General features: G+C 38.9%; 3 protein-coding genes and 1 non-coding gene across 7 annotated transcripts; 2 read left to right on the top strand and 2 right to left on the bottom strand.

Annotated features, from left to right (window-relative positions):
• Positions 1 to 1912: 1912 nt before the first annotated feature.
• On the bottom strand, positions 1913 to 5126 carry LOC148872899 (G-type lectin S-receptor-like serine/threonine-protein kinase SD3-1). Its single transcript, XM_088968401.1, has one exon. It carries the CDS (start codon positions 4847 to 4849, stop codon positions 2375 to 2377), a length of 2475 nt encoding a protein of 824 aa, XP_088824527.1. The 5' UTR covers positions 4850 to 5126; the 3' UTR covers positions 1913 to 2374.
• A 23204-nt stretch (positions 5127 to 28330) lies between these two features.
• Positions 28331 to 32349, top strand: LOC148872898 (UPSTREAM OF FLC protein (DUF966)). Of its 3 annotated transcripts, none has more exons than XM_088973155.1 (7): positions 28331 to 28531; positions 28876 to 29015; positions 29147 to 29216; positions 29320 to 29432; positions 29539 to 30088; positions 30172 to 30276; positions 31911 to 32349. In XM_088973155.1, the coding sequence occupies exons 2-7, from the start codon at positions 28880 to 28882 to the stop codon at positions 32092 to 32094; spliced, it is 1158 nt and encodes a 385-aa protein (XP_088829281.1). In that variant the 5' UTR covers positions 28331 to 28531; positions 28876 to 28879; the 3' UTR covers positions 32095 to 32349. The 3 variants fall into 3 exon arrangements, with proteins under 3 accessions (XP_088829281.1, XP_088829279.1, XP_088829280.1); XM_088973153.1 differs by having other exon boundaries at positions 29533 to 30088; XM_088973154.1 differs by having other exon boundaries at positions 28664 to 29015; positions 29533 to 30088.
• Positions 32350 to 35913: 3564 nt separating this feature from the next.
• On the top strand, positions 35914 to 35986 carry TRNAK-CUU (transfer RNA lysine (anticodon CUU)). The gene has a single exon. It is a non-coding gene; the product is annotated as a tRNA-Lys (tRNA).
• Positions 35987 to 36285: 299 nt separating this feature from the next.
• Positions 36286 to 42256, bottom strand: LOC148872896 (protein CORTICAL MICROTUBULE DISORDERING 7-like). Of its 2 annotated transcripts, none has more exons than XM_088967838.1 (4): positions 41229 to 42256; positions 38684 to 38938; positions 38500 to 38591; positions 36286 to 37402 (listed from the first exon to the last, which is right to left on the bottom strand). In XM_088967838.1, the coding sequence occupies exons 1-4, from the start codon at positions 41907 to 41909 to the stop codon at positions 36604 to 36606; spliced, it is 1827 nt and encodes a 608-aa protein (XP_088823964.1). In that variant the 5' UTR covers positions 41910 to 42256; the 3' UTR covers positions 36286 to 36603. The 2 variants fall into 2 exon arrangements, with proteins under 2 accessions (XP_088823964.1, XP_088823965.1); XM_088967839.1 differs by having other exon boundaries at positions 38500 to 38579; positions 41229 to 42042.
• Between the last annotated feature and the right edge of the window lie 29833 nt (positions 42257 to 72089).

Raw genomic sequence — 72089 nt, 5'->3', positions numbered from 1 at the left:
ACAGCAGAATTTGGGGTGTTTAATGTCCTTTAGCCTTATTATTGAGAGATATTTCCCAGAGTTAAGATTAACGTTTTTTATTGGATATGGCACTGAACAGAATGGAATGATGAAACAGGAATCATGTAGATAACTCCATATAGTTGGGAGTTGGGATAAGGCTGTAATGCTGGTGATGGCAATCATGGCATTAACATTTTTTATTCTATTGTTTAAGACAGAAGTTAAACCAAGTTTACCATGCTAACATTTTGTACCAAATGGAATTACGGAAACAACTACAAATGACAATTAATCCAATGATTAATAAAAAAATAAGATTATGGAAGACCAAATAAATGGTTTACCATGAAAACCAAGAAAGAAAGTCTTATAATGTTGTTCAACATAAAATACTGATAAACATGCTATGAAAATTGGAATTACATCTTTTCTGAGAACTAAAATGACAAGACCACCAAAATTGAATACATTGATAAAACACATTTAAAAAATAGAAATAAAAAAATCCTTTAAATTAACTTGATATAAATCAATCTAATGCATTACCTTTGTGACACTAGCAGAAGATGCATGGTAATAGAAATTTGCCATAGCCATTGTGCTTCTTTGCAATGAAACCATTTTGTCTAATGTCTATACATTTATCTCTATTGCCTTTCCCTCTTCCCTATCAGTCTTAGACGTAAATTAAGTAGACATCTTAGTTTTATAAACTTAACATGTTCAGAGAAACAACACCTCAGCAACTCCTGGTCATTGAAGTGATAATGTTTTTTTTATTGATCAATTTTCAGGTGATATTATTTCAATAACCAAACTAGTATTACTCTATGGTGTATATAGGGAACAAAAACAAGGTCCATGAAACTTTCAATCAAAATTTCCTACATGAAAATTCATAGATTGATAATTCTCAGACAAGGCTTTAAATTTCATTGCAGTAGTTAGTCAGTGTTTTATTAAAACATTCCCAGGTTCCTGCGGCAAAATTAAATAGTTACTTGCAGTAAGTTAAGGTATTCTAGCACATTTATTCTTGATATTGTGTTCATTTGAATTCATGCCTTCATATAAAGCACCTATAAAGACAAACATCTGTGAAGCTTTCACGAAAGCAAATTCTCATTAGCATTTTTTTTCTGATCAGCAATAAGGATTGATTCATTAATTTCTCATTAGCAATTCTGCAAGCTAGACCAATCCTTGCCAGAAAATGAAAGACTAAATTGACCTAAAATACCTCAGCACTTAGTTACCAGTACATAGACTAGGGTAACCGAACCAGTACTACAGGTTTTTGGAAAACTGGTAAACGAAACCGAACCGAAGCCAGTCGGTTAACGGGTTGACCAGTCTGGCTAACCGTCAGTTCGGTTCGTCGGTTTTTCAGTTTTTTAATTTTTACAATATATTATAAAAATATATAAATATATAATAAAAAAGTACAAATGTATATAAAATATTATATTTTAAATAATAAATAATATATCATATATTATAAATATATACTTATATATAATAAATATTTATTAATTTATAATATATAAAAAATATATATAATATACATAATATACATAAATATATATATAATATAGAAATATATGTATGCCGGTCAGTTCGGTTAACTGTCGAATCTCTATATTGGTTAACCAAAACCGAACTGGTACCTTCGGTTTTTTTAAAACACCGAACCAACCGGTTCGATTAACCAATTTTTCGGTTTTTTTTTCTTTCTTTGCTCACCCCTAACATAGACTAGCTTGGAAACTTTCTGTCATACTCCATGAATTGGTGACAATTTCCTAATAAAATAGATTTATCCAATTGATATTATGTTAATACTTCACTCTAAGAAACTGACCATAAAAGAGCAATTAGCACGGAATTTACTGATGATGCACTCAGCCACTTTACAGAATCAATTTCTGGATATTAGCATATCAGTGAATCAATATTACAATCAGCGGACAATTTGAGCCCTCAATTTATAGTTTGGCGGTTATGCTCAAATTACCAAATACCTAAATGGAACTTGAAGAAATACTGTCAACCAAGAGCTTGTAAGTCTATATTACAATCAAAGGTCAATTATATAATACAAGCTGAAAGACTAAGCTCTTAGAGGTGTCAGAAACATACAGTTGGTCTTGATGTCATTGTTTCTTAAACAATGGAGAGATCAATAGGTCTTTAGGGCCAGATTGCAGAGAGCACTGAGCCCCAAATTCAGCAAAAGGGTGCAACTTTGGTGCTAATCAGTTTAGACAATTCAATGGTAAAGCCTGATACAGGTATGCCTTCAGTCAATTCAACCTAACCAGTCACTGGAATTCAGAAACCCAGGAAAATAACTCCTTTCTTGAACTTTGAGTCAGGAAACTACCTCAATCTCAGGTATGTCTCCCTCATCCATCTTATTCTCCTTTCCAAAAGCAGGAGTTGGAGGTATATCTACTGAAAGGGTGCCTTCTAATACTTTAGCAACTTCCCCAAAAGAAGGTCTAAGGAACGGTGGGTCATGCATACACCAAAGAGCTATTCTAAGCATTCTTTCTACACCTTCCCACTCTACAACACTGTTATTTATCTCAGTTTTGTACTTCCCTTTAATCAAAGTGTACAGGTTGTCTTTAGGTATGTCCCTATTTCCCATTAAAATCTGTAGCAGCATCTCCCCAAACATGTAGATATCTCTCTCAGGTAGTGACTCTGATGAAGCAGCAGCTTCCTTTTCTAGAAATCTCTGGAGTCCAAAATCCGTCACCTTAGGAACTAGCTTCTCATCAAGCAACACGTTCTCAAGCTTAAGATTGCCATGAGGAATGCATTGTTGACACTCGGAGTGCAAATACGCAAGGGCTCGTGCTACACCAAGAGCAATATCAAGCCTCTGGTGCCAGTTCAATTGGCTTCTTCCCCCCTTTGTATTGAACAGCCATTTGTCAAGGGAACCATTAGGTATATACTCATATATCAGAATTTTGTGCTTTGACTCAAAGCAGAAGCCTTTTAGAGGCACTAGATTTCGGTGGTGGGTGCCACCCAAGGTAGAAACTCCCATTCTGAAGTCCCTCTCAGAAGATGAAACAGGATCTAGCACCTTAGCAATTACAGGTGTTCGGTTGGGTAGGATACCTTTAAACACACTTTGCCCAAGTTGATCTGAGAAGTTGGTGGTCAGATCTTTCACTTCTTCATAGGATAATCTGATAAGAGCACTGTAATGTGGGTTCATTTGTGCATCCTTCCCAAAGGGGATTCTACTCTGAGCCTTAATCTGCCTTCTCTGAAGGATGAACCAGAAGACAAACATCTCCAAAGTAAGAAAGGCGGATACTGTTATTAAAACTATTGCAATAATAGCAACCATTAGATTCTTACTACTCTCTACATGAGAAACGGATCTTTCTGATGATATGGGAATTGATGCTCCATTTCCATGAGCATTAGTTTCTTGGGCAGAAACTGCCACTGGAACAGAACAGATCTTCAGGAATGAATTTGCAGGGACAGATGGATCCATATATCCACTGATAAAGTTTGTTCTTTTGATAGTGCAAATGCCAGAACCATCATTCTTTGCAGTCACAGCAGTACAAGAAATGTCTTTGGAACAATACTCTTTGCAACCCTCCTCACTTAACATAATATCAACATCATGAGGGGGATAAAGACTGTAAAGAACAGTATGCTTGAGTACCATTATGCTTGCTTTTGTCTTACAGCTCTGCAAATCAACCATTCTCCTGCACCCAGAAGGACCAGTGTCCATTCCAAGAGGGCCAACTCCAGAATTCCATGAATACTTTGATAAGCAATCACAAGCGGGTCCTGTTGAATTGTATTTACAGAAGCTATAGAGACCACATGAACCAAAAACATCGCACTGGTTCTCAAGAGCTTGCCATCCCACCTTCCATGTAAGGACACTATTATCCCACGAGTACATTCTCAAGTTACCATCAGCATCCATCCGGAAATGCCTCAAAGCCACAGATGGGTCATTAAAATCCCTGCTTGATTCGAACCAAACTGATCTGTTATTAGCGTCAAAAAGTCCAATTACCCCGTTAGCCTGGAATTTTGCTTCCTCGACAACAACAGAGGATGTCAAATGGCTGCTCCAGTAAGTAACATTGTTTTCCCAAACAAGAGAAAGGCCTCCAGAGCGCCGAAGCACAAGATTGTAATAGCTAGAGAGAGAATTAGTTGAAGGCGCTCGAAGGGCTTGAGGGAAATGGAGTGACTGACCAGGAAGGAGAGTGTTGGTTGGGCTACTAAAGCTCTCCCAAAGTATTTTGCCCTCATTACCCAGAAGAACCAGATTGCCATTGTCCAGCAGAGTTGCAGTTTGAACACCAATGCTGCTAGTATTACTGCTCCAAACAAGCAAAGCACTGAGGTTATCAAACAATACCAGGCTTCCATCCATGGAAAGCCTCAATGTGGAGTTCTCAGAAACCCTAAATCCATCACCAATAGTCCAAACAGGCACATTTGCAGCTTTGTTTCCCAAGTTATACCGTATTCCAACAACAAACCCATCATATTCTTTCTGATAATCATCCAAAAATCCGAAAGCAAAGACCCCATTCTCAGACACCCAGGTCCTACTTCTTCCGTACCCAGATATCACAAAACCAAGAGGGACTGAAACCATTGGAAGCACTTCACAAAACCCAGAGGCTAAAGAATCCAAAACAAGAAATAGAGCTAAAATAGAGCCAAAACCACCAGAACAGTAGCGCTTGCAGCACTTACCTTCGAAATGCCTGATGCTAACTCTTGGTTTGAGCTGCTTTCTCCAGACCCCATGCATTGCAACGGGAACCACCGAGTGAATCATTTAGGAATCAATGTCACAGAGTTGGAAAACAAGCAGATGAGGTGTGCTAAAGTTCTGAGGTGGGGATAAAACTAAAAAGCATGATAAAAAGTAGTGAGCTTTATCAAAGATTTTCAAGAGGGGAGACTGGAGACACTGTATTTGAATCTTGGGAACGGGATTAGTAGAGAGGTACTAGCCTAGGCTAGAAGGACAAGAAACAAGTCTTAAATCATTTTTTGAAGAAACCCATTGACATTTTTGCTTTCTCTCTCTCAAAATACCAGTTCTCGGGGGAATTTTTGTTCTACAGCTGGTTAACAGTCTTTCTTGAATTAATTAAGCAGAATGTTATATTAAATAAAACCCAAATTTTAAAATTTAAATTTGCTCAATTGTTAATCTAAATAATTAAGAATAGCCTAAAAAGGATTAATTCTGATGAGTTCAGAGTTTCTTTTCCTAGTGGGCTGGATGGTGTGTGCCTAACAAAACGAGACCGGATCTGCTCCTGACACCTGGCGCCTCACAGGCGCCTCGCACACATATCCTATCATGTATTGGGAATATCTTCCGTATTTATTAGTTATTATTCACGAAAGATATTCCCAATGCACGGTGATGTACTATGAGGCGCTCGTTGTGTGGAACGGATCCCACTTCTAACAAAACAGGCTAGACTTGATTTTACGCCTTTTTTTATTGAAAATTGTGCGGACGTTGCAGGAGTGTAATTTGGTTTCATGCAAAAGGACAAGAAATCTAATAGTACGTGTGAACCACATGTCATACAGGCGATCATCATACATAGCCACATTATTGCTCTACCTCTACCATAAATCTGGCTTCTCGGCTCTCCTCCTATTGGATTGGACGGAGACGGGATTCCCTGCAAACAAAGACTCCGGACACACTTGAAAAGTATGGGAATCCAGCCGCAGATCGGGAACATCCTCCGGTATATGCTTGGAGATATTTTCAATGTGTGACTGAATTATGACACTGTGTTGAATTTATTTTGGTAATAGAGATCGAAGAAATTCATTAGTATAAAATTTTTAGGAGGTACATATCAATTCAAATACGCCGAACCAATTAGAAAAATGGTTTGCCATCGGGGGAAAGAATCAGATTCCACATTTTTTAGGAGGTACATATCAATTCAAAGGCTTACACGGGCTAAATGATGAATTATCCTATTTGTCTTCCTCACGTGGTGGAGGACTTAAGATTGGGTAAAATATCATGAGAAGCTACAAATATCTGACCATATATTTTTTAGGGCTTAAGATCAGACTATTTATTGGAATTGATGGCTAAAACAGTTTTTAAAGAATCAGATTCCACCAGAATTTTGTCTAATCCTTCTTTTAGAGATTCCCAGTAGCCCAGTCGAATGGTTTTTCCTTCACCATCAACGATTGATTGGCAGCGAACTCGGTCTCCTCGAGTACCAACTTTCCCTTCCCGGTTCCTTATGACACAGGTGAATCCCGCCCACCTAGAGGATGCATCAAAGCTTGCATCACAATTCACCTTCATCCATTGGTTAGGAGGGGGTGTCGTCTATTGTTTGTTGCAATTTATGGCTCCAAATGTTCTATGAGTTGTAGAAGTTCCTTCCACATACTAGTGCTCTTCCTCACCACCGACAGAGTTGCCCAAGTATTTGTATCCTCATCAGGGTAGCTTGTCTTTTGAAACCAAGACATGATTCAGTTACCTAAGTTTCTAGATTCCACAATCTCATAGATAAAGCCTAATGGGGATTGAAACCAGACTGCTTTCGCGAATGAGCAACTGATAAGGAGGTGTTTCACATCTTCCTCTTGTCCACATCTTGGTCATATCCCATCAACTTTATTTGTTGATGCTTCAGCTCCATGCTGATACCAATGGCTCGCCAGCACACCTGCCAAATCAAGTTTTTAATTTTAGGAGGAACTTTCAACTACCAAACTTTCTTCCATAAAGTTGGTGGCACTTGTGTTAAGATTCGGTTATTGGTTGCTCTTCTTGTTTCTTCATTTAACTTACAGGCGATTTGGTAACCAGATTTCACCAAGTACTGACCATCCTTTTGAGTAAGCCCAGATGAGTTTGTCTTCCTCCTCTTACATGTTCAGTGGTATAGTCAAGATGCTTGCAACCTCTGATGCTGAGAATAGTCTGGCCAACATTGTCTGATTCCATTAGTGTAGGTTACATAAAATCAAATCCTTGACTTTCAAAGCCTCACATTGCTAGGGTCTGGGGAAATGGATTTTAAAATCCTCTGAGGAAGGCAGCCATGGGTCTTCCCAAATAAGTATGTTAGCCCTCCAACCAATATGCCAATAGAAATTGCTTTTGAGAAATTCCATACCGTAAGTGATGCTCTGCCAAATCTAGGAGGAGTGAGGGGGTAGTTTGAAGTCAATAGTGGCGATCTAGATGAATACAAAGATATTAGAAGTTTTCCCCCCAAGCTATTTAGTAGCCTCCATGCCATTTTCCCAAGGAGGGCCCAACTGAAAACTTTAGTTTCTTCTAGGGTTAGAAAACAAATGAGAGGAAATTACACTGACTAAATTGGAATAAACTCTGCCTAGTCAAATCTAAAGGAGGTATGAACACTATGTTGAATTCGAGTTATAGATTTGAGCTCAAATTCAGCTTAATTTAAAAAAACATATATTTGATTTGGCATGGCTCCAGCTTGATTGTGAGCTAAACTTCTTATAATATATAAGCTTGATTAGGCTCACTAGCCTCATAAGTATGAGTGATCATGTCGGCTTGGCTCAACCATCAAATTTTTGGGCTTGGGCCTAAGTGTTTGTGTGCAAACCTGCATTAAGCCCAAAAATTTCTAGGTTGGGCTTGGGCCCAACACTTCAAGTCCAGCCCAGACCTAGACTGGCCCATAATATAATATAATATATATATATATATATATATATATATATATATATATATATTTAATATTCTATATTTTATATGTTAACACATGTGCCAATACAAGAGTCAACTTAAGTATGAGAACAACCCTCTATTGGCAAGACCTTCATTCTCATTCGTGAACAATGTGAGACTTCTCACTATTGAATGTTGTTTCAAGTCCCACACTGCTCAAGAGTTAAAAAGATACTAAGCCAAGCCTAAAATAAGGCCTATGCCTTATTTTTTGCACCATAGGCCCCAAGTCTAGTCAAGTCCAACCAAGCTTAGACTTGTGTAATATTTTCCATTTATTATATATTAATTAATTTAAAAAATTTAAATGATTAAATTTTTATTAGATCCATTGGACCCAAAATCATTAGGCCTGAAAAAGCTCATAAGCTCAACCTGGGCCCGTGTAGGGTCAATTGGGGTGAAATCTAGGCTCGGGGTGTGGGCAAGGTTGGGTTCAAGCCTAGGTTAAAGCCCTTATCCTCAATGCAAAACCGAGCCCATGATCACCCCTACTCACAAGTTGAGTTTCATCGGGCTCAAGCTCAGCTTAATTAGTAATATTAGGCTTAACAAAGCTTGGTCTTAACCTAGCCAAATCAAGCTTTTCATGAGACAAGTTTGAATAGCTAATGAGAAGCTCAATTCATGCCCACCCCTAGGGGTGTCCGTGGTTGAACCATGGACAATTTTTGCAAACTGAACCGATCCTATCGGTTTTTCAATTTCTCCAAACCGAAATCGAATCGGTACTACCGGTTAACCGGTTCATCGGTTTTGGTTTTTGGCTGGTTCAGTTTGGTTTTTTAGTTTTTTATATTTATAATATATATTATATAAATATATGTATAATATTATATTATAAATAATAAATGATATATAATATATTATAAATATTATAAAAATATATAATATGTATAATATTTATAAATATAATATATGTATACATTTATATTTAAAATATATATAAAATATACATATAAATATATATACCAATTGGTTCGGTTAACCATCAATTTTTTCTAGGGTAACCGAAAACCGAACCGCTCCTTTGGTTTTTCAAAAATACCAAACCGATCAGTTCAGTTAACTGCATTTTCTGATTCGCTTTTCTCAATTTGGTTCAGTTTTTCGGTTTTTTGGTTTTTCATGGACACCCCTACTTTTAAGATATCCAACCTCCTCATATTGGACAAAGACAACGGGATTTCCTACAAGTAAAAGCTTTGCACACACTTTGGAAGCATGGGAACTTAGCTGTACATTAGGAACATCTCCCCAGAAACTTAATATACACGCTTGTAAGATATTCCTGATGTGTTGTAGGATGCTATATGTGTAGGATTTCTAGGCTCTAGACAAAGTGTCGTGCTCTACTTAATTCTACAGACAAGTACTAATACACACAATGCAAAATTCTGAATTCCAGCCCCCCCCCTCCCCCACTACTAGCCCTCTCCTCCCCTATAAACCACATCCTGCCCCTGAATTTGGCATCAATTCACGGTCAGGATGCATTTCCCCTGTACTTTGGGGCTATAAAATTCTGATCTGGGCTGATTGGTCATTCTCCCTTAATTCTATTTTTTGACTGTTCATTCATCAATACCATTCATTTACCCTTAAAAAAGTAGTCATTCATTGGTGGTCCGTTTCTTCGATGAAGAAGTTCCAAGTGGTAGTGGTGGGATCAATATTTTAAGATTGTAAGACTCCAACCAGATTAAAAACTGAATGTTCAATGGGTCATTGTTCGTGGTTTGACCATCTTATCCGATCCAAAATAGTGGGTGGGACAGAATAAAATCCAATATGTGAGAAAGTTTTACAAAAACTCCATAAAGTAAGGTTCAAAATATCCTTATTGAGTATCAGATAAGTAAACTTGGATATAGATATGGATATGATATATTTTGGAAATGCATGAATACAATTAGGTTGGCAATGGGGTAGGTTCAGGGAGGGTTTTGTAAATTCTAGACCCTACACATCTCTCTAGACCTCCCAACCTATACCCTCCCCAAACCTAGTAGCGGGTTGGATTCGAACCATTCATACACATGAAAATACAAAACCTTCCTCGACCCTACCCTCCCCACATTTGAGGGTAGGTGGTTTAGTTGGTAGCTAGGGTCTATAACCCACATCTAATTTCTTTTTATTATTTCTGTTATATATAAGGAATAAACAAGTAAAATAACATGAACATGCACCAAAATTTCTAATTATTTGATTAAAACATGTAAAACACATAAATGATCAATTATCATTTGCATAAAATTCAAAATGTTACTATATTTAGCACCTAATACATAAGTTCACATGTCGTCCAACAATATGCGGGTTGGAGAGGATTGGGTTTAGTCTAATACTATACCCTACCCTACTTACTCACCTCAAAATCTATTTTTTCTAATAAAAGGGATGGATACATGTCAAATAGGATAGAAATTACCGTCCCTAAGACTTGGTTTAAAATAATACAAAAAAAAAAAGACTTAGTTTAGAAGAAAAAGTACAAATACAAATGTGTACAGCGCAAAAATAATAATGCAAAATAAGGTTCAATTTAAAAAGAGTATAAATACAAATATATACAATACAAATACAGACAAAATAATATAAAATATAAAGTTCTGCAATCTACATATTTATATTTGTACTCCTTCCAAACTGAGACTAAGGCTACGTTTGGTGGCAATGCAATTTTATTTGCACTGGTACAAATGTATGAAAGTGCAAATGAAAAAAATGCAAATTATCATTTAATTCGGTTTTGAGTTTTACTTTACTCTGCTTTATGTCTTATTTACTTCATTTATATTGCAATCAAACAAAGACAAAATTTGAAACAAAAATAAGTCAAAATTTACATTCAAATCATCTACATTTCCATGATTTTACATCAGTGCAAATTTATTTGCATTGCAACCAAACACAGCATAAAGATTCAAACACGAATTCTTGGAGATCCAGAAGTTATTCCCCCTGGTATTCTCACAGAAGCCTAATCCAACACTGACAGACCTTGAGGATCTTAAGCTGTTAATCCTTCTAACCAAGAGCTAGCATAGTACAGACACTATTCTGACTTAATAAATATAGACTAGCTAGGAATTTAATAAATTCTCTAATCTTAGAATAGCGACATGGTTACACCTTGGCGCCTACTATTTAAATGGTGGATAGGAACCTACTAAACAATATAACTCTGATGATCATTGCATTCTAATGATTCTGCGTGTTTAAATATTCCTTCTTATTAATTCCGGGTTTCTCAGAGGAGATGGTGTAAGAAAAGCTTAGGTTGCGTTTGGATAAGTTTTAAGATTTTTATGTTTTTAAATTCCAAAATCACAAAACCCTCAAGGCCTCAATTTTAGTCTTTGTGCTTCCGGGCTTAAAAAATAAAATTTATCATATATGTATGAGTTAAAAAGAAAATTTTCTTTAATTTTTTCTTAATTTTAAACAAAATATACAACATAAGATTTAAGATCAGATTCAAAACAAAGGTTCAAAGTATTGATACACCCTTTAATGTGTGTATCAAGTGTTTTCATCACTTGTTCATTATATTTTTGGGAGAATGATTGAGGTCAGAATTCAGAATTCTGCATTTGCAAAGTACTTAACCCTATGTTTTTATATCTTTTTCAAAATTTCATGGGGTCAATCTTAGGTATGGCTACCCCTTAAAAATCATAAAAAACCAAAATACCTTATATTTGGCATATTAGATGCTTCAGATACCTTATAATACACCCTGATTAACAAACTAGCATTTTGATAATGGGAAGATTAACAAATGTAATTTCTAAAAAGTAATTTTCTAACTTTCTTAGAAAACGAATTATGCAGGGGTGGATTCGAGCCAAGCCAAGCTGAATACTTAGCTATTTGAGCTCGACTCATTGAATCTGTGTTAGGCTCGAGCTCGAGCTTAAGCTCGGGTTGGTTCAAAGCTCATAAATTCGAGAGCTGATTGCAAGCCAAATTTTTCTAAAAAATAAAAATTATGCATATAACAATATTTTTTATTTTACATACAAAAAACTAAGAATTATAAAAATTATTTATTGTTATACACAAAAAATAAAATATATACATATAAAAATGTTTTTATTTTATATAAAAAAAATAAGAATTATAAAAATTATTTATTATTATACATAAAAATAAAAATATTTTATATAAAACAATATTATATATAATAAAAATTATTTATTATATATTTTTATATGCATATATATGTATGTATTTATGTATATAATAAAAATTATTTATTTATTATATTAGATTTGCAAGTCTCAGGAGCTTATATTATCATATTCGAATTTAGTTTGACCGAATCAAGCTTGAAATAACTTGTGAGAAGCTCCACTAGTAGCCACCCCTATGCAGCTTAATTAGAAAACAAATCCCATTAATCAAATCCTCTTATCAATTACCACCTGAATCACGCAAAAAATGACGATGCAGGGAAGTGTTACCACACCACCTGCGAGGTTGGTTGCGGGCTGCAGGGAGGTGGTGTCACATCATTTATGATGAATGCGTTAAGATAAAGGGTGGGCCGCATTTGCTCTTCTCACCGATTTCACACCACGTTTCGACCATACATTGGGAACATGTCTCATTTTTCATGAGAAATGCAAATGTTTGACAAATGTTTGACGTGGCTGTAAGGTCGGTGAAAGTAGCGGATGGACGAACAACATCAATCAATAATTATGATTCCTCCTGGTCGATTATCCAAAAATCGATTGTTTTTGAAAAACCATAAAAAATTATTGTTTGGTAGTCTACTTATTCCATTATTTTTAATGCCAGGCATGTCATCCTCAAAAATTCGGAATCAGTTAAAAAATAGGAAATCACCAAAAAAGATGACCCTAAAAAGGGCTGATTTCAATAATCGATAATCGGCCAACCAAACAAAAAATAAAATAAAATAAAAATATCGATTCTTCAAATTCTGATGTAGATCTTATATAGCACCGATTTCTGAGAAATCATCATCGATACCAAATCATTGATGCAAATGTTTGACAAATCTTTTGCCCATCTCCGATTTTTGAAAATTCATTGATGCCAAACATCACCTACATCCTGTCCGATGCCCATCTTATACTATCTCCTTATTGTATAAAAAAGCACAATCTACTGCAACCTTGGCTGTAACACTACCTTGCAACCCTCCGTGCTTGCCCATGAGTTCATGAAGGATGTCAAACACTCGAAAATATTCACTCATTATTGGTTATATAACATATAGTACATTCCACGTGTATTGGGAACATCTACTCACGAGTCACGAATAACAATGCATAAGCACCTCCTAACATATAGTACATTCCACGTGTATGGCTGGATGTGTTCTGATATTAGTGTATTAAATACGACCTTAGGAGCAGCAGATCCCAATGTTGCACTCTGTTTAGGTCACGCTGCCATCAATGTTGCTTCTTTTTCATTTCCGTGTAATCTAAACTCTAACGAAGTTAAAGCAGATTAGAGAGAAATTTCTCAAAATAAGGGCAACGTGAGAGATTGGTGACTTTGGAGAGAAATTTCCACTTTCAATAGCAAGGATAGAAAACTTTTAAAACACTTCAAAGAAATGCTTAAAATAAAAAAAAATCCAAAACTAAAACAACACTTGGAAGCCTTTCCAAATTTAAAACACTTCCAAGAAGGAATTTCGGGGTGTGGAATATTGTATCTGCCCTTTGGCTCCCTATACACAGCAGTAACCAAACACAGCCTTAAAATGCTGTTCCTGTGGCTGAGATTGATGGGCTTTTTAGTTGTACTTGTACTATTGTACGATACATATCCATCTGATCTGCATCTGGTGGTCTACAATAAGTCTACATGGTAACATTTATAATCCCTGTTTCCGTTTTATATATGCCCGTGACTATATCCAGTCAATAATAGTCTCTGAGAACTGACGGATGGCATTGATCAGTCATAAGTCGTAACCAAAAATAAGGCCAAGAGTTACTGTATTCATTTGCCAGGTGGCATCAGCTAAACAGGACTAGAAGACGCCAACAATTTCGGTAAAAATTTTTGCTGTCTACATGGCTCTCCCTATCCGTCACATTAATCCATTTCAACTTCATATAACAATAACAGTGGTGAAGGCATGACACAGCTGAAGGGACATGTCGGGGAGGGCTGAAGTTTTTTATTGAGTTGCTTTATTGAAATGTGTTCGGGTCATGGCTGAATTGGTCTTGAAAGACATGTGGCCTTTTAGTCATCGCCCGGCCAGCTTGGCCACGTTGGAATAGCTCGGCCACGACGGCATAATTTGCCCCCGTCGGTGTAGTTCGGCCAAGCTACACTACTACTGTGAGCCCTTCATCTTATCCTCTCAGTCACGTTAGCTATACGTCATGCGGATAAACACAATTACGGATAAGAGGAGAGAGGAAGACAACTCCACCGGTGAATTGGACTTTACCCCAAAGACCTCGACGGTTACCTTATCCTAACAACCCTGGAAGCCAAATCCGACCAAGATACGGATCTTTAGATATAAAGAGGCATCCCCCACTCAAGGTAAGGGGTTCTCACTTTTGACACCCATACTATTACTCTGCTCGGACCAGCACCCTTATTGCTCAACCCGACCATCCACCACCTCCTATTGACTTAAGCATCGGAGTACCTACCCAGGGATAACTCCTCGGGCCTCTAACATCTTTCTTGATCACAGGTCTTGAAGTATGGTTCCATCCTTCCACCTTGGCACCGCTCTGTTGGCAATGACTATTTGGTGGCTCTCCTCAGTTCGTGCACCACCTCGGATTGAGCAGCATCAGCTGAAGTGATGATAGCTGTAGAAACATGTCTAGGAGGGCTGAAGTTTTTGATTGAATTGCTTTATTGAAATGCTTTGAAAAAGCTATCGAATAAAATAAAAAAAAACTTTTAGCGGAAAGCCCTATTTTTGGTTGAAAGACAACTATTTTAGGCTATTGGGGGCTTTCACCAAAGATGGCTTATGGACTGTCTAGGTGGGGCTCATCTCATAAAGCCAAAAGCGTCATTTGAAAGCCCTCCCAAACTAGGAGTCCGGATTTGTTCCTCACAAAGGGTTCCTCACCATGGTTTTCAAAACTGGACCAAACCAGACGCTCGGACTGGAAAAATCGGGAACTAATCAGGTGGTCGGTTTCAATTTTTCCCCAAAACTGGATTTTTGCAAAAAAACTGTTGATTTTGGTCAGCAAACCGTTGACCCAGGCGATTAACCGTTCGAACGGTTTTGATCGTGTTTTATTTTTTTGTCAAAATAGGTCGACCATTCGAATTGAACCAGGAACTAGACCCCTAACCAGTTCATTCTCCGAGTCGATTTTAAAAACCTTATTCCTCACACTAACCTTACAACATGTTTCAATCGCACATCAGGAACATCTCCTGGTGGGATGTGCTGTAAAATTAGTATGAGGTACATTCTATGAAGAGAAAATTATAATTAAAACGTGTCGTAAGATTGGTGTGAGGCACCAATCTCCTGGTGATGTTCCATCTCCTGGTGGAACATCTCCTCATAAATAAAAAATTATAATTACAGAAATATTCCAGATATACGATTGAAACGTGTCGTAAGATTGGTGTGAGGCACGCTATGTGAGCCTGTCAGGAACATATCAGAACTCGATTAATGTAGACAGCATAACAAATTGACTCCACGTATTTCACGTAAAGGGATAAATTTGGCTGCTTACATAAAAATAGCTTAGGCTGTTTTGAAGCTTCTCGGGCATTGACATGTCATCATGGGTGTGGGGTAGAAGAGTAATTGCAATGAATACTCTTTTCATTGAAAAAGACAAATAAAGAATTAATTGGGATAATTTGTCATGTGCTGGAAGCTTGAAAACAGTCGACTTTTATTTTTCCGTATGGAAGTCACAGTGCCAAACACCATACTCGATTGCCTGAGCTGTCAATGGGTTGGTTCTGCCCACTGCCTGAACCAAAACGATTATATCAGATTCTGGTTTTATGATTTTGTTCCGATTAATAATTAAATCTGTTTAGCTTCCAATTTAGAATTAATTCAGACTTGAAATTGATTATTTTATTAAGGAAAATTTGAGTTTAGTACTTTAAACTTTAGGGATAGTGTCAAGTTAATACCCAAACTTCAAAATATATCATTACAATATCCAAATTTTAGAAAACTGTCATATGTAATTATAATATTCTAAAATTTCAAAATTATCCTTTTGAAAATACTGTTCGTTGTCTTCTTCTTACAAACTGAAACTAAACCAGTGCTTATGTGGATGAATGTTGTTAATTTAATCCCTTTATTTTTTCTATTTCTCTTTATTATTTTTTTTCTCATAAGGAATAATGATTCAGTTCTGTGGATTAGCTCAATATGGTAGCTTTGTAGGGGCTACCATTGGATACACCATCACTCATCTATATGTTAGTATGGCATAAGTAATGTAATCCGATGCCCTCTAAGCTCTAAATGCTGTTCTTAACTTCTTTTTCATTCAATTTTGGCTTTAATTGTTTGTAGATTATGTCTGGTTTTGATTTCATATTGCTTTTCTCAATCAGGGCAGTTCAAATGTCCAACTGCTTCCGCAGGGACACCCACCATGCCAATGGGACACATCACACTTTCCCTTCATGATCATCTTTGCATGCATTCAGATAATTCTGTCTCAAATACCCAATTTTCACGAACTCTCTTGGGTATCCATCATAGCAGCTATTATATCATTCTCTTCTTCTCTAATAGGAATCGGTCTCTCGGTCTCTCCACAACCAAAGTTGTACATTTTTCAGTAACTGATTCATAAAACTCTGAAACAAGATGAATAGATACCCAAAAAGGATGATTCATTTTTCTTGGATGGGTTTCATTTTGCAGAGAGAAACCATAATGTAAGGACCAGTTTGAGAGGGGTCGAAGTTGGATTGGATGTCACTGCAACTGAGAAAATGTGGAGGGTCTTTCAGGCCATCGGAGACACTGCCTTTGCCTACACCTTCGCTCCCGTCGTCCTTGAGATAAATTGCCAGACCTTATTACGCGTCTGTCCGGCCTTCAGCTTCAAAGCGTGTCATTTGTGTCATTTTCACAAAGGAACATTGTAAAGAAAATTAGATGATGTCCAGAGGGCATTTATGTCATTTGATATGTTACTTAAAGTATGTTAACAGTTTTAGACTAAACTTGATGGTTCTCCAAAATTTGGGTACTGTAGTGATACGTTCTTAAGTTTAGGTACTAATTTGACACTATCCCCAAAGTTCAGGGTACTAAATTGAAAATTTTCCTTTTATTAAATATATATAATATTTTCTTAATCTTTTTATAATTTTTATCATATTTTATGTTTGAAATGACAAATTTGACAGATAATATATGGGATAGTATTAGTTAAAAATATTTAATTTATTAACATATGAATACTTTAATAATAATTATTATTATTTTTATTAAGTTAATATTATAAAATTTAAATTTAAGTTATTATTTAAATAAACAATTATAGTTTTATTATTTCTAATGGATCTAGACCCAATATACCCGATTATTAATTAGGATAGTTCAACATAAGTGGTTTGTCTCGATTAATAATCAAACATCACTTAGGAACTAGGATCACACTGTCCCGACTCAAAACATAACCCGTTGATAGCCCTACCAATTGCCCATTTGCAGTTAGATGTGATTTTTCTCAAACTGGCCCTAACTGGGTTTATTTTATCCAAATCCAATTGATTTGGTCCGAGTCAAATGGTCCATGAAAAAGAGAAGGCTTCGTTCGCTTTTTGGTAAGTTACTTATCCAAGTATTTACAATTACCTAGGTAAGTTTTTCCTGGGAAACACTTACCCGGGTAAGTGCATTTTTATCCATTTTCTTTTATTTCCTAGATAAATAAGGCAATGACCATTTTAGTCATAGAAATCCATTATTAAAAGGGGCATTTTTATCCCATTTAAGTGTTATCAACTTTCCCCCATGTGGGAAAGTTATTTACCCATAATAAACTTTCCCTGTTCTCCACATAAAGCTGAAAAAAGAACATTAGATTCTTGATCAATGAGAACCAAAATCCCTTAATAAAATATAAGGGCAACTTTTGGGATTTAATATCAATAAAAGTAAATATTTAAAAAAAATTCAAAAACATATTAACTTTTCAAAGATAATATCAATAAAGGGCAAAAACGATGTTCATCTTCTTCTTCTTGCCATTTGTTCACCAGAGCTGCCGCCCGCTACCGCCATCCGCTGTTGCCTGCCACCGCCGCCACCTCTGTCTCCACCCATCTCCAGCAACGTTGTCGGAGACGGAGGTGGGCGGGTGGTGGCGAGCGGCAGATGGTGGCTCTAGTGAACAAATGGCAAAAAGAAGAAGATGAACAATATTTTTGCCTTTTATTGATATTACTTTTAAAATGTTAACCTATTTTTGATTTTTTTTTAAATATATTATTTTTATTGATATTAAACCCCAAAAATTGCCCTTACCCAAAATTTTTACAAAATAAATGATCAAGTTTGGTCATTTCGAAAAATCAGTCATGATTTTAAAATAATAACAAAAACAGAACTGAACGGGAAAATTTTTTAAATTTTTAGGACAAAATTGCCCTCAATCAAAAGACTCCCCACGGGAAATTTTCCCAAAGTAAAAAGAAACTAAAAAGAGGAGACGATGATAACGGGGAAGCAACCCAAGGAGTCTGTGGTGATGGCTCCGACCTAAAGAAATTATACAATCTACAAGACTCCATTAATCAAGTGCATGTAAATAACCGGCATACGAAGGAAGACAAAACATCTGTAGACAAAAATATTTGAAGAACTCACATCGAGATTCATAAGTTTTTAAATGCAATTCAATCATCCATTCCTTCACACAAAGTTGTTCAAAGCAGGGAACCTTCGCCGGTGGAATAAAATCGGGAAAACTATTATTTTCATCTATCTCACTGGCAACAAGCTCAGGATCCTCTTTTAGAGATTTCTGACGGGGATTTCAGTCCAAAAATCCCTTTTTCCAAACATCTTTCCAAACAAAAAGCTCAAATCTTTGTCATCCATCAATCTGAATTTACAAAAATGTTTTTTTTTTACCGTAGATGCATCCTTTTTTGAAGAGAGAGAAGTCAGATAGAGAGAGAGAGAAGAGGGAGTAGGAGAAGATCGAAGGAAGACTTTATGATGCAGATTTCTGTGTCTGAGTGTGTCAAGAGGAGGAACACAATGAATAGTAACTTTGGCCATCTCAGATTTGAAGGGGAAATTTGGTCAAAGAAAACGATTTTTTTGTCAACATTATTTTTGTCATTAATTTGAAAACATAACTGATTTTGTTAAATGACCAAACTTGGTCATTTATTTTGTAAAAAGTCCAAAAATAAATAAAATAAAAAGGCAAAAAATCATTGTCCAGGTCAAATTAATGGATTGACAGTTTGACAAACCAGGTCAGTGAGTCACCAACCAAATCAACAGATTTTGGAAAAGAAACATGATGAGGGCAGATTTGGCTCCCCAGTGGAATTGTGACACGTGGCACCTCGTGACAACTAGTCAAACACCCAGCCAACAACTTACGAAGTTGGTGACCCACTCGGGCACCGATCTGGCCGGCCTGGCGTGACCTGCGCATGGCCGGCGCGGCCTGCGTGACCTGGCGCTACCTGCGCGCAACCTGTGCGACCTAGCCGACCTGGATCAGCCTAGCACATGATCCGGCCAAGCCGCCCATAAGATGCCCACCGATAAACTCGGCATGCATACCCCACGAGTTGGATAGCTCACCAAAGAGCTCGCCAAAGAGCCAGGATGCTCGACAGAGCTCGCCACAAGCAGCTCGGCAGAGCTCGCCACAGGCAGCTCGCCATAAGCAGCATGTCATTTTTTGCCACTTGTAGAGAAGTTCGGTACAGAAGTAGTTTATCGTATCGCAGGAAGATCTCCTACCTGACGACTTGGCCTAGACACTGACCCGCCGACCTGACCCAGGCGCTGACCTGACAACCTGGCCCAGACACTAACCCGCCAACTGACATAGGCACTGACCTAACAACCTGGCCCAGACACCGACCCGCCGGCTGACGAGGTGCCACCCTGACGACCTCGAGGAGTTCACCACTGTACCCTGGTTCTGACGGGATGTGACAAGTCCTACCGTTTGGAGGCTTTTCACCCACCTAACTCGCGAGGACTCCGGTATATAAAGACCTCACCCCCCAAAGGGGAGGGGGATGAAAAAGGGAAGTAATCCCTGCTCTCTAACTCTCTCGTTTCTCCAATATTATCTTCAAAGCTCTCTACAATCAGAGTGCTAACTTAAGTGTCGGAGAGCCCCCGCTGGGAAAATACCCCCGGGACCTCTAATTCAGTTCCCGCAGGTCCCTCAGCTCCCACCGCCTACAAAGAGGAGGAAAAGATGGAGTTCTCGCAGGTCCCTCAGCTCCCATTGCCTACAAAGGAAAGAAGACCACCTCATGCTGAGGCAGTCGGATTGCGCCGCACCAGGGAGCTCCACCATTCTCTAAGTCACCGGCCGCCTAGTAGGGAGTTCGCCACCAGGTAGCTCTCCGCCAGGCAGTTTGCCACCGAGCAGTTCGTCACCAGGTAGTTCGCCACCAGGCAGTTCGCCACCAGGGAGCTCGCCACCAAGCAGTTCGCCACCAAAGAGCTCGCCACCAGGCAATTTTCCACCAAGCAGTTCGCCACCAGGCAGTTTACCACCAAGTATCTCATCACTAAGGCACGTCACCACTGGGTCAAATAACGAGGCACTTAGCCAAAAAATTTTACATCACAAAACATTGGTACGTGGCCGAAAACGGTTACATCAAAATAGTTCGAGGGTAATTGCTTGAATGGTTTTTATGCTGAATGTTTGACCATCCGATTCAATGATGGTTCCAAAATCATACCCAAAACAGTTGTTAATTGATCATTTGAAGGGCTATTCCCTTCGGCCTCTTTCAACAACTTGAGAACTACAATGTAGCTAATAAAACTTACTTTCAGCTCATCCCTCCCTACCTAAATGTAGGGCTGTCAATGGACCGAATTCGGATTGGACCCCCCCGGACAGTAACCAGTTGGACCGATTTGGATGGTCCGAAGTATTACATCGGACTAGACTGGTCCAAAATTTGATTGTCCAGTAAATCAGTGGACCGAAACGGACATAGTTCAAATACCCAATGGTTCATTCAATTGTCCACTTAATCTTTTTCCCTCTCTCTTCGACAGCATAGCATTCTCTCTCTCTCTCTCTGATAGTATACCAGAGAGAGTTTTTAGATGATCTCTTCTTTAACCGATGATAGACGATCTTTTCTTTAACCAATGGCATACTACAGAGGTCTCTCTCTCCGGCAATACTACAGAGAGTGTTTTCAAACGATTTCAGCAACGATCACTCCATCTCCGACAACGGTTCTAGCCTGAGGTGTTCTCTCTCTCTCTTCCGTAACGATCTCTCCTTCATCTCGGGCAACGGTTCCAGCCTGAGGTGTTCTCTCTCTCTTCACCAACGATCTCTCCTTCATCTCTCTCTCTCTCCGACTCTCCGTTTTTTTAACTTTATAGAGAGCATAGATACAATAATAACCTTCCTAAACAAATCCTTGTTTCCAGATCACAAACACAAGAAAATTTTAGAAATTCATCAAAACTGTCCGGTTCGTTCCATTACCTTCACCATCACAAACACAAGAAAAATTTAGAAATTCATCAAAACTGTCCAATTCGTTCCATCTTGTGCTTAGATTGGAGAAAGCAAGTTCAGAGAGAAGAAGTTGAAAGGTTGCTCGCTCAAAGCTAACGTGCACCGAATGGTCTCTAATTCTCTGTCATTGTGGAAATTTATTTTCTTTTTATATTTTTATTTTCTATTTTGATACATTTTTATATTTTATAAAATTTTTAATAAATATTTGGAATACCTATCTGCAACCGGAATTCCTTTCGCCACTGATTTTTGGATCAACAGTTTGACTATTCGATTCAAATCGATGGCCTATTCTAATTTAAAAAATAAAAAATAATTAAAATAAAAATGACAAAAAATGGTCGAATTGGTTGATGGTTCAACCGTTCAGGCCAATGGTTTATTGACCAAATCAATGCTTTTTGGCCAAGATTCGGGTTAATGGTGAAACGGAACCAGTTGCCTTGATGGTTTTTGGGCTGAATGGTCTAACAATCGAGGTCAATGATGGTTCAAAAACCATGTTTTTATTATATTTCTATAAATTTTTATACTTTTTATATAATTTTTTTATTTTTCACTCAATTTGGATCGGATTGGACCCAATCCAGTCCATTTGCATTTTAATTGGACCAGTTTGGATCTAGTTTGTATGGGTTTTTAACTGGATTGGATTTGGTGCATTTGTAAACGGACCCGATTAGATTGGACCAATTGGACCAGATCTAGTCCAGTCCAAATCTAGTCCGATTAGATTGGACCCAATCCAAGTGTTGTAGGCTTTTATATATTTTTCAGGATTTTTCATGTTATTTTGGTGTATGGTCCAATTTGGATTGAATTGGATCCAATCCAACCCATTTATATTTCAATTGGATTGGATTGGATTGTAGTAGGTATTATAGTTTTTTTATATATTTTTTAGATATTTTTTGTTATTCTGGTATTTGATTCAATTTGGATTGGATTGGATCCAATCTAGTTCGTTTGTATTTTATTTGGACTGGATTGGACTTGGTTTGTTCGGATTTGGATTGGATTTGGTCCAATCCATTCATAAATGGACCAACATTGGATTGGACTGGACTTGACCAAATCCAGTCCAATTGACAGCCCTACCTAAATGTGGTTGAGCTAAGACAAGTCAACAAGTCAAGAGCGATCATTTTCATCACAGAGCCTTGCATCACTTTCTAGATTTCCGGTATATCTTGGTACTCTCCGAATCAATGTTTTCAACCCACCATTGACCCGACCAGTCAAACCTTTAAATTGTCACCCGGCCAAGATTCTAGGTCCAATTCAGTCAAGACCAGCCATGCAGTAAAAAACCATTGACTTCGTCAAGAATCAATCAACCCGACTGGTTCGACCATTGACCCGTTCGACCTAGTGACCGGGTCGCGAGATGCACACTCAATGCATGAAAAACTTTCGAAGGCCATAACTTTGCACTTTGATGTCCAATTGGGGCAATTTTTTTTGGGTAACTTTTCGAGAACTATGCGTCCTAAGGATCCATAGGCACCTTGCCCCACTATTTTCACAATAAAAAACCTTTTTTGGCCTCAAATTGTAATTTTTATTATTTTTATAAAAAATATAAATTAAATTAAATATATGAATTAAATATAAAATAATACATATAATATATCTAAAAACATATTTAATATATATACTTAATACATATTTAACATATTTAATATATATATATATATATAACACATATACAGACATATATGTAATATATATACTTAATACATATATGCGCTGATGTGGCATGATCTAAACCGTTCGACCCTACTGGTCGAACTGGTGACCCGCGACCTAGAGGCAAAGATGGCTCAGCCTCCGAGTCGGTTTTTAAAACATTGCTCCTAATCAACCTCCAATTTCGAAGCTGATACCAAAAAGGCAAAATTTTCAACAAGATCCGAGCTTTTCTTTTGATATATTTTCCATGGTTTTGATAATTGGACTAGAAACAAAACCATTTTGACCACTAGTTTCTGGGTCAAATGGTCTTACCATCTGGTCCGAACTCGGGTTGTATGGTTTTGGGGTCCAAAACCCAAAACCAGACCTGGACCTATGGCCAGTTCCTGGGCCAACCGGTCCTAGCGTTCAGCTTGGTCTAATTTTCAAAACCATGACATTTTCTACCTTTTGATCTCAATCTCAAGCTTGCTACATCGGCAGTGCTTTAGGCTATGTTTGATTTGAAGGAAAAGGCAGAAAAGGATGACAAAGACAAGAAAACATATATAAGATTTGTAAAGATTTCCTTACCTTTTCTTTCAAACCAAAAACAGCCTTAAGATATCAATTATTGCTCAATCCCCATAAAAACTTTAGGGAATGAACTCGGTTGAGAGTAGATTTTCGAACTCCTCTTATTTAGAATTTATATATGCAATGAGCTTAAACCATTTTTATATGCAATGAGCTTAAAATAATGTTTTGAAAACCGACCCTAAATGATGAATTGTTTTTGCCTTTAGCTCTTGGGTCATTGGTTCGATCGTCCTAGTTTAACGGGTCAAGACTATGCACCTTTGGCTCCTTGGAACGAGTATATCTTGTAAAGTTATCCAAAGTTGACATAAACATTATTCCGATAATTGGATACAAAGTTATGTACAATGCATGTACATGTATTGTTTAACCCGTGGCTAAGTCCAATAGACTCTGATCAAGTCAACGGTTTTTGGTCAAATCCCACGTATTAAGAAAATTGGACTTGGAAATAAGATTGATAATTGGACGCGACGTCCAAATCACCAGCGGGATCAAAACACTAGCTTAAAATATGCTATCTTTTCTTTTATTGTATTCTATTTTTTCTTTTTATGTATGACTATTTGTTTATGATGCTGCTCGATTTGACATGGTGCATGAATAGAAGTTACAGTTAAATAGTCTTTGTCAACTGGGCGGAATTGGGGTGGAAGGACAAAATCACGCTCCAAGATCTACGATCAAGAAAGATATCAGAGGCCCGAGGAATTATCCCCAAGTAGACATTCCGATGTTCAAGTCAGTGGAAAGTAGCAAGGAATCGGACCGAGCAGTTAGAGAATAGTACTGGTCCGAACAATATAATCTCCAGTGTCCTGATTGGATTAAGCTTCCGGGATTGTCGAAATAAGGTTAACCGCCAAAGTCTTCGGGATGAAACATAATCTCTAATGGGATTATCACCATCTGCTCTTTTGTCTTGGTTGTACTTATCCGCATGACATAGAGTCTCCGTGGCTGGGGGGATAAGGTGGAGGCCAAGGTGGCAGTGTGGTGCTGATATGGCCGCAGAGACAACATGCCACTAACATGACTGAGGTGATTGGGCAGCCACGCAGCATCCGAAACCAGCTCGACCTTGACCCGAACAGTTTATAAGCTCAAGGACATTGATTTCATTAATGCTTTTCATTTAATTATTAACTTTCAATTCTAAAAGATACACATGTTAGAATCTAAAAGTCTGGCTTTATCCTTTTTGTGCACTTCTCCGTATTCTCCTTCCAAAGTTAGTCGCACATAGATTAGCACATTTTCCTTATACAATCTAAAGCCACAATTTTGTTGGGAAGCCACAATTTTGCAAGTAGGTATTAATTGTATTTTGATTTAACCTTTTTTTATCAAAAACAGATTTTAACTTTTGTGATTTGCATGGAGCTTAAAGCAAGCATCCGCAATATAGCCCTTATTTGGTATCATATATTTTAAGTATTTATTTGAATAAATACTAATAAATACTTAAAATAAGTGATGGAATATATAAACATTTATTCATGTTTGGCAAAAAATGAGCAAATAAGTACTTACAAAAAAACAATCTAACAGCTGCTTATTTTAAGCACATATTCCAATTTTTTGGGATAAATTTGTCCCCATCATTTTTTCAAAATCTTGTTGAGTGTCTTCTCCATTTGAGTTCCAACACGAATAAGCAAGTGCAACAAGTGATGTACTCTGGGCTAAGAAGTTGTTCCAAGTACATTAATCTCTTCTCTTTTTCTCCATTTCTTTGTTGTATTTCAAACAATTCACATGGTTATAATTGTCATTTCCACAAATATAAGTAATTATTGATTAAATGATTTATTAAATACTGTAACTCAAACAAATACTTAAAATAAATGTAAATAGTTTGAGAAAGGACCTCCAAATACTAATAAATACTTATTTCTCAAACCACTTATTCTTAAAACACAACGACAATATAGATAGAGGTAAATCATAATCATTAACTATATCGATAAATTATTTCACATTGTTAGACATACACAAGGAATGCTTTAAAGCATGGTTTAAAAAAATGATTTAGAAATGGAATTGTTCTAGTCATCAGTTTTTGGGGTGATGGTTCAACTGTCTGATTTGAATGGATGGCTCGTTCAGACAATAAAAATTAAAAAAACAGTCATAAACCGTTGAACGGGTCGATGGTTTGATCGCCCGAGTCAATGGGTCATTGATCGATTCAACGATTTTTGGCCAGGGACCAAATTTGGAGAAAAACGGAACTTATTGCCTAGACAGTTCCCAAGCCAAACAGTCCAACCATCTGGATCAACGATGATTTGGAAAACCATGATTTGAAGGATGCTTGCATCCTAAGTTAAAGGAGCAAAGAAAAGAAAGGGTAGACATCCATAAAAAAAAAAAAAAAGGATTTTTATAGTTCATCCATAACAAAATGGGTTTTTATAGTTCACCAATAAAATAAAATGGGTTTTTATAGACTAGGAGGGAGGTGGATTGCATTCCACTTATCCGAGAGAGAAAGATCAGACACCACCGGTTGATTAACATTGTGAAAAAGTAGAAAGAATTCTACACACAATGTAGCACACGAAAATATATTCAACCAATCTTATCTTGTTTAGCCACCGTGGGCCCATGAAAATGCACAATATGGGGTCCATGAATAGGTCAGTCAATTTCTCTCTCTCTCGATTCGCGGATTTTGTTACCATCATTGCGTGACAATTAACGAATGTTGCGCCCTTCGTTATATATAGCCCTACTGTACATTTTCTCGCGGAATAACTTCCTCTGTCATTTTATCGCGATTTACTGCCTAACTAAATGGAAGCAGTTAAAGAAAGAAAGATCACAAATCAACGGCCACGATTTTAGAATAAATCATTTATAAATAATATTATAAAGGATTATTTATTTATAAAATAATATTTATTTAGATAGCTCCTAAATTTTCATTACAAAAGCCTACCCTATACTTTTAAGTTATTACTAAAACACTATAATTTTTAGTTTCGGTTAGAAAACATTTTTATTTTCATTTAAGGACTGCTTAGGGTGGATTTGAGTCTACTTGATCTGAATATTTGGCTATTTGACGTTGGTTTGTCAGAAAACCATGATGCCTTTAGCTTGATTCAAGCTCAAGTTTGACTCGACTCAAAAGCTCATAAGCTCGAGTTCGACTATGAGTCAAACTTCTCATAAAATAAAAAATATATTATATATGTAAGCTCGATCTGGCTCATGGGCCTTATAAGTCGAATTTTATTGCCTTTGAGCTAAACTCAATTTGAAAACAAGCCTATATATTGGGTTCAAGTTCAGCTTAAAGCTAGGTTTAGGTTGAGCCAAATCAAGCTTTTCATGGGTTGAGCTTGAATAACATGATTCATTTTCCATGCATATGATTGGTCACGTGACCTCTTAAAATAAGTGGAAAATGTGTAAGCCTCTGAAATCAACCTTCTAAGAACAAAACCTTTAGGGAAAAATCAATATTTTGCCCTTTTTATGTGGTTAAATATGTGAATTGGAAAAATAGGACACCGAAAGAGCTCTTACAAATTAAAACCAATATTTTTAAAATTGGTATGGAACCGGAACTGCTTTGGCTAAGACTGGATCTAATAGGCACATTAAAGTAAGCACGTTAAATGAGCACTTGATAAATATTTTCACAATTGTCAAAAGTGAGTATTAATCTTTTTCAAGGGTGGGGTGAGGGTATTTTAAGGAACAGGTGTCAAAAATATGTTCAAGCGCTCATAGGTCGTGCTTACAACTTCATGCCTACCTCATTTGAACCCGCTTTAGCCACCCATTTCTCGAGTCAAAGGTTTGATATTTAGACCAAATAAATCGGGCTGTAAATTTAAAAAAAATATAAAAATATAATTAAAATAAAATTTGGTCCAAAATTATTGTTTGGGTCGATCAAGTCAACAATTCAACCACATAAATTAATAGATCAAAGACCATTTCAACAGTTTTGAGCAAATAGTATTCGGGCCACGGGGATGAAATGATACCAGTTCATTGATGGGCTGAGTTTGAAAACCTGGTTACCACTTTTATGATACTGGTTGAGTGATTGGTTATAAGTTTTTTTCAGTATCATATTCATTGTTTTGGTCAAACGGATGTTAGGGTCAAAAACATCATTTCCTACTCTAGTACTAATGAAAATAGTGATAAATAAAGCAGTTGAACTTGAAGGGCTACAAATTATTGGGGTGTTTTAATAATATGTACTGTAAGGTAAGTTTTAATAAATACATCAAAGTGTAAGGGTGTCAAAGTAAATGGCACTTTTTATGAAAAATAGGGAAAATTAGGTGACCGAAACGAAACGCCGTTGTGTGATGTCTCGTACTCCATAGTGTAAAATTACAAAAAAGACGCTTGAAAATTACCAAATTGGTGATAGTTTATAAAATTAAGCTTAGAGTATTTACGTCACCTTCATAGTTAAGAACAGTAAGAACATACTTGTCATTTGGAGGATAAAAGGCGTTCAAAATATCGCGGGAAATGAATAAAAAGCTGAAGAAGAGTTCGAAGGAGAGAAACCGCCGGAGTGTTGGTTTGCCTATAAATAGCTCGGAGACTGGTCGGCGACCTCCTTTAATTCTCTGATCTCTTCTGCAGAAGAAACAGTGAAGACTCAGTCAATCGGCGCTTCTTGTTCTCTGTTCTCTGCACCATCGTCAGGAGAAAGGAAAAAAGCAAAATTTACGATACAAGAAAAGAAAGAAAAGAGGTAGGAGACAAATCTGTAATCTCGAATCTCAATGATTCTTTTTGCTTCTGCGAGGAATTTTTATATTTTCTTATTTGATCTTTCAATTTGTTGCTATCGCATGGATTGAGAAATACGTTTTTTTAATGCAAGAATGATGATTGTATGATCCAATGGTTGCATCGTGAAGAAGAATGTTTGTTTTCTTGTCGGCTTTTTTTCTGGATCAGGCCGGCGGATATCCGATCAATCTTTCACTCTCTAACGAGTTCTCTTTGTTCTAAGAAAAGATTTTCAAAGCAAGCGTGGTATGTTTTGCCTGAAAAGAAGATGTGAGTCGATCGCCTCTCGTGATGATCTTGCAGGAAAATGGAAGCCAAAGGAGGACAGGCAGGAGAGATGAGGCGAGTGCATATCATCTACTTTCTGAATCGGATGGGTCGAGTTGAGCATCCTCACCTCTTCCGTGTCCATCACCTGAGTCGAAACGGCGTTCATTTGCGAGGTAGACGCCAAAGACCTCCCATCGGCCCATCCTCTCTCTCTCTCTCTCTCTGAAGTCCAAACTGTTCACGAATAGATTCTGACAGACTTTTTTTCTGCTTTTTTATTTTTGCTTTTTTTATTAACTTGAAGATGTTAAGAGATGGCTGTCGGATTTGAGAGGAAATGACATGCCGGATTCCTTCGCTTGGTCTTATAAGAGGTAATAAGAGAGTACGTAACGCCTGTTCATTTCTCTGAATGATTTCTTCTCCGGTGCAGACAGTTGTAATGGCGCTTACTGTTATCGACAAATCTATTGACAGGAAATACAAGACAGGTTATGTATGGCAAGATTTGGTGGACGACGATCTTATCACGCCCATTGCAGATGATGAATACGTCCTCAAAGGATCCGAAATCCCCATTATTCCCTCTGGTATTCCTTCGATCTCAATTTAGATGACACTAATTTGTTACTGAACCACAATTACACTACTTAATTGTGTCTCTCGTTTTATTTTTCTTCAAAAAAAAAGGAGCAGTAACAGGTACTTGCTCATTATGCCGTGAAAAGAAATCTTCAATGCAGAAACCAGTGAAAGAGAAAGAAGATGCAAAGATGAAAGCCGCAACCGCTGCTGTCGAAATTGAGGAGAACGAATCAGGAACCTCAGACTCGGAAACATCGGCGACGACGGTCGATTCAATCGAATCAAATTCAGGTTTCATGCCGGATGGAAAGCAGGACTCAAAGGAAAACCCCGGGAAAATGTTGTCGTCGGGATTGTTGAGGAAGAACAGAAAGAAGGACACAGACGCAGAGAAGAATAAAGATGCTGGTTCAGCAGCAGCACCGTCGACGAGATCTTCATTTTTGAGGAGTAAGAGCCATTCGAACGGAGCTTCTCACGTGTTCCGCAACCTAATAACGTGCGGTGCTGTCGAGACGAATGACTCGGCGTTGGTGAAGCGGGTTTATGGAGCTTCAAGGAATCCTTCCGGTGAAGCAGAAGAGATTTGTAAGGTCGAGAAGTTGGGTGGATCCGATAGAATCTTCGGCTTTGCATGGAACCACCAACAATATAAGACCAAGTAAAGCTATTGGATCGATTCAAAAATTACTGTTTGATTTGATTCGTGTTTTTCCTTATGTAAAGTTTTTATTGGATTTTCAGGAAATGTTGGAAAGGAGAGAAGAATGCAAAGAGGGCGACGAGTGATTCTATATATCAGAAAACGGTTTCCGCTGCTTACAAGCCAGTCGCCGAGCCCAATTGCTCGTAAGTTTTAATAGTGAACAGTCTGCAGTAATAGATTTTTTTTAATGGATATCGGCAGTAACAGATTGAAAGTAACATGAAAAACAATACTGATCCCTCAAATCTCTAGCTCCCACACTTCGCTTTCGTTTTTCTCAATTAATAGTAGGAAATTGTTACGACCAGGATTTGAAGCAAATTACAATAATAGTAATAGTGAAATACATAGATAGACAAGGGTTAGTTGGAGGGTCCCACATTGAAAATCCATATTCCACCTGATTTCTTCATCTGGTTCTGAATTGGCACAACCCTATCTGGTTCTTAGTCAACTTTCTTTTTAGGCCTTCAGGTTGGCAAAGCTGCAAAGGGAGTAGTCAAATAATCGGGAAAATGAATAGAGCGGAAATTATCTAAACCTCCCTTCACTCTACTGACAAAGTATGAAACATTCTCCAAAAAATTCTCGAAGATTTCATGAATCATATCCCTCTTTTTTTGTTAATCCCTTCACTTTACTGACCAAGTACAGAGCTTTCCCCAACTTTGAGGTGGTAAAAATCTCTATGTTTTATGAATCACGTATCTCTCTTTTCTGTTATCGTCTGGTCTCATAACAAAAGTAGCCGATCTGACCATACCTAGAAACATTTTTTGAATGTCAAAAATGACTTTAGCCAACTTGACAACATTTCATCTAATTCTACAATTAAACACCTATATTCTCCATTTTAGGATCACGGATTTGGAACTGTTTTTTTTTTTTTTTTTTGTTGATTTGTTCGAAGTCATGCACTATAATATTAGGAGTACATTAAGCTAATTATCCATTGATATGCCAAAATCTAAATATTAACCGGGTTAATTATGTATTTATGTAATTGCAAAGATACTGGTTGATCAGGACTATTTAATTGATGTACCAAGCCCTACGCATTGATCAATTCTCATGCTAATAAATTCTGTTACTTATTTAGCATGTCTTGGAACCTGGTTATTTATTGATTAAACGTTTTGTATTTGATTTGTTTGAAAAACCGAAAAAAGCAATGATAAATTCATTTATTGACACTTAGTAACAAAATGGTGATTAAATACCTAACCATTGGGGGAAAGCACTAAAATGAAGCTTTCCCCAATGATAGGTGAGCATATAAACCGAAGTCTTTTTTTGCAAGTCCTTATGTGTACGGATTCACAAATGGGAGAAATGGTGAAGCGGTGCTTATGTGAAAGTGTTTGATAGATCAGTGATTTTGCGTGTATGTGTGTGTGTCATTGGTAGATCAGTGATTTTTATTTAGGTCTAACAATCCACATGCTCCTAGTTGTGTTAAAATAAAATGGGATGGCCCGACAAAACAGTAGGAATAGCCCAAAACCTACGTTCACATGCATTGATTATAGGTTTGTAGCAGAATTCAGAATTCTGCATTAGGTCCGTTGATTATATCGACCATCCAACCAATTAAATGACTGAAAAGAAAGAATCTCTGCAAATGAAACTAGGCCTAGATGGCTGGACTCCAACATAAAACAGTGGTAGATAATGGAAAACGAAATTAAGAGGAGCAGACAAACACTGTGACTAAAACGTGAACGATTGCGCAAGTGCATTTATACGATGTTTTGCATGAACCTACTGGTGGTTGCAGGCAATGTGGAAAGGCATTTAAACCGGAGAAAATGCATACGCATATGAAGTCTTGCAAAGGTATGAAGAAACAAAGCAAGAGCGCAAATTCTGCTGCTGAGAAGAAGACGTCATCATCGCAACAAGGATCAGCAACCGACCCTCCATTCAAAGAAGAACCGAGTTATTTTCTCATGACGCACTAGAGCTAGTCTGCTAGTTACAGATGCATAGATAGAGATATTGAGGCAGAGAGGAATTGACTCTATAGTCGTAGTCTTCATTGTGACAGGAATTCTTTAAACAAAGTTTTATTTATTTATTTTATTTTTTCGTTTTTTTTTCCTTTAAATCTTCCGTCTTCTTTTCCATGTAGGGAAAGCCGGAAAGGTGAAATGCAATATATAAATATAAGTTTTGAATCTTTTTCTTATTATGTGCAGTGGTAATAAATAACAAGTGCCCGTCTAGCTCAGTCGGTAGAGCGCAAGTACGGTGATATATATTTTCTTATGTGCAGTCCAGACATGATCCCCCTATTAAGTACGGTGATATATATTTTTTTATTCATGTATGTTTATCATTTTTGTTTAGTATCAATTTTTTTTTATTTAATATGAGCGATTAAATTAAGTTTTATTTTTATTGAGATGAGAAATGGTTACTTAAGTTTTTTATTTCCACTAAGTTAAACAAGTGGAAAGCTTCTACAATTAGTCAGGCTGATAAATGTGTTTTCATTCAATCTATTCTTCAATCAATGCCTCTTTATTCTATGAGTATTATTCAATTTTCTTAGAAAACCATTCAAGATATTGAAAAATCAATAAGAAATTTCTAGTGGGCTAAATTAGATTCTAGACTCAGTATATGTTTGGTTCTGTTTATATTTATTGGCGGTGCCAAATAGGCACCCTGTCAGCAAATGACACATTAAATGCATTTATGTGTATCAAAGTTTGTAAAAGCAAATTTCGGTTTCTGTGTTCCTCTTCCGTTTTCAAGAAACTTCATTTTGGAACTTCCTGGAACAAATTATTGGCATTTTTCTGATGTGGTGTCTAATGGCACCTATGTGTCAAACACCCTCATTAATTACTTTTCTTGATTTTACAGTAATAAAAATACAAAACATTTACTGAATAAATATACGAAACCAAACGCCCTCCCAATACTTTTTGATAGTGTGGTTGGCACAAAATCAACCAAACTACAATGGGGTTTGGGTCTCAAGGATATGAGATTAGTTTGGTCCTTTTAAAAAAGCTAGCATGGAGGTTTATAATTGAGCAACATAAACTATGGGCTCAGGTGTGAAAATCAAAATACCTGAAAAGACAAAAGTATTCTTCTCTACTTTATGAGTGCTACAAGCTCACTTTTATGAAAAACAACAGCTCCTAAACTTCGGGTTATGTGTAATGAAGTTGGATATTTGGTTATTAGGAACTCTTTAGCGCCTTTGGATCTAGTCCCTTGGATCAAATCAACTAATCGTTTTAGAATGTCATCTCAACCGGTGTCCTTTGTTTTTAAGAATCTTCCTATTTCAGCGTTAATATCTGTTGATTTCTGGAACCGGAAATTTCTTAATTTGCATATGAACCAAGAAGAAATAGGAGACATTCTAAATACTCCAATTTTTCCAGAAGAAAATGCTCTAAATTTGGTGTAGACTCATCATTCCTTAGGTAAATTTTCAACCAAACAAGCTTATGCCCATCTTCAACAACCTTACCTTAATATTATTTTTAACGATTAAAAAAATGTATTAAATGGATATTGAGGCTTCCTATACCCTAGAAATATCAAATGTTTCTGTGAGGAGTGGTTAATAATTTTATACATGTTAAAGAATTGATATTTGCTTCCCCTCAGGATTGTCAATGTGGGTTATGTAATCAATACACATAATCTGTGAATCATCTTGAGTGTAATTTCGCCCAAGCTATTTTATTTGTTGATCCTTGGAGTATAAATTTGCAAAATTTATTTCACAATTCTTGGGTGACTTGTCAACATGATTTAATTACTTCCCGGCTTGATAAAAACAATCTCTGAGGTTTTAAGTTGGTAAGCAATTGCCTTCTATTACATCTGGTTTGTTAGGAACGAAAATGCTTTAAGGATTGTCAAGTCTTGATGCAGTGGATTTGACGCGTATAAATGGTAAATACATACTCCAACAGATCTTAGTCCATCTCATGATTGTTTATAGAAATTTAACTTAAGAGTGATTAACCATATAGATTTAATTATCTTTACTGATGCGGGCAATTTCAGTACTCGATCTTTTTCTTATGGTGTTATTGATTTATCTAGGCATTTTGAGGAGAGGATTGAGAATTTGAATTTTGTTGAGGAAGCTAAATTATTGTCTATTTTGCAAGGGGTTCAACAAGAAAATCAATGGGCATCAAGTAATATTTTGATCTGTTTGGATTCTCAGAAGTTGTCCGAGCGTTGTAATCTCAAGCTTCACTGCCATGGTCTTGCCACTGGCTTTTGCTCGGGACCAAACAACTTCTTCACTTTTCTTCTGCTTCATTTTGTTTTGTAAATAAAAAGTTCAATGTACCTGCCAATAAAGTAGTTCAGACTGCAAAAACCTATCCTCAGGATTTATTTATTTATTTATTTTGCAAACTATCCTCAGGGGATACCGGATGTTATGAATTTTGTACGTATTTCAATTAGATAATTTAAGTCCTGTTTGGCATGTCTTTTCACATGGGTCAACTGTTTAGAAGCCCGGTACCCATGTTTTCATTTTTTTGTTTGGTTTGAAAAATATTTAATTGTCAAAAGGCTCCACCCCAAAAAAATGCGAGAAGCTTGAATTTATTTCAGAACGTTAGAATTGAAGCTTCTTGCCTTTTTTTTTTCATCTCGTCTCTGCAAAAAGACGTGCCTCCAACCAAACGATCTATGGGCTGTTAAACCCACTATAATGAGTTCACATCTGCACCCACAAGGGGGCACCCCATAATGCCTCACAACACATCTCCACCTTGTATTGGGAATATTATCGATAATAAGTACAAGAGATAATGAGACATCACTGGGAGATGTTCCCAATACAAGGTGAGGATGCGCTGAGGCATTGAGGGGCGCCCCACAATGTCAACTCCACTACAATTACCTTATCTTTCAAATCCAAAAAAGGAGAAAAGTTAAGGCCGAACTTGCATGCAATATTCTATGGTGTCTATGTATGACTAAGTATATGTTTGGCATGACTTTTATTTATTAAATAAATATTTATACTTGATTTGTCTTCAAAACCAAGAAAAAATGGTTGATAAATGTTTTTTTCTGGTATTTATTGACAGTTAGATGCCACATAAGCAGAATAATAAATAAACACTTTTTTATTGAAAAAAACATTAAAATAAAACTTCCTCCAATGAATGATTTAGACGTAAACTAAGACAAATACTTATAAGATAAATAGACGTATAAAATAGCATAATAGGATAAAGATAACACCGTTTATCAAATAAATGAAAACCATACCCAAACACCTTGTAAACCATCTTAATTGTTATCAATAAACCATCTGTTTAAACCCGTCTAGCTCAGTCGATTGAGCGCAAGGCACGGTGGGCGTCTTTTATTATTTCGATTTTCGATGGTGCATGATGGCCCTTGCTTTTATTTTGCTCCACTTTATTCTTGTAGTGCATTTTACTTAAACCAAAGTAGAGATTCTAGAGACTTCACGAGCCTTGGTCCATGCTTAGCTTACTGGTTTAATAAAAAAATTAAGAGCAACAAAAAGTTGAGGTCGAACTTACACCAGTAATCCAGTCTACAAAGGGTTTTGCACATGATCAACCCATCTCAATGATTTTCCTACTCAATCATCCAAACACTCAATTCTACAAGGGTCTGATCAACCCATCTCAATTATTCTCCTACTCAATCACTCAATCATTCTTGTCTACATGGTTCTGCATACGTTTTTATCAATGCCTCGACTGTTCTGTATTCCATTAGAGAGAGTCCACACAACATGTATTCAGGCCCGTCTAGCTCAGTCGGTAGAGCGCAAGGCTCTTAACCTTGTGGTCGTGGGTTCGAGCCCCACGGTGGGCGTTTTCTGTTGTTTTCGATGACGGCCCCTTCCTCCTCTTATTTACTCCCTCTCTCCCTCTTAATTCTTGTTTTAGATTAAACTCAGAGAGATGTCCATCTCAATAATAGACGACGGACATGATTTGTTGACAATTAGCAGACAACCATGTCCAATCCTTGCAAATTATATACAGCCTGACCTCATATAAAAAACGATCCCCAGTAGCTCAATTTCATCAAAAGTATCTAAACTTTTAGAGGACGTTAGTATTGAATATGAAGGTTTCAGATTCTCAACTATACACCTCAACAAGCAAGAATCGATACAATCGACTAGACCGTTTCTTCCTGTTAGTGAACTGGAATTATAGGCAAAACAAAGTGTTAGACATTTCAGATTGGAGAAGCCTCAACTAAGTACAAAGCGCTAGGAAAAAATAAAACTGAACAGTAAGATTAAAACGGTTAGGTATTTTAAATTATGGAGCAGCTTCTACATCGTGTCAGTTTCAGTCCAAGAAAGACTTTCTTCAAGGCAAAAGACTCGTATTTGCAGGCAAAACCCTGTCAACTGTATACTCACGTCACTCTGTACTTCAATAAATTCCTAAAGAAAACACCTTCCAAGCATTCTTCTGTCAGCTTGGTCCCTGTTTGGAGGGAGCAACACCCAAATCAACATGCTCAAGTAGGAAAGCATATAGCTTCTTCTTCAAGCCCTCTATTCTCTCATTAATATCTAACCCATCCCCAACTGAATCTTCCAACCACTGATTCACCCTTTTAAGCTGCCCAAGGAGAATAGCAATCTCATCGTCGCCTTCTCCCCGCTTCAACCCAAATCCATTGTCCAGTGAATCCTCCAAGTACTTCAAGAACGATCCACGTGAAAATGAGATGAGTCGTTTTATTAGAGAAGCTACCTCCATCAGACCAATTCCCTTTGACCACTCCTTTCTCTCAATATTGGCCTTCTTTGTTGCTGAAACTCTAGGCCGGCTTGAATGACATGGTAATGATTTACTTGCTAAATCTGGTAGTTTCGGGCTTCGTTTGTTCTGAGGTGAACATCTCTTCAACTTCACTTCTGTTGGTTCTGGAGTCTTTTCCAAGACAACATAGTGATACTGCTCGCCATTTATAGTTCCCCTCTTATCTTGCTTTGTGAAGAGTGAAAATTTGGAAAGATCAGTCTCTAGAGCAGCACGGACCCACAATGTTGCATCTTCATTTTTATTTGTAGAACTTCTGCATATTTCAGGTGTTGGAATCTGCTCTGTGCCCGGGGTGCTAGTCTTTGTTTCAGGAGATCTTGTCTCTAGCAGTGCATCAACCGTGGACGCTACTTGTCGCATGCTGTCGTGGAGGTCTAGAAATTGCCCCACTAATAGCCCTGGAGAATCTTGCTGACCAGTTTCCCACAGTTCTACAAACATGCTAGAGGACGCAGGATAGGTCAATCAGCATAAATGATTAATTGAATTGGTGCATGTCAAAGCATTGGCATTAACTTTTGGAAAAGCAGCACAGCAGATTAATTTGCAAGTTCGTTAGGCTAGCAGAAGCAGGGAATGATAGATATGAAAAATAATCCTTTAACAGAATATGAAAAGCAATCAGGGCAAGTTTCCTAAATAGAAGATACCATAAACTTTTAACATGCAAGGTTGTGTTATCACTTTGCCACTATAACCTTCCACTAATCTCATACTGTTTTATAGGAGACAAGTTTAGTTCTTTAGACATACTTCTATTGCCCTTTAGCTGTCTTTACAAACACGCCTGGTCCCTTAGACAACCTGTAAGGGAGATTATGCAACTAACAAGGGAGCTTGAAGTCTGGTTTAAATGGACTAGATCAGCCAATGCAATGGCTGAGACTTTAGCAAAGCAAGGAGTTAGTAGGCAGAACCTTTTTTGGGCCTGTTTGTAATTTTGATGAGGGGGTCACCTTGTTTTTGAAGGTGACAGTTTGTACTAAGTTTTTTTAAAGAATTAATGAAAGTTACCATTTCTCATCAAAAAAAAAAAACTTTCAGGGGATCTGAGATATCATCTATTGAGAGATATGGTGTACATAATAATAATTTCATATCTTTACCCATGTTACCTTATGTTAGTGTTTGATGATTAGCTACCCCAGTGTCATCTCCTATAAGAAGGTTTTGAGAAGAGACAAGACAGAATGCCTGGAATACATGCATAGTTGCATCCAAAGAATGATTATCCCCATGCAGAGGCCACTCCAGAAAAAGAAGACAACCAACATAATATAACTTCATAAAGTGAACCCTGAACAAGCATTTCATAAGCATGCACAAGTTTGGTGGCTTATTTGCAATGACTGAGAAAATATCCAGTATTAAAAGGAAATGATACATCCTAAGCAGAAGTAGTTCTTTAAGGAATGCTATAAATGACATTTCAACAAAAACACAACTACAATACCAAAAAAATTATTAACATTACCAAAAAGAATGAAAACAATTAAGCCAACAACAAAAAGTGGAAACAGATAAAAGCAAGTAAACTACCTCATGCATCGAATGACACTTTCTGCAGCTGATGCTTCTTGTAAAGCATCCACAGCAGCAAGAAAAGAAGCATTTCTATGCTGCACAACATCCTATATGATATCATCAATTAAATTAAAATCTAGCAAGTAAAAATTGGCATTAGGTGCACTGAAAATTCACATATGGATATTCATTAGTATACCTTTCCAAGAGCATGAATTCTAGATGGAAGCATCTCCCATGAAATGTTTTTATCAGAACAACTTTTAGAGGCGATAGGCACTTTAACAAGATGGCATGGAACAGTTCCATCCTTGGACTTGATTTCTTTTTTCAAAGGCATGCTTGCTAGTTTCAATGAAAAACCCTTGCCTTTACTTTTCAAAGGTGATTTGTTCAAATTTTGAACCTTCAGTAATGAATCCCTCTTGGAAGAATCCTTCTTATCTGAAAGAACCTGCAAATCAATGTGAAACAGTTTGAAACATCAAGACCATGACAAGCACCTGAAAGTGATCAACAATAAAAGATATCTTAGGTCATAAGATATATATCTATCTTTAGACATAAATTGACAGACTGCTAGTATTATTATGTCGTACCTTTATATCCCCAACCCCCTGGGGCTGTAATTTAGTTATTGTTCTGGGTTTTTGTGTATGATTTCAAATTAGAATTATGCAACAGGGAACCAAGAGCACTTCACATCCCTGTCTTAGAATCATGCAAACACCTTAGACAACTTAATTAACCATGTCTATTGTTCTAAAATAGTGCTCGCGTTTTTTACTTTTCCGTAACTGACTATTCTTTCTATGTACATTCCTTTTGTAATGCAGACTAGCATAGAAAAATACTATTACTGGTAAACAAAGGGAAAATTCCAGATCAGTACCCTGTACTTTGGCTCGAGTGACAATTTGGTCCTTGAACTTTAAAATGCGACAATCTAGTACCCGAACTTTCAAAATGTGACAATCCAGTACCTGTTTTTAACTAATCCGTTAATCAGCTGTTAAGTGACATTTGAAAAGTCAAAAATGCCCTCCAAATGCTATCTAATTCTCTTTATCAACCATCCAAACATTGACAATAAAATGAAGTCCCAAATTCTAGATTCTTCTAAACAGTCACCAACTTTTTTGAATAGAAGAGGCTAGGATTTGGGACTGTTCAGTTTTTTGTCAACGTTTGGATGGTTAATAAAAAGAATTAGATGGCATTTTTTACTTTTCAAATGTCAGTTAACGGCTTATTAACAGACTGGTTAACGAAAGGTACTGGATAGTCATGTTCTGAAAGTTCGGGTACTAGATTGCCACATTTTAAAGTTTGGGGACCAAATTGTCACTCGAGCCAAAGTACAGGGTACTGATCAGGAATTCTCCCATAAACAAATTATGCAAATATGCCTGCATTTCACGCTTTATGACCCCTAATGTGATTAACCACCAAAGTCAGAAACTCACTGATGCATGATGTTACCGCATCTTTTGATTAAGAATAACACCTGTACTAATAGGTTCATTTGAATCTATCAGTAATAATCAATCGACTGAAGCTTGGTCCTGAGCTCCATCTTTTTATTCAGCATAAGCTATATAATACTTTCCCTTTCCACCTTTCAGATACAACTTTTGTAGTGAAGAATTATTGGTTCCTACCTGGTAGGAGGAATTGTGTCCGACCAAATGCATTTTTTGTTGAAATTTAAGGTTTAATAATAGGGTTTAAAAATTTAGGGGTTTAGGGTTTAAAATTTAGGAGTTTCCGATACAACTTTTGTAGTGTACCTTTGACATCTAAGAATCCTGACCATTGGCAATTTCTTGAAAAGTTAAACCTAAGTTGGAGATGGATTATTAAGAAATCATACATTAGATGCAGATCTAAAAATCAAGGCACCAGAGTGATTGTCCAGCCCCATAGTAGGGTGTAGTAAATAACATTGGGTTGCAACCGACATGTGCTCACATTAATGAAACAGCCAAAGGAAACTGAAAACATAACATTAATGAGGGCCAGTGAGTCAGCGTCTGAATAAAGAGAAATTAGTGAGTAATGATGTGCAGCATGAAAGAGACAAAGGAATGCCCGAAGCTAATCACTGTGCCACTTCAAGACAAATTAGCTTTGGAAGGTAGCATTCCTAAATATCACCGTTGGGATGAAAGGAATTGAAAATTTTTTTCAAGCAGCGTTCAAGCAAATGTGGGATGATTTGGTAACAGAAACCAAGACATGGGACAGTATCCGACACCAGTGGATGTAAATGGCCTACACAGCAGAGCTACGGAATATGTAGAAAATCAATTCCCTTCTCCTTTTTGTCGAAGAGAAATAAATATAATACATTGATAGAGAACTTCAGCACATAGGAGATCAGGAGACTCGTGATTATAAACATAGAAATGTAATATCGTTTTTTTAACCACCGTTCGGTCTGGTTCTTGCTCGTTTCAAACTCTAAGGGCATATCCTCAAAACAAAATAACAAAGGAAAAATATATGGAAAACAGAGGAAGGGAAAAGGGGAAGGAAAGGATTCTTGAATGCCAGGAAAGAAGAGATCCGAAGCAGAAAACAGAGAAAAACAGATAACCAAAAAGCAGAACATGATCCAAATATCATATACAAAAAAATGTCTTATCTCATAAATCTCATCATAAACCCAAACGGCATGCAACAAAAGCAAGAAAAAATAAAAATAAAAAAACAGCGAAATAATCAATGAAAAAAGGACTTACAGAGGCAGAATCCGAAGGACTCGAAGTTTCCTTAGGTTTCAAAGTCGATGGAGACCGCACAGCCTTCTTCGAACCGGGGCTTCGGTCCCAGCTCTTCCGCATTGTATCCAAACTCAATCTCCTCAACTCCAGCCCTTCCACATTGGCATTCCCTAGGGATGCACGTCTCGGCTTCGCATCTCCGAACTCCAACCTTTTCACCTTCAACTTCAAATCCGATCTCTTGATTCCGTCTTTCTTCACATTCTTCGCATTTCCCGACCCCTTAATGACCTCCGAAAAGCAAATATTCGTCCGAAGCGGCAACAAATCACTGGAAACCAAATCCTTCGGACTGCCCACACAGGGCCGCCTCTTCGGCACAGGCTTAACACCACGAAGCACCGGAACGGGCGATCCGGAGTCAAGCCGAGCGACGTGAACAAACTGCCCGAGCTGGATCTTATCACTGAAGATCAAATCGACGTCCTCGTCCGAGATCGAAACGTAAGCCGAATGCAACGAATCCGAAACCTTCAAGAAGAATCCTCTACTTTGCCACGGATCGTCTCCTCCAGCAAGGGAAGGCACGATCTCGATTACCTGCAAGAGCGCCGAGCGGTGCTCGCCAACGACCTTCACCTCTTTGTTACTCGCGTGCTGTAAGAGCTTCAGCAACACGCCTGGTGTGAGCGACGCCATGAGAGACGGAGACCCGCTCGGGAAGTCGAAGCTCCGTTTTTCCTCTTCAGTATTCCCCTCTGCAACAACATCGAGTCCAGGGAGAAACGAGAGAGAGAGAGAGAGAGAGAGAGAGAGAGAAAACCTCAAACCCGATGGAGTCCGTATTTAATATACAGATATATCCCCGTGGTGGGAGTGGGACCGCGTTACGAATTGCCACATGGCAAAAGGAGAAGACTTCGAAAAAAAGAAATCTGGATTTGTGGAGATGGCGCAGGGTTCTAGGTTTATCCTACGGAGGTAAGTGGAAGAAGACAAAGGACTAAAAGAGCGGTCGTACTTCGATTTACGGGCCCCTCTCTCTCTCTCTCTCTCTGCTTCTGCTTCCAAAAAATAATCGCTGTCGAGGACCGAGTTGACTCGGTTTTGAGCTACACACTGCTGAAGTTTCGGAAGAGAGGACAGCGATTGGACCAGTAAAATTTGCTTACGTGAGGCCCACATTTATTTACCCGCCATTTTTCCGATACAGTGATTTACGTATCCAGTGCTGGTCATGTGCTTCGATAACAATACAGTCGCGGTCGTAGAGATGACAGTATGATATAGACGCGTATATCCATCACGTGATCTGACGTGAGGTGTTGGCCAGGCTTGTTCGATTATGGAGCCCAGTCAAAAAGCATGTGGGATCAATTAAGGATGATCAGATGGGCACATTGTACACCACGGGCCAATTCGGACCTAGAGGGCCGTAAATGGGTCCCGATGGACCAAAACCGATTAGCCAGGTTCTGATTATCCCAATTACTATTGGTTTAAAACCCAATCGAACCATATATGGATATATTAAATGTATAATTTTTTAGTAGGTTTATTATAATAAAAAGAATTTTTTTTCTTTTTTTTTATTTTTTATTTTTTTTATTTCATGTCATTTTCAAGACAACCAATGAGATGTACTTTCCTAATAACCTAAACAATCTCTTCTTCTAAAATTTCTCCTAAATTACTTTTCCCACTATCCTCTACTTTCTCCAAAATTATCTATAATTTCTATTTATCTTTTAAATTATCTCTAATTCCTATTTATCTCCAAAATTATCTCTAATTTAGTAGAGAGTTTCTCTCCTAAATTATCTCTAATTCCTATTTATCCTCTCCCCTACTTTTTACCTGTATCTATCTAAAGAAAGTTTGGATTAAAAAATTTAAGAATTATTTAAATATTCTAACAAAATTATATAGAAACTTTAAAATATTTATTAAAAATACAAAAAATAAATTTACATTTTTACAAATATATCACGAAATTATGTACTAACAATTTAAATTATTTTTTTCTAGATTATCAACTTAAATGTTTTTCAAATATTTAATAATATGTAATAGTTTTAAATAAATAAAATTCAAATAACAAAAAAATTAAAAATTTAAATAACTAAATATTTATCATAACTAGATTTTAAATAGTTAAAATAATGAAATTATGTAATAAATTTTAAACATTTCTTCAAAGTAGAAAAATAATTATAATATAATATTGAAATTAATAATAATTTAATATATTACAAAATTAGTAATGAAATTATGTAATAATAGTATAAATTATGATTTTATGGATAGTTAAATTCAATAAATAATTAATATTTTAAAAATTAAAGATTTTACATATTATTTAAGTAATTAAATAACTAATAATTCGAGAAAATAACTTTCAAAAAATTAATATTTATTAATAATAATTTTAAACTCTTAATCTGTATTTATTATATAATTACGTATACTAAAATTAATATTTATTGTATTTCAGTAATTAATTATTTTTTTTTGTGATAAATGTATTTTCAATGATTATGTATAATTTTATTTTGTCTTTTTATTTAACAAAAAACTTTCAATAATTATTGGAGATTAAATTACCATTATTGAAATTTTTAAATTTAATTTATTATAATTATTGTATTTATTGTATTTTTGTTATAAGTTATTGATTAATATTTATTAGAGATTAAACTATTATTTAAGATTATACTATTTATTGACTAAATATATTTTTAGTACTTATTGTATTTTTGAATTATTGTATTTTTCATTATCAATATATTTTTATAATTGTGTATTTTCGCTATAAATTTTCAATAATTATTTGAGATTAAACTATTGTTATTTATCGGAGATGTGACTATTAATTTAGCTGAAATTATGAGTGTTTATGAGTTGGTTCAGTTCGGTCATAGGCTATTTGGCCAACTAAATTGATCTGGTCAGGTTAGGGAGTTGGTCAGCTAAAACCGACCCAACTAAATCGACCCATATATATATTTATATCTAGTTATATAATATTATATAAATTATAATTATATAATAATATATAGTATATAAAAGCAATTTTATACACAAAATTCATATAAAATTAAAATTTTAAGTTTTTTGTCAATTTTTTTAAATAAATAGCTTTGGCCCAATGCACAACCCAACCTGGCCCAAGGCTTGGCCCACGGGACAGCCCAACCCGCGGCACGGCACGGGCCTGCACAAGCCCGGGCTGTGGGACGTGTCGGGCCAACCCCCAAAATTTTCACTAGGGAGGGCGGCACAGCACAGGCCTGCACGGGCCCAGGCCGTGGGACGTGTCAAGCCAACCCCCAAATTTTTCACCGAGGAGGGCGACACGGCCTGTGACAGCCTGTGGGCCAGCATGGCACGGCTAGCGCTTTGTGCGGGCCACCCATGGGCCGTGTAAAAGCATCAACAAACAAATGCTAATAAAACATAGGATTAATATATGTAATGAAAATTTAGTTAAAATCTAAAATTAAAAAGTTCTACGAGATTTTAAGGGTTGGGAAAAAGGTTGGATTGGGCCCAACCCAAAGTTGACTTTAGGTTGGGTTGGGTTGGTTTGGGTTAGGGTTGAAGGAATTTAGTTAGGGTTAGGGTTAGGGTTGGGTAGGTCAGGCTGAAGATCGGGTTGGGGGTTTAAAACTTAGGATTGAGTTAGGATTGGCCTCAACCCCACTTAACCTAGCCCGACTTGCAACCCTATTTTTATAGATAGGAGATTCGAACTGGATGGGATCGTGCCCATTGGGTCAAACCCAATGGATAGGAGATTCGGTTTTAAATCTAAAATTACGGACCCTAGAACTAGAAGGTATTGTTTGGTTCCAGTTTCTTGATATATCTTATCAGGGGGATTTGATTCTACCCTGTCCTGACCCAAATCAGACCTGATGGTGCGCAATCCAGCCGGTCCTAGCTGTCGATGGCCTTGGGCTTGCATTGCCCGCATGCATTGTATCAGGTCGTCGAACTAGTTCTGGCGGGTCGCCAGGGGGACAACAGTTGGTTCAGCAAAAGTTGTTTCTATAGGGAGTGGAAGAGGGATGTTCATGGCAAGAATGTTTACGGGCACCACTGCATTTGGCGCATTCAAGCTGGGGATCCCATCCACTGGAAGGGGGATGGTGAACTGTCCAATGCACACCACGGGGACTTGGAGTTGTTCCCCGGTGGTGTTCGTCTCTGTGCCACATCCCACAGACGGCGCCAATTGATGGTGCACAATTCGGCCAGTCCTAGCTGTCGACGGCCTTGCCTCTGAATGGAGCTACAGGGAACCTAAAATGGGGAAGATGAGGGAACTCCAGGGGGGAACCCGATGAGATTGCTCCGAAGCTCAAATTAGTATTCTCTCAAAGGCAAAATAAAACCAGATGGCGCAAAGTTCACATACATTGTTCTTGGGGGTAGGGAGCCTTTTATAACCACTTCGTGCACTCACTCCGAGGCTTCTGTCAAGTCAGGTATGATTACTTCTGTGCTTCTGCCAATTCAGGTGCCATCCCCTCTATTGGGACAGAATCGCCACTGCTCATTGTCGGAGCCGTCTCTGTAACTAGAGATGGCAGTGGCAAGTGGTCGTTTGAAATGCAACTGTCAAGCGTCAGATCCCAAGTTAGTCAGGTGCACCGCCCCTAGATACGGACTTCCTCGGTGTCAGGCATGGTACGTTTGTTCAGTTCGACATCCTGGAGGCGAAGTGCTGGAGTGGTGAGCGATGTGAAGTCTTGAGTTCGGATAGAGGTGTGTCCCGAACTGCCATGGGGCAGACCAGTTCGGGTTATTGCCCTTTGTGTTTGTAAGGCTTAGGGCCTAAGGGAGAGCTCGGTCTCCTTACAGAGAGTTCAGGCTCCTCGTAGGGAGTTCGGACCACTGGTTCCTCCTTTCAGAGTTCGCACCTCAGGCATGCTGTTGTGCCGAGTTGTTGCCTTTGCCACGTGTTGAGTGATTACGAGGTCGGGCCAAATCTTCCTTCATCAAGACCCTTTGATGGCCCTAAATCGGTGGATTGTTCAGCTTCGTTAATTAGTGGGATGATAGAGAAAAAATGGTTATGATCTTCAAGTCGTTAATAGATGAATGGTTTAGATCTTCTAAGCCTACAATGGACGAGAGGGAGACTTAAGAGAATTGCTTTCACTCTCTCGATAAAAGGAATTTGAGATGTTGGCGGGAGAGAGACAGCGAGAGATGACTGCAGCTTTTGAAATGGAAAGACTACCGATCTGGTGCTATGTGTTGTTGCTGGCATTGAGTTTGAGGGCGAAACGTATGTTGGGTAGTGTCGTAATGACTACTCACTAGTGAGTGTGGTAATGTCTTTTTCTTATCCTCTTATGGCTTGGGTGGGTGTTCGATTGAGAGATTGTTAAAATTTAAATGGGCCAAATGTTTTAAATGAGCCCGACAAACCATGGGTCCATGAATTTGATTGAGAAATTGTAGTCATTTCGATGAAACGTAAATGACCACCAAAATTTGAGGTAAAATTAAAACGTAAATGACCAAAATAGTTGCACTCTATATATATTTGTATTTGTACTTCTTTCAAAATCATTCAAATAAATTTAAGTCTCCACCATGGTTCTCTAAATATATCAAAAATTATAAACCAAGAGTTTTATTTGAATGGAAACTCTTTTTCTTTTAATATTTTTGTTTCATGATTTGCCAGTGAATATATTATATTATATATTAACTTTTGAAATAATTAAAATAACCTAAAGCATCAGTAACTCTGAAAACTAATAACCATGGCTTCACTACAATCAGCCAAAGACCTTAACAATTGAACCCGTTGTCACCTTCAAAGCCTGTTATATTCACGATAGAGTTGTCAATTAGTTAGGTTTGCCTAATAGAACCGAGCTGAGCCAATTTTGCCTATTCTGGTTGTGAGTTTGTGTCCTGATTATAATAGGGTCATGACTAGTTTTTGATATTCCAAATTGATAGGGTTGGTCTTGGGTTAGGCCATAATCTAAACTAACGTATATCTAATTTATACCCCGGCTCTTTTAAGAGAGTCAAAAGTGGTCAAACGAGATCTATATATATATACTAGCAAGGAATTGTGCGATGTGCGGAAAAATCTGAAAGATTTAATAATTTTATTATTCATTTAATGTTGATTTATAAAAAATAATTGTTGTTAATTGAATATGAATAAATATTTATTAATAAATTTAGTTTTATTAATAATTTGTAGTAACTTTAATAAATTTTATTCTTTTTTTTATTTTAAATGAAATTCTAATTAATTTTAAATAAATAAAAAAATTATAAAACCTAACATTTGTATTAATTCCACTAACAATTAATAATTATATAGGAATGACAACGGGGTGGGTTCAGGGCAGGGCTCCCCATCCCTTTCCTTGCCACAAACTCAAGACACTACCCCATCCTCGCCCCGTCCCCAATGTCACGTGGGTTTAGGGCAAGGTAACCACTCCTCAATGTCAGGCGAGTTTAGGGGCAAGGCACCCCACTCCTCATCAAGGATGGAGAATCCTCAAATTTCTCTGCCCCGTCCCCAGTATTGGCGGGTTAAAATAGAGGTATAAATTGGGTTGTGCTGAGTCGGTACGACACGACTTGCATGTAGCCTGCACAAAGAGCGAGTCGTGTCGTGTTGGCCCACAAGGCATCCCGAGCCGTGCCTCCCTCCTCTAAGATAATTTGGTGGGTCGGTTTGGCACGGCCCACAGCCCGAGACCACATAGGCCCATGCCATGCTGTGGGTCAGCTTGGTCCATGGGTCGGGCCTTGGGCTAGGCCATGCCATACACCAAGCCAAGCTCAAGGCAAGGCACCCACTCCCTGTCCAAGGTTTTTAAAATTGGACCAGATAGAGAACTGTTATGGGGTCAAATAGTCCAACTATTGGTCTGAACGAATGACCCGCTTTGAAAAAAAATAAAAGTTTAGAAAAACAAAAAAAGGCCAAAAACTGTTGTCCGGATTAACGGTTCGACTACCCGGGTCAGCGATTCGCTAACCAAATAAAGGGTTTTTGGACAAAAAGTGGTTTTGAGGTGAAACAGTGTCCAGTTCCCAATTTTTTCGGTCTAACCATTTGGTTTGATCCAGTTTTGAAAACACTGTTCCCGTCAATCCAATATTCAATTTGATGATAAAATGACCAAAAGGATATATCGAGTATCAACCACATGGTAATTTCTGAAAGTACACTAAATTGTCTTTAATATTCAAAAACGTAATTTTCTGAAAAGTTTGGAAAATTTATAGTACTTGTGTAATTTTGAAAATTTATTCAATTTTATTTAAATTTTTATTAAATAATTTATTTTATTTTTAAATGGTTTACTTACAGAATTATACTAATTTATCTTATAATTTCTAATATAAACTAACCAATAATTTCCTTTTTCCAATATTATACTAATTTATCTTAATAATTTGTGTAATTATTTGTTCGAATTATAGTTTTCCATTTCCCATAGTCATTTAGCTTTAATAATTTGCAATGAAAATTACATAATTTTTCAATGGTTTTCCAAAATCTATCAAACGTAATTAAATTTCATAAAATTTCCAAATTATTCTAATAATTGTCAATAATTATTTAATGCATTTTAAATAAACTTTAAAATACTTTATATATTTTAATTTCAAAAATGTTATTTTACGAAAATGCAGTTTTGTGAAAATTTTATTACATTTGTGTAAATATGGGGATTTATTGAAAAATTTTTAAATTGTTGTTAAATATATATTTTTATTTGGTAATTTACTAACAAAATTACATTAATTTATCTTTTATTTTTCAATATAAATTAATTAATAATTTCATTTTCTAACATTATAATATTTTTGTTTCCCCATTTGTATTTGGTTATTAATTATAAGAATAACAATAACTAAAATTTTATACTTTTTGATAATTGTTAAATATAATTCTCAATTTTATAGAAATTAGTTAAAGAGTTTTCGATTTCTATAAAATGTTGTTAATGAGTTAATTAATAACAATATTTATTAATTTTGATAATTTACTAACTGTACTAATAAGAATATTTAATTTTTGGTAATTTAATAAACATATTTATTAACTTTTGGTAATAACACTATTTAATACTCATTGACTATAGGTGAGATTAAATATTAACCATATTTAACTATTTATTAATTAATATGTATATCTTAAATGAGGGAGAGTGGATATAGATTGGGGGGGATGCATTTTAGCAATTGATTATGGAGTGGGGCAATATGATAATTTCCTATTGGTTTAAATGAGATACCTTAGGAGAGAGATTATAGGAATATTTTTAGGTAGTTGGGTGACATGGCTTAACGGGAGTGGTGGGAAGAGGAGAGGAGAGAAAGTCAAAGAAAATGCAAGGTGGTGATAATGGAGCAAAGAGAGGCATGGTGACGGGGACCCGTGTGATGCAGGGGCTTTGTTAAGCTAAAGTTAAACAACTCAGAATACCTCCTCTCATTTCTCACACATGCGGTTAGTTATTATTAAATTAAATCATTAAAAATATAAAAACTCATAATTAAAAAGAAAAACCTCTCCGATCTTAATTATCTCTAATAACATTAATTCACTACTCAAATAAAAAAGCCTATTAGGTCTTAATTGTTTCTAATAAAATCCATTCTCTCTCTCTCTCTCTCTCACACTCCAATTAGTCAATGTCCAATGTCCCATTAAATCCCAAATCTATATTTATATAATATATATTGAAAACAAGGTTGTACAAGCATTGTTCTTTTTTCTATTTTTTTTAACTTTTCTTTTTTTCTATTTTTTTAATGATATAAACTCCAACTATCGACCAACTAAGGGTGTCTCAATTAGTACGACGACATCCGACTGTCTATAGCAAATGCATGTGATTCAATTCCTATGCCACCAAATTTAGGGAGAGAGAAATGATGAGGGCGGATTTGGCCCTCCAGTGAAATTGTGACACTTGGCACCTCATGCAAACCAAGTGCATCCTCTTGACAACTGGGCAGCTCGGCAGAGCTTGCCACAGTTTGCCACTTATAGAAAGCGCGGCATGGCTCGCCACAGGAAGCTCAGCAAAGCTCGCTACAGGCAGCTGGGCCACTCCGCAGTCAGCCTGGCGTCTTACAAAGAGCTCGCCACTTAGGGGCAGCTCAACACTTACAGGTAGCTTGGCATAGGCAGATGGCCACTCCGCAGGCAGCCTGGCATCTTATGAAGAGCTCGCCACTTAGGGGCAGCTCGACACTTACAGGTAGCTCGACATAGGCAGCTCGCCACAGGCAGCCTGGCGTCTTACGAAGAGCTCGCCACTTAAGGGCAGCTCGACACTTACAAGTAGCTCTACACTTAGGGGCAGCTCGGCGTATCACAGGAAGATCTCTTGCCTAACAACCGTACCTAACAGATCCAGAGACCTGCGCCCACGTTTCTCGCTAGGTGGCGCCGTGCCTGCCAGTCCTGAGAGTTGTCCCTTGACTAGCAGAGCCGTACTCTGCAGTAGCTGCCTGCACCCGCCACCTCAGCTCTGTCAGTAACGGTTGCGGCAGAGAGATAGAGGCGGTTACGCCTGACTTGACTGAGGCGGTTACGCCTGATTTGACAGGACACCACTATATAAGGACTCCAACCCATAAAGACAAGGGGATAGAATGGAAAAATGGAGGTAATCCCTGCTCTCTAGCTCTCTCATTTCTCTCCAAGCTCCCTACAATCAGAATGCTAACTTAGGCATTGAAGAGTCCCCGCCGGGAAAATACCCCTAGGTCCTCTGATTCAGTTCTCGCAGGTTCCTCAGCTCCCATCGCCTACAAAGAGGAGGAAAAGATGGAGTTCTCGCAGGTCCCTCAGCTCCCGCCACCTACAAAGGAGAGGAGATCACCACATACAGAGGGCCGTCAGGTTGTGCTACAGAAGGGAGCTCCACCATCCCCTGAGTTACAGGCCACCTAGGAGCATGTCAAATTATGAGTCCACCCAAGTAGCTCACCACCAGGGAGCTCGTCACCAAGTAGCTCACCACCAGGAAGCTCCACCATCCTCTCCTGGGAGCCGGTCAAATGGCGAGGCACTTAGCCAAAAAAAAAATTGATACATTACAAAAAATTGGTACGTGACCAAAAACGGTTACATCAAGAAGTGTTACAAGTATGGTGTTGCATTACACAACAGCCCCTATGAGATACATGAAAAAAATTTCCCAATTTATTATTTTATTGGCAATTTCTTATCAAAGTCTTCCCATAGAAAGTATTATGATAATAAACTAATAATTCTAAGTTCTAACAAATACAAGTTAAGTAGAAAACTATGAGAGACTAGCTGAGATTGAAATGAAAATTAGTCTTATGAGTTCTAATGTTAGAGTCAGGGAGCATAGGCAATCTTGCATATCGACCATAATAATCAAGATATTTATACCCTTCACTCTACTATACTCTCTTCTCTTGATGTAAATTCCAATAAAAAAGGCATTTAACGTTCGGTAAGATATATACAATGGATGGTCCACATTAAATCGAATAATTAATTTATAATATACAAGATGGTATATATAATAATTTATTATTATAATAATTATTAATTTTGATAATAAATAGTAATTGTTAAATTTAATAATTTAATTTAATTTGATGTGGCCACACCACATTTTGTATCCATTACATGCATCGGATATTGATGGAAACATGAAGACTTCATTATTTAGGGTAGGGTTGCAAATGGATAATATAAGGTAGACACAAATATGATTCTTTGATATTTGAAATTGAATAGATCTTATCTACTGGATATCTATTACTATATTCTAAAATACAATTGTCCGTGTCAACCTATAGCCTCTTGTTTCCTTATCCCCTTAGAATTCTATGGTTTTTTATTTAAAAAATAAAAAAGATAAATCATGTGTAATTCACAACCAATTTAGCTTCCTTTTTATTAGGAAATCCGTAATCTCTTCTTTTTTAACACTAGCCTATGCATCACAATGGGTTCTTCTAATTTAAGAGGAAAATATGGATTTAATAGGAGAAGAGAGATGGCACAAATATTAATATGAGAGAGAGAGAGTTTAAAAATGGCCAGATCGAAGAGAATGATGGAGATTTTCATCATTAGATAAAATTAAGAACTAATTAAGTAGGGTTTTTTTTTATGCCTTATTATATTTTTTTATTAATTTAATTTAAAAATAAATAACCATGATGGAGGATGATTTGACCCGACCTATGAAACGGTGACACGTGGACACTGACTCAGCACGAGCGACAACTCAGCATTGTAGCCTAGTGCGATCAAGTGACGGGCCCATAAAATAGCTCGCTACATTGTAGCTCACAAAAAGAGGAGCTCACCACAACATGAGCTCCGGGTTCCCTGAGCTACCTTTGAAGGGATACTCCAAGGCAACTTTAGCTCGCGAGCTAGGGGAACTAGCTCGCCCGAGCTCCCAAGCAGACAAGTCATCCCAAGGACCAAATCTATTAAGGGTAATCTTGAAGTATTCCGAGCTCGCTACAAAGTAGCTCACGAATGAGTCGCGTGAGCACTCCTCAGGAAGCATCTATCTAACAGGCCACACCGATCGGACTGTGCCACGTCCCTTACTGACGGCGCAGTCCCTGTCCTTTTGATAGTCTGCGTCCACGTCTCTCAGCAGGCGAAGGCATGCCTGCCACTTTGGAGACGTGTCACTCACCCGGGTCAGAAGTACGTCACAACGGCCACTTGTGCAACCCTAGCAGGTAACGGTTGTGGTAGGAGCCCAGCGGCGGTTATGCCCGACCTGACATGAATGCCCCTATAAAAGCCCTCAGGGCAGAAGAGAAACGATTCTTCTTGAGACTTTTAATCTCTTGAGTATAGTGATAATGCGCTATCTGCACTCTTAGCCTTCGTCTTCTCCTTGCTTCTCCTACAGAGTACTAACTTAAGCATCGGAGTGTTCCCGCCGGGTAAGCCCCCAGGGATTCTTGTTCTTCTTCATCTCAGGTATCTTCTAGGAGCCACGTGAGTGCCAGCTAGGAGTGACTAGATCGCGCTACATCATTTGGCGCCGTTTGTGGGAAATGCTTCAAAAAAGCCTTTCTCTAAACCTTCACAACTCTTTCTTCCTTGAAATTTTGACACTCATGGCTTCCTCAAGCAACATCGGACGAAGCATGAAGATGGATAACTCCAGGGAACAGCCCTAGCCTTCTACTGTCTGCATCGGACAGTTCACCGTCCCCCTCTCAGCGGACGGGATCCCTAGTTTGAATGTGCCTCTAACAAGGGCACCCGTCGTTGCTCCACTCCCTACTATAGTCGGAGCAACCTTCACCGAACCCTAGGTTGTGCTCCTAGCGGTCAACCCGAACCAACTAGAGGACTTGGTGCAGTGCATGTGGGCCACGCAGGCCCAAATGCAACAGTTTCAATAGTTCCAACTCTATCAGCAACAGGTGCTACACCAGGTCTTCTAGTACCAGTATCAGCAGCAATTCCCTCAGCTGCCTCAACCTCAGCTTTAGCAGCCGCAACTCCCTCCTCGGTACCCAACCTCATAGCGAGCTAGGTCTTGCCGTCAGGAGGAGCACCTTTCTTGCCAAGAAGAGGCCCCCCAGAACCCTCCTAGGAGCCAGGCCTCCTCCCGCGGCAGACAATAAAGACCGACCACTTCGGTCTCACCGTGGGCAGTCAGGTCGGAAGGACCTCAGCTCGCCAAGCCCACGTCGCCTCAGCCCTCCAAGCCCGATACCCCATTCCTAGAGAACCTGTTCGAGATTCTGGCCGCAGGCTCCAAGCAAGATCTCTCTATCCGTAGTCATCACCAGCGGCCTGAGCTACTTCCTGCAGACACCATCCCTGACAGCATAGAGGTGAGCAACACAAACGCCGAGCCCATCAAGAAACAGAGACGTCACCGCTGAGCTCGCCGATCTGCCACCCATGACCTGCCCGAGCTCGGAGGCATAGAAGAGGTAAGCTCGGGTGGAGTCAAGGCTCCCCACATCTGAGTTCAATCCCCCTTATCTCTCGAGCTCCTGGAAGTCCCAATGCCTAAAGATTTCAAGCTCCCCCCTCTTGACAAGTATGACGGGTCATTCGACCCAAATGATCACGTGGATGCCTTCCAGTCGCAGATGCACCTGGCGAGAGCCAGTGAGTCGTGCATGTGCGTGGCCTTCTCCACAACTTTCAAAGTAGTAGCTTGCACATGGTACCAGAACCTGACGCCCGGATCAATAAAAAGTTGGGCGCAGTTCGCGCAAGCCTTCACATCTCACTTCATTACCAGTAAGCAGTGCCCGTGAACTGAAGAAAGCCTCCTCAACATAGTGCAGAGAGAGGGAGAATCCATCCGAAGCTATGTCAAGCGGTTCAACGATGCTTGCATGCAAATACCGCGCATGGACCCCGTCGTGCGCCTGGCAGTAGCCAAGAAAGGCGTGGTGCACAAAGAGTTCAAATGGCACATGGTCATCAACCAACCGGCGACCATAACCGAATTTCTTAAGCTCGTGGACAGGTTTATAGCCATAGAAGAAGAGATTAGCCAAAAGGGCAAGAGTGCGCCCAAAAAGAGGAAAAGGGAAGGAGAGCCTTCCAGTCAAAGGGACAACTGAAAGAAAAAGGATGCAGTTCGGAGGGCAAAGCCGGGTCAGTCGTTCCGAGCTCCGATAGCAGACCAAACTGATTACACCCCACTAAATGCAAAGCGGGCCAAAATCCTGATGGTGATCAAGGATGCCCCGTATGTGAAGTGGCCATCCCGTTTGAGGGCAAATCCCAATGAGAGAAACATGAATTTGTACTGTAGTTTTCACAGAAATCACGATCATAGTACCAAAAATTGTAAAAACCTCCACGATGAGATTGAGGAGCTCATCCGTTGCAGATATTTAAGGAACTTTGTACAAAATAATAATAATAATAATAATAATAATAATAATAATAATAATAAATAGGTCGGAAAGGGGAGCACGGTAAGGATGCTCACGAGTACAGTAGCAGGCCGGCTGAACAGTCACAGAGGCAACCTCCGAAAGAGAGGCCGGTTTGGGGCACCATCCACATGATAGTGGGAGGTTCGATCATCGCGAGTTGTACTTCAGCAACAGCTCGGATGTCAGTTTGTGAGGCCACCCGGGAAGAACAGAATCCTCCAAAGCGGTCGAGGATAGAAGAGCCAATTTTCTTCACGGAAGATGATGCGCGAGGGGTCCACTACCTCCATGATGACGCACTTGTGATAAAGCTGAGGATCAACGACTACGAGGTCAGGCGCGTACTCATTGACTCGGGTAGCTCGGAAGATATCCACTTCAAAGCCAAGTTCGACCAGCTTCAGTTGCAAAAAAGTGACTTGAAGCCCGCGAACACTTCTTTAGTGGGCTTCAATGGAGAATAAGTCCAGCCCCTTGGGAAAATAACAATACCTGTGGAAGTCAGCACATGGCCCTGCGTAGTCAGATTCAACCATGACTTCCTGGTGGTCGCGACTCCCTCCCCATACAATGCCATAATAGGTCGGCCGATCACCAATGTCCTACGAGCGGTGGTCTCCACCTATCATTTGGCTATGAAGTTCCCTATAGACTTCGGTGTGGGGATAGCGCGGGGCGACCAGCTCGAGTCCCACAAGTGTTATGTCGCCGCCCTGAAGGGAAAGACCAAGGTGGCCAACGACCTAGAACTGGAGCGGCCTACAGAATAAGGCGAAGAATGAGCCACGCCCACGGAAGAAATAGTCGCAATCCCGACCTCAACAACAGACTTAGCTCGGACGCTTCAGATTGGTGCTTCCATCCAGAAACCTCTACGATCCGAACTGGTAAGTTTCTTACTTCAAAATTTAGATTTTTTGCATGGTCCGCGGCAGAGATGCCCGGTGTAGACCCCAACCTTATAACTCACAAGCTGAATACTGATCATATAGTTAGGCCCGTTAGATAGAAGAAACACAACCTAGTCCCGGAGCGGTGGAAAGTGGTTGACGAGGAGGTCGAGAAGCTCCTCACAGCTGACTTCATAAGAGAAGTCCATTACCCGAGCTGGGTAGCCAACCTCGTCCTGGTAAAGAAGGCCAACGGCAAGTGGGGCATGTGCGTCGACTACACCGACCTGAACCGGGCCTGCCCAAAAGACTACTTCCCGCTCCCTAGAATTGACCTCTTGGTGGACGCGACCTCAGGGCATGAGTTGCTAAGTTTCTTGGATGCCTATTCGGGCTATAACCAAATCAAGATGGACCCAGCGGACGAAGAAAAAACTGCCTTCATCACGGAGTTCGATCTATATTGTTACAAGGTTATGCCCTTTGGGTTGAAAAACACAGGGGCAACCTTTCAAAGGTTTGTAAATAAGTTGTTTGCGCCATTAATTGGCAGAAAAGTAGAATGCTATGTAGACGACATGGTCGTCAAAACTCAATTTTTGCATGAATTAATACAAGACTTGCATTCTGTTTTGGAAATTTTGCGTAAGTTTAATATGAGATTAAACCCAAACAAGTGTGTATTCGGTGTGACATCGGGCAAGTTCCTAGGGTACATCATCAACCTGCGCGGCATTTAGTCCAACCCGGATAAAATTAAGGCCATCTTAGATATGAGATCACCCCGGAAGTTGAAGGAGGTTCAGAGGTTGAACGGCCGCATAGCCGCCCTGAGCTACTTCATGTCCAAGTTGGCGGACTGCTGTCTGTCGTTCTTTAAGGCAATTAAGAGCAAAGGGTTCAAGTGGACCCGAGACTGCCAGCTCGCATTTGACGAGCTCAAGAAGTACCTCGCTAGTGTGTCGATCTTAACCCGGCCCGAGGAGGGTGATGTTTTAGAACTGTACCTCTCGGAAAGCGACGAAGTGGTCAGTTCGGTGTTAATAAAGGAAGTAGATCGGGTTCAACGACCCATCTATTTTGTTAGTAAAGTATTGCAGGGAGCAGAAACGAGATATCCAGAGACAGAAAATCTAGCATAGGCACTGGTAATTGCAGCTCAGAAGTTCTACCCGTACTTCTAGGCTCACACTGTTATCGTCCTCACCAACAAACCTCTGAGGCAAGTCTTACTTAAGCCCGAGGTATCTGGTCGGTTAACGAAGTGGGCCGTTGAGCTCAGCGAGTACGACCTCCAGTACAAGTCATGAACTGCCATTAAGGCCCAAGCCTTAGCAGATTTCATCGTCGAGTGCACATTCAGCTCCGAAGTTCCCAAGCCGGTTGAGCACGAGGATCCCAGCTCGGGTGAGCCCTAAGCTCCCAGGCCAGTCAAGTTCGAGCCTCGTGGCATCTCTTGTAGTTCGGCCAAGCGTGAGCTATGAAGAGGAGCCCTGGATCCTTCACGTAGATGGCTCCTCGAACCAACAGGACAGTGGAGCCGGAATAGTTTTGCACGGCCCAAGTGGCACGAAGCTGGAGTACGCGCTACGCTTCAAGTTCGCGGCATCTAACAATGAAGCGGAGTACGAGGCGTTGATAGTTGGACTAGCTCTAGCTAGGGAAGTAAAAGTCAAGCACACCGTTATCTGCAACGACTCCCAACTCGTGGTCAATCAGGTCACTGGCGAGTACGAAGCTCGCGAGCCAACCATGGTCACCTACTTAGCTAAGGTCAGAGAAGGCCTGCTCAACTTTTAGTCACACTTTATCAGGCAAATCCCTAGGTTGGATAACGCTGAGGCCGACGCCCTGTCCAGATTAGCCAGCGCCAGCGACATCACCATGAGAACCGTGTACATAGAGGACCTGCATCGGCCGAGCTTTCTTGGGGGGGGGGGGCGCAGAAGAGGTCGCTCCCCAAGCAAAGCCAAGCTAGATGGACCTACTCGTGAGCTTCTTGCTACACGGGACCCTCCCTGTAGATCGCAATGCAGCCAGAAGGGTGTAGTGTCAGGCAACCAAATACGTCATAATAGACGAACGACTATACCGGAGATCCTACATGCTCCCCTACCTATGTTGCTTGTGACTTACTGAAGCAAAGCTCGTACTCTGCGACACTCATGAGGGGTTGTGCAGCGTGCACTTAGGGGGTAGGGCCCTCGCCTAGAAGGCACTTCGACAGGGGTATTATTGACCAACAATGAAGGCAGATGCTATTGAGCTCGTTAGAAAATATGACAAATGCTAGAGGCACGCCAATATTCACCACCAACCAGCTACCGACCTCAAGTATCTCACCAGCCCATGGCCCTTCGCACAGTGGGGCATTGATCTACTCGGGCCATTCCCGCCAGCAATGGGTGAGAGGAAGTTCTTAGTAGTAGCAGTGGACTACTTCACAAAGTGGGTAGAAGTTGAGCCCCTTGTAACGATCACAACCCGGAACGTCCAAAACATCTTTTGGAAGAACATCGTGTGCCGCTTCGGGTTATCTCGTGTAATGATTTCTAGCAACGGAAAATAGTTCGAGGACATTAAATTCCAAGACTGGTGCCAAGACATGGGATCCGACAGAATTTTACTTCAGTCACACACCCTCAAGCAAATGGTCAGGCAGAAGTCACGAACAGATCCATCCTCTACGGACTGAAAGCACGACTAAACCAGGCTAAAGGGTTGTGGGCAAATGAGCTACTCAGTGTTCTATGGGCCTACCGAACCATGGAGAAGACCGCTATGGGAGAAACACCCTTCAACTTCACCTATGGCACTGAAGTAGTTATCCCCACAGAGATCGAAGTCCCCACACTGTGACTAGAAGCATACAGTGGCCAGACGAATGAAGATGAGCTCCATACCAACCTCGGTCTACTCAACGAAGTAAGAGACCTCGCGTACATCAAGACCACAGCTTACCAGCAAAGAGTAGCTCGGTACTATAACACCAGGGTCAAGAAGCGGAACCTCCGCATCGGCGACCTGGTCCTTCGCAAAGTTATGGTACCTGAACCTAGCGCTGGCAAGCTTGGGTCCAACTAGGGAGGACCTTACCGAGTGAAATTAGTGCTTGGGGAAGGAACGTATGAGCTCGAGACTCTCAAAGGGAAACAAGTACCTCGGGCATGGAATATTGTCAATTTAAGACAATACTATCTATAAGAACTGAGTAGGTCACGAACCACTCCCAAAGCCTAAGGGCCAAAATGCTGAGCTAACATGACATCGGCGCAATATGACCCAGTCGCCTTTATGGCATGGGCGAACTCCAAGAGTGGACTATAAGTCACTCCCAGAGCCTAAGGGCCAAAATGCCGAGCTAACACGACCTCGGCGCAATAAGACCCAGTTGTCTCCATGACATGGGTGAACTTCAAGTGCCGAGCTGACCAACACTTCGGCATCAAGAAAGACATAGCCATTTCGATGATGAAGGTAACGTATGAGAAGCGTAAACAGCTCGGTCTTAAACCCCGCCAAGCATAGCTCGTTCTAGTACGATGAATAAACAAGAGAATAACCGACGAGCATATAGTTCGGGCACACGTGGTAATCACTTCGTCGTGCACCATAGAGATGTCTTAAATGATTTAAGGGACAGTTCGAGAAAACGATTATTGGGGAGTCCTACTTCGGGTATGTAGCTCTAATAGCTTGGGTGTTGAGATCGCCTTAGCAAAGATAAAGAGAGCACATCATACTTGGAAGAAAAAGGGAGAACTTTCATTACCATGTCAAAAAAAAAAAGAAAGAGAGAGAAAAATGACAATGAAATAATCGAGCTAAACAGCTCGGGAAAGTTTGACAATCACAGGGCACAACTGCCCAACCAAAGACCTTTGAAAGACCAGGTTTATGGCAACCGAGAGTCACCAGAAGTCCGAAAAAACACCACCTCAGGGATCCGCCTCCTCATCCTCATCCTCTAGGGAGTCAGGCTCCTCTTCCTCCGCTTGATCCGCCATCTCAAGAGACAGACCCTTCATAGTGATGCCATCGAGGTTGAGCCCGAAGAACTTCTTCCGAACCAACCACCGGCAGAGCTTAAACCCAGGGTGGTACAAACTCGAGTCATATTCCACCTGGAGGTCGTGGTATTCCTGGGAGTCCCTGAAATCCCAAACCACTTTCTCTCGTTCAGCCTCCACCATCTAGTCAAAGTTTCGAGTCCAATCTAGAAGAATGGACTCCAAGTCCCGCATCTGCTGCCAGAGGAGCTTCCTCTCCGCCGCCACCCTCGACTCCTCCTCCCTGTAATGCACGCTCTCCTCAGAAAGTCGGGCAATTTGAGCCTCCTGATCGCGGATGAGCAGCTCTTGAGACTCACTCCCCTTGCGAGTGTGATGGAGCTCGCCCTGAAGCTTCTTATTAGTAGCCCGCTGGTCGAGGGCGTCGACGCGGTGGACACGTGTCTGGAGAGCCATGGCATGGATGGCGACATTCACCTGCCAACAGAAAATAAGATCAGAGGACGGTGAAAGGAAGAAAAATGAGAGAAGAATAAAGGAAAGAATCACTCACCACCATGCAGTGGGAGGAGGCGAACGCGGCGAGGCCCTCGGCCTCCATATTCCCCCAGTGAGCGACCTCGTCGTTGTTAAGTGCCTTCCGACTCCTCCGGCGAGCCACGAGGTAGTCGTTCACCCCTTCCCAGTTCCCCACTGGGAACGGAGGGTAAGGGTATGGCTGGAGGGGATTACAGGGAGCCACCCCCTGCTGAGGGAGCTTGTCCCCTCCGAGACTAGCCCCACTAGTTCCCTCGGGTAGAGGTGCCGGGATCTCAGGCGGAGGGGAGGATAAAACCGGCTCGGCAGATCTGAACTTAGTGCCCCCCGAGGGGAGAGTCCGATCGGGGCGCGACCTCTTCACTTTGCGCCTCTGGTTGCTTAAGAGAAGGAGGCACAAATCGATACTAGACATGATGGCTGCCAAGAAGAAATCAATGTTAGTTCGGTAAGAATGAAATATATATATATATGTGTGTGTATATATATATATATATATATATATATGTGTGTGTGTGTGTGTGTGTGTGTGTGTGTGTGTGTGTGTGTGTGTGTGTGCCCCTCCAAGAAGTTGGGAAGGGCCACCCCTCGGGGTTACGAACCACAAAGTAATCCCGCTTTAGGCGGGAATCTTATTCGGTAGCTCATACAAGAGCTTATAGCCGCAGTGGGGAGAGAGGTAGTAAAAGCGCCTCTCCGGTGGAGCCCTAGGAGTGACATTTTTTATACAAAGAATAGAGGCAAAAATATAAAGGTTCATGGGAAGACAGTACTCATCACACAAAGATATAGTCCCAACCATGTTCCGAATGGCGTTGGGATGAAGCTGATCAATTGTGACGTTAAAATGGTTTAGCACCTCCACTATGAAGGGGTGCAGGGGGAGATGCAGGGCAGCCTCGAGCTGTTCTTGGAAGATAACTATGTCATTGGGACCATGCTCCCAAGGGAAATTGCCAGTGGGGAGGCTGTAGGCCAGGTCCCCAGGGAGGCGAAAGTAGCGGATTAGAGACCTGAGTCTCTCCATCGTCAAGGAGGAAGGGCCAAAAGTGTCAGGCTCCCTCCCCCGAGAAGTAGATGCTACATCACTGGAGGCCTCCCAAGCCTCCAGGACCTGCTCCTAAGCTCCACCCGAGCTCGAGGGAGCATCGCCGTCCTGGTTATCGCCCTAGTGGTAGGTGTGGTATGGGTACCCAGACATGGTTGACAATGACTGGGACTCACTAGAAGAGACGAAACGAAGTAAACTGAGGAACTCGGGTAGACTAGATGAATGCGCGACCTCAGAATCCGAAGACAGCAAGATGGCGTGAGAGAAAATGAGGCCCATAAGGCCCTCCTATTTATAGTGTCCACACCTCCAAATCGACGACCCAGATCAAAGCAAATCCAACGGCTCGCAGGCGCACTGACCGCACGCCTTCTGAAAACTGAAGGTGATTGGCGGCACGTCTTCCACGATTAAGGTAATGACGGCCGCATAACGTCCAGAGTTAAGAGCCATTTCAGCACATTTTTCGGAATCCGAAAAGTCAGGAAAGTCAAAAAATCTCTTGATTCCCACAAATGCATTTAATGTGAGTAGTCAATCAAATTTGAATTCTAGTCAAATCAGTCCATCACGCTTCATGAACTCCTCGTGTTAAGGCAATTCTCTCAGCTCAAGGAGTGGGGGAAATTGATGGAGGATGATTTGACCTGACCTATGAAATGGTGACACATGGACACTGACTCAGCACGAGCGATAGCTCAACATTGTATCATAGTGCAACCAAGTGACGGGCCCATAAAGCAGCTCGCTACATTGTAGCTCACAAAAAGAGGAGCTCGCCACAATGCAAGCTCCAGGTTCCCCGAGCTACCTTTGAAGGGATACTTTGAGGCAACTTTAGCTCGCGAGCTAGGGGAACTAGCTTGCCCGAGCTCCCAAACAAACAAGTCATCCCAAGGACCAATTCTATTAAGGGTAATCCTGAAGTATTCCGAGCTCGCTACAAAGTAGCTCGCAAATGAGTCGCATGAGCACTCCTCAGGAAGCTTCTATCTGACAGGCCGTACCAATCGGACTGCGCCACGTCCCTTACTGACGGTGCAGTCCCTATCCTTTCGACAGTCTACGTCCACGTCTCTCAGCAGGCGGAGGCGTGTCTGCCACTTTGGAGACGTGTCACTCACCCGGGCGAGAAGTACGTCACAACGGCCACCTGCGCAGCCCTGGCAGGTAACAGTTGTGGTAGGAGCCCAGTGGCGGTTATGCCCGACCTGACATGAATGCCCCTATAAAAGCCCTCAGGGCAGAAGAGAAACGGTTCTTCTTGAGACTTCTAATCTCTCGAGTATAGTGATAACGCGCTATCTACACTCTTAGCATTCGTCTTCTCCTTGCTTCTCCTACAAAGTACTAACTTAAGCATCGAAGTGTTCCCGCCGGGTAAGCCCCCGACGATTCTTCTTCTTCATCTCAGGTATCTTGCAAGAGTCACGTGAGTGCCAGCTAGGAGTGACCGGATCGCGCTACATCAAACCACATGTGTGAAAATTGAGAAAACAAAGTGGTCCATGTCAGCCTTGTGGAGCGAGGACTCTTTACTTCCCCTCTTTCCTCATATATATATAAATAAGGGTCTCGTGATTTTATAATTTATATTATATTTTATGTCTAAAAGGGTAAAATTTTGTATAATATATAACATAATTTTAGTTAAAAAACACTTATTTTACCAAGATATAAATAATTTACTATTCATCTAATAAATATTAAAAAATTAACTTCCAAGTTCTGTTATTATAGGTAATTATAGATAACAAATTATAATTATGACTAATTGGGTTGGGACAGGTTCCAACAATACCTGACCCGTGAAGTAGGGGGTGTCAATTGGATTGGATTTGGTCCAATGTGAGTCCATTACAAATGGATTAGGTCCAATCCAATCCAATAAATATTTTGGAATGGTCCAATTCAATGTCTGGGCAGTCTAATCTATTCAAATTTGTTTTAACTTAGATTAATTCTAATTCAAACATGATCCATTGATAGTACAATCCAATTCAATAAATACTTTAGACAATAAAATCCGGATTAATCCAATTCAATATGTTCTGTTGGTCCGTCCAAATTGATTTTGATTTGAACGGATCCAATCCAAGACCAGTGTATTAACACCCCTACCGTGAAAGAAAAGAATTATTGAGTAGTTCCGATCAAAGCTAGAAATCTCATCATTTTAAGCGGGGGAAAGATATAATTGAAAAGAAGATAAAGCTGAAGTTGGGGGTATCTGTGAGCAGAAGCAGCTACCAACAAGCAAATGTCCACAGTGCAGTTAAACAACAATACGGAAAGTAAGCCTAATAAGTGTCAGAAAGAAATTGCAGCTAGCCATTGCCTTTCAATCAATCAGTCTGTTCTCAGCTCTCAGATTCTAATATATTCTCTACAACTGCAACTCTGTAACGTATTGGGGGAACAAAAGAATGTTTGTACCGTCTCAGACCTCAAACCTAATAAATAAGATCAAATATTAAACATTGCTGGTAAGTAATGTGTTGTGGTGAGGATACAAATTCTATTTTGAGTTTATCATTCATATCAAATTTTGATATGATTGAAATTCTTCAGATTGGACAACCAAGATTAAAAGTATCGATACACCCCTATGTATGGCAGAGGCATATTTGTATTAAAAATCTTATATATATATATATATATTATATTATTTTTTTAAAAACGGGTTTTTGGGTAAGAAGTAAGATCTTATATATATTTTTCATTAAAAAAAGAGGGTTCCCAAAAGAAACGATACAATATGTTCAATATGGGGCATATCATATCGAAATGTTAACCCCTATAGACAATCCGATTTGCATTGCACCCTTATTTTTTCTTTTTTGATGAACAGTTCAATCTAAAAAAGACAAAAACCAGGTAAATTGAGAATATCTCCCCATGAATTTAATATACAAATATGAGAGATATTCCCTATGTTCTCCTGGATATCATTCCCCCAGGGTGTGTATACGATTTTTTCTTTGATGAGATCCAGTCTCATCAGAACTTCAATCTAGACCCAAATTTGATATGAGTAAAATTATGCGAGTTGGACAACCCAATTTGCCTTGCACACTTTTTTTTTGGTTCAGTTTAGAAGGGACAAAAATGCAAATATGTACAGAGTAAAACCTTATATTTTGTATGCATTTATTTTATACATATTTGTATTTGTACACTTTTTAGACTTAGCTTTCAATGTAATTGAATAATTCAATCTCAAAAGGACCAAAACCAGTCAGTTTTCATGAATTCTATTTATGCTCCAGGTTAAGAGACAAAATGGGATTTAGTCCTCACAAAAGCGTCATCCTCACAGCCCCTTTTAAGTTGTGCATTGGGAATATCTCCCTTTCAATAAAAGGATGCAAATGCAGAAACATTCTTAATACATGAATAGAAGGGGCTCTGAGTACAGTGTGAGAATGGTTTTGTGAAGACTAAATCCGAATTTCTGGTCCAGTCTCATTTTCAAAACATTACTAAAATATTTGACAAGTTACCGAGCATAACTGCTTGACAATAGTTGCGTGCAATATTTGATATGCCATTTATTTGTACCTTTTTCACTTTAAATATTTATTTATATTTTTTCACTTTAAATTTTTCTGATTTTATTGTTTGGTTGAACTTAATTTTAAAATTTTTTTATTCTTGACTTCAGATTAATACTCATTTTCCGTGTTTTATTTTCATCTCATATGGGCCAATGTAGGCTTATTGGTAACTTCCTCCTTAGGTTGGACCTCTTCACTTGTTTTTTATTTGACATGACAATTGTTTCTGATTTGAGAAAACAAAACAGTGAATGTATTGTATTGAGTTTTTTATCTTACACAGTGAATGTATTGTATTGAGATTTCATTTCTAATAGTGTAAAGTGTATAGATTGAGACAAAATGTTTCACTATTCCTTGCACAGAAACGTTGTAGATTTATAGTTTTAAATTTCTAAGAGTATGTGATTTGATGGCAGAATGCATGACATTTGATAACAGTGGCTGAACTAAAATGTAATTATTGCTTTTCTTGTCCCTTAGCGAATAAGATTTTAAATGTTTTTTTTCTTGTTATACAGCAGGCGTAGCCCATCCCATCCAACCATCATCCCCTTCACCCCCGTTAGGAATGGCAATTTAACCCTATCTAGTGGTACCCGCCCCTACCCTCCTGATAGCGTGGTTTTTTTGCTAAAATGATGGGTTTTGGGATAAGTATGGGTTTTCAGATTCTATAATCCATACCGTATAATTAAGATAAGGTATTAGGTTAAACTCATTCGCATAGTGTTGGAAATAACATAAATTTTATGCACTAAGTGTTGAATCCCCAATTCTGGTGGAAGCCGGATTTGATCCAACTTGTTACAACGAGTCAGAGATCTTATCAATTGAGTCAAATTTACATCAGTGCTCGACAGAATGCGCCTCCCCGGCACCCCACATGCACATTTCCATGAGCATTGGAAACATTTCCTGTAGTTATCATTGGAAGATGTTCCCAATGCACAGTTGGAATGTGTTGTACAGTGCCCGTGGCACAAATGTGACCACCATTTCTTGAATGGCTGTGATTGAAGTGGTGTAGTTTACTATAATTTAGAATATTTTATTATTTAATTATTTTATCCACTAAAAATTAAATAATAAGTCATTCAGTTCAGCAGCTTCAGCTGCTATCAAATGGACACGAAACAAGTCCAGTCTAAAATTTTTGGGCTGGATTAGAGCCTAATACCCAGGGCTTTTTTATTTGAGTTGGCCCAAGCGTAGCCCATAGATAGCCCAAGCCTGATTCTGTTGTAGCTTGGCAGCACATTACGATTCAATTTACTTCTAATACAAAATATACATTCCTCCTATTTAAATATTCAAATTACTCTAAGTAAACATGTTTAAGAGGATTTTTTTAATAAATTGGGCCTTAGGCTCACATGAGCTTGATCAACCCAAGCTCATCTTGGCCACGAGCCCAACCCAAGTGTGTCAAATTTCAGTTTGGGTTCAGCTTGGGTTGGGAAAATTTAGCTTGACAATGAGGCCTCAGGCTTAGCCACCTACCAAAGTAGGGGTGGATCTAAAGAAAGCCATTTAGCCATTCAAGCTTAGTCTGTGAAAACCTTAATTCTATTTAATTCAAATCAAGTTTTAAGTTGAGTTCGATCCCATTATACAGGCTCGATTAATAATCTCAAATAGTACAAAGATTGGTTCATGAAATCCAAAAGTTTGATGGGGGGCAAGCAATTTTGATTTTTTTTTTTTTTTGGCAGTTTTTAAATGTTAAACAAGCAAGGCAAGTATTGATTTCAAGCTCGTGTAAGCTTAAGTTGAATTGAACTCGAACATACAAGCTTTTTGTGTCAAGCTAGAATTCTAGTATTTCTTTCTCAAATCGAGCCCGAAGTTGAACCATCTGCTTTTTTGCTAAGCCAAACTTGAATAATTTAATATTTGGCTTAGGTTGGCTTGTATCCAACTCCACCCCAAGTTAACAAATGACAATGTTGCGTTGGAAAAAACTTATTTGCAATTTGTTTAAAAAAAACTAAGGGTATATTTGGTTTGTGGCTAGAATCGAAATCAAAATGTGATGGAATCAGAACTAAAATGGTCTATTCCCATTGTGTGTTCGGTTCAATCAGGAATGAGAATCAGAATCAGAATTGGCTAGATTGAATTCTCATTCCCAAGAAAATGAAAGAGAATGACCATTCTCTCAAATGAGGGAATGACATTTCATTAGGAATGAGAATTGGATTCTAAGTTCGTCTAACCAAAGAATTGGACTATTCCATACCCTTATTCCTGTGAACCAGACGGACCTTAAAATTTTGTAAAATATACTAAAACAAAAAATTGACCTAACATGTTATTTTAAAAAAGTGCAATGAAAGAAAGGGGTTTTTATGATTCAGTCCACCCCTAGGAAATCCTAGCTCCACCTAGGTGTGGACTGAATCCTGCCCGTGGATTGATGCCAAATTCACGGGCAGTATGTGGTTTATAGGGGGGGCTGCAAAAAAGATTTTTGAGGGGGAGTGCAGTCCAAAAATCCCTAAGGCCCCATTTGTATTTCAATAAGTTACTTAACTGGGTAAATACACTTACTCATGTAATTGTTTCCTAGGAAAGATTTACCTGGATAAGTGCATTTATCCATGTTCTTTTATTTTCCATGTAAATAAGGCAATGACCATTTTGTCCATAAAAGTCCATTATTACAAGGGCACTTTTGTCCCTTTCAAGTGTTGGTAGCTTTCCCCCAAGGTGCAAAAGTTATTTACCCACCTAAGATGTAAGTGATACTAGCCCCACATAAATCTTAAAAAAAAAAGAACATGAGAATTTTGGTCAATGGGATTCCCATTGACCAACTTTCCCCTCCCTCAAAATCCAGAAAAAGAATACCCCCTAAAAGAAATCCATCATAGCAAACGTTAGCAAGTAGGATGCTTCCGTTTTCAATGAAATGGGTACATAGCGACAAGAAAGAAGTAACTATTTTGGTTGTCGAAAATATCAAAATATAGAGTGGAGTGTGCCAAAAATGGCTTCCCAATAGAAACATTTTGTAAAAGAGATGTGATCTGAGCACATTCCATTTTTTTATTAGGAGGTGCTCCACTGTGACTGTGAGAGTGAATTAATGCTTTAAAAAATGGCGGGATTCAGAATCGTTCTGGTCACAGGTTTTCGGGTCAATGGTTCGACCGTCCAATCTAAATAGATGACCCATTTTAACAAAAAAAATATTAAAATTTAAAAATGATTAAAAACCATTGAACTGGTCAAATGGGTTGACGGTTAGACTGTCCAGTTTAATGAATCATTGATCAAATTAACGATTTTTGGCCAGGGACCAAGTTTGGGATAAAACAGAGCCAGTTGCTTGAATGGTTCCCAAGTCAAACGGTCCAACCATCCAGACCAACGGCTGTTCAAAAACCATGGTGTGAATAGACAAAAAGTGATGCTTTCAAAAGACAGACACTCCCGTGCACTTATGTCTTGTTTAGTTTAGTTGGGTGACCGTCTTCTGTCCTTATACTATGGGTGTTCCCTGGTTTATGAAAATTGGATGTGCCCTAAAAATCCTTATTCAGAAAATGCCTCTAATTGATGCTTTATATTGTCACGTGCATAGTTTTACAAAGCGCACACCCCCTTTGATAAATCCATAAAATGTGGTTTTATCATTTGAGGGGTGGTCAATTGGTACTTAGCGTAACTGCGTAAGAGTTAGTAGTGTGTTGCTGCATTATTGCTTGGGGTAGCCATGAGTCAAGTTTTTCACAAGCGATTTGAGCTCAGTTTGTGAAAAATTCAGTTTAAGTTGAGCTTTGAGTTGAGCTCGAATCCAATTTATAGGATCATTTGCTAATTGAGATGAGTTCGAGCTTAATAAAATTTGGCTTGTGAGGCTTGGGAGACTAATCAAGTTTCTATATATATATATATAATAAAAATGTTATATAATAATAATAACTAATTATTATAATTCTGAATTTTTAAATATCAAATAGGAAATAATTCTTTTTATTTTTATAAAACATTTGACTCATAATCGAGTTTGAGCTTATGAGCTTTTGACTTGAGTTGAACTCAAGCTCAAGTCTTTAGCTCGAACTGAGCTCGAGCTCAAGCCTCATACTTTCTTGGTGATCCGAGCTCGAATAATTAGCTATTAGGCTTGAATCCACCCCTAGTTATTCCCAAAAAGAAAGAAAGAATTACGACCCTTTATGGAGAGATCCAAGCACACAATTAAATACCCAATAAAGAAAAACAATGAAAATAGGGTATCGTTTTTTTTTCATGGAGCTAGACAACGGGGTAGCCCATAGCCCATCCCCATTCCCTTAACCTTTCCAACCCTAGTGACTGTAGGATTTGATCCTGGGTCTCTACTTCAACAAATCAGAGATCCTACCAACTAAGCCATTATCAGGGAAATAAGGTACATTTTGTCTCTACACAAGGGATGTGCTTGTTTAAAAAAAAAAGGAAAAATTCCCAATTAGTACCCTATACTTTGGGCCTAGTGCCACTTTGGTCCCCGAACTTTAAAATGGGACAATTCAGTACCCGAGCTTTCAAAACATGACAATCCAGTACCTATTGTTAACTAACCGTTAATCAACTGTTAAGTGGTATTTAAAAAAACATAAATGCCCTTCAGGTTTCATCTAATTTTTTTATCAACCATCCAAACATTGACAAAAAATTAATAATTTTGAATTCTTTCCTCTTCTATTCAAGAAAGTTCGGATCACCAGAATGCCCACTCAAATGTGACCCCAACTTTCTTGAATGGAAAAGGCAAGGATTTGGGACTATTAATTTTTTGTCAATGTTTAGATGGTAAAGAAAATTAAATAAGATTTGAAGGACATTTGTGTCTTTTTCAAATGCCACTTAATGGTATGTACTAAATTGTCACTTTTTAAAGTTTGGGCATTTTAAAGTTCAACGCCCAAAGTATAGGGTACAAACCAAAAAACAGGAGTGCCCTAATCAGCCCTCCTATGTATTGTATTCATATTATTATATTTGACAGTGCATATTTATCATGGGGCTGTTATATTGTTCTGGACACGTGGTGTATAATGCATTTGGTAATGAAGACTGGAGAAAATTTTGTATTCCTGGCACCTTTGCAGTGCAATTTTACTTACATTAGTAGAAATGCATAGAAGTGCAAATGAGAAAAAAAAAATGTAAATTCTGATTCAATTTTACTTTGGGTTTCAATTTACTTTCCCTTAGGTTTTATTTTGATTTAAAGGAAGATAAAAGTAAAGATAAAACAAAATTAAACCAGAATTTGCACTTCCTTAAAGCACTGGTGCAAATCAAATTGCCTTGGTCTTAAGTGCAAACAGGTAGGACCTAGGATTCTCGGGATGACAAGAACCTTCAATTGGACCCTACATTTTATTTTTCCAATAGCCTAGATGTGGACAATATGTTTGGCGAATCACATTACACCACGTCCATCTGACATGTGGGATCCACATGTATGGGAATCGAACTTTCTTCCTACATAGTACCTTTGTCAAACGTGTTGTGTTGGGAGGGGAAAAACGTCTATTCGCCAGTTCAAGCAGGGTAGGGATCTAGTACTAACAAATCGCTTATAACGTGACTATAATGACTTGTTGGGATGGTGTTAGGAGTGTTTGTTGAGAACAGATCTGGACTATCAAAGTAGGTTGTTTTCTTAAACAACTTCTCCAATTTGTAGCTCGGGAAATCATACATAATTGATCTCTGAAATGAAGTTTCAATATTTTAATACAAAACCTGCCTGGAAAGGAGAGGATTTTTTAGCATGGTTTTAAAAAACGATCTGGAAATGAAACGGTTCTAGCCACCAGTTTTTGGGTTGACAGTTTGATTGTCCGGTCAAACGAATGATTTGTTCTGACAACAAAAATTAAAAAAATAATTAATCATTGACCGATTCAATGGTTTTTGTCCAGGGACCGGGTTTGGGGTAAAATGGAACCAATTGCTTGAATGATTCCTAGGCTGAACGGTCTGACCATCCGGATCAACGACGGTTAAAAAACCATGATTTGCAATACAATTTCGTTTGCCCTAGAGCAAAAGTATAGGAGCACAAATTCTGATATATTCTTGTTTTGACTTTTACCTTATTTTGTTGTCATGCAGGTTTAGATGAAGTAAAATGAAAGTAGAAGCAAAATACGGTAAAAGCAAAAGCATAAATGGATCAGAATTTGGATTCTCCTCATTTGCACTGCCATGCATTTATTAATATGGAGTCCACATGGCCAAACAGCCCACATAATTCAAGCTCTCTTAAGATTACAGTGGATGCTGCTCTCGTTGAGGGGGGAAATAGTCTTAACAATCGATGGGACCATATGAGAACACACCCACATAGGCAGAGTTTCATTATTGATCACTGCAAGAGAATATGATGAATCATGGTAGCGATTGGATCCTCTGAGATACTGAACACCAACCACTCCATCTTCTAGCTTTGATTTATTCAACAACAGTTTGTTTGCTAGTGGCAGAACCTTACAAATTATCATCAATGTAAGGGCCCCAAAGATGACTGTGGCCCTAGAGTCAGATAGAATTTGCAAGGAAACTTCATGGAATATACAAGAGAAACATCCACTCACTAAACGAGTTAAACAAAATGTTGCCTAGCAAAGAACACAACATTGAAATACGTAAATAAGAAAACTACGACAATGTCAGGATTTTTTTTCTCATTCTCCATTTGGTTTGCTCTCCCTATGATCCCTTTGTTGTTATACTCATTCTGCCAATTTGAGCCCATTCTATTTTCTTATAGGAATGAGAATGGGTACATCATCCTCCCAGCCCATGCGTACATCATCATTGTTATGGCCACTGGTTTCTAGGTTGATGGTCTAATCATCCAGACGTCCCATTCTAATAAATAAATTAAA

The sequence above is a fragment of the Nelumbo lutea genome, chromosome 2, assembly GCF_056320005.1.
Source record: "Nelumbo lutea isolate HS-2025 chromosome 2, American lotus-T2T, whole genome shotgun sequence".
NCBI classification, from domain to species: Eukaryota; Viridiplantae; Streptophyta; class Magnoliopsida; order Proteales; family Nelumbonaceae; genus Nelumbo; species Nelumbo lutea.
Note: the sequence above shows the minus strand (reverse complement) of the source record. Positions and strands in the feature narration are given on the sequence as shown.

Coding starts and splice junctions, on each gene's coding strand:
- LOC148872899 (XM_088968401.1), bottom strand. CDS start 4,849: ATGATTCACTCGGTGGTTCCCGTTGCAATGCATGGGGTCTGGAGAAAG.
- LOC148872898 (XM_088973153.1), top strand. CDS start 28,880: ATGGAAGCCAAAGGAGGACAGGCAGGAGAGATGAGGCGAGTGCATATC. Junction 29,433..29,532: donor AATCCCCATTATTCCCTCTG/GTATTCCTTCGA, acceptor TCAAAAAAAAAG/GAGCAGTAACAGGTACTTGC. Junction 30,277..31,910: donor GTCGCCGAGCCCAATTGCTC/GTAAGTTTTAAT, acceptor TGGTGGTTGCAG/GCAATGTGGAAAGGCATTTA.
- LOC148872896 (XM_088967838.1), bottom strand. CDS start 41,909: ATGGCGTCGCTCACACCAGGCGTGTTGCTGAAGCTCTTACAGCACGCG. Junction 38,939..41,228: donor GTCCTTCGGATTCTGCCTCT/GTAAGTCCTTTT, acceptor ATTGATTTGCAG/GTTCTTTCAGATAAGAAGGA. Junction 38,592..38,683: donor GAATTCATGCTCTTGGAAAG/GTATACTAATGA, acceptor GATATCATATAG/GATGTTGTGCAGCATAGAAA.